This window comes from Lygodium microphyllum, chromosome 16 (assembly GCF_053477565.2).
Source record: "Lygodium microphyllum isolate KBCC chromosome 16, Lygodium_microphyllum_v1.1.10, whole genome shotgun sequence".
Lineage (NCBI taxonomy): Eukaryota > Viridiplantae > Streptophyta > Polypodiopsida > Schizaeales > Lygodiaceae > Lygodium > Lygodium microphyllum.
The window spans coordinates 5602168-5674256 of NC_141150.1; the positions used below are offsets into that span (position 1 = coordinate 5602168).

Sequence of the window (72089 nt, forward strand, 5' to 3'; positions counted from 1 at the left end):
ATTAATCTTATGTTAGCAAGAGACTATATGCAAAAGAGCTCAGCTTGGCTTATATACCACATAAGACAACCTTGTAAATCTTTTTATAAAGGTTTCACCTCATAAGAAACTTCAAGTTTTTTGCAAGTCTTTGGGTTCACTTGCCTTTGTGAATCAATGTAGTCTACCAAGCTTAGTAGTTATTTATACATGAGTACTATCTCTTGTTCACCATAGCACTCCCAAATGAAATTTATTACCATATTTCAATAGTGATGTGTATGAACCCTTGTTCAATTTGCAATCTTACATATGAGCAAGTATATACATAGCTCAAGCACCAAGTATTAGCAAAAAGTTAAGCTCTCAAAGTATAAGAAGATCTTGCTTATTTAGTATGTAAATGATTCCCTCCCTCAATGAATCAACAAGATGCCTTTATAAAGTAAGCTACAATGATCTTTACGAAAAGATAATACAAAGGATACTACAAAAGGCAATCATTAAGTGCTTTGGAGACATAGTTGGCCTTCGATTCTTTTGGTGCTTAAGTGGAGTTACAACATTTATTGGTGATATGTCCTATTTGCTTACAATTTTTGCACTTCATCTTATTGGGATATTTTGTCCAGCAATTGCTTACAATGTATCATTTGATTGCAAAAGGATCCTTTGTATCACGTATGTTAAATGGCTATTTAAATACCCCCTTAACTATGAATAGATACTACATACTTCTATTCAATTGTGAATACCTACTTAAAATGATGCCCACTCCTATGAAAAAATGTATGACTAATTTAAAGCATATTTACATTTTTTTTTAGTGACCCTCAACATGGCTCTTACAAGTAATTTTAAAATACGTGTGAGATGGTTACATGTAGTACAATTCAAATGACCGCACATAGATGGTATTGTATACCTTGCCTTTTTCTTAATGTCTTAACCATCATTGTATCTTTCATTGAGGACATTGTTCATACTAACATTAACTAAAAAATGTTTCCATCGTAATTACTTATCACTTGGCACAAGCTCAAGTTAATAATACAACTTGCAAACCTTTCTCTATTGTTATTAATAATATTCTGATTTATTTTCATGGACATGAACATTTATCTTTTGTTTGTATCGACATTCTAAGAGAAGACAAAACCTATGTGCCAATGCCTTTTGTCATAAAGAGATGCCATGAAATGAGGATGTCGGATAACCTGAAGCATGGGTAAATATGAGTAATTCTTATGCGTGCTTCAGTTAATACATATGTTAGCTGTACTGATGATTTAACAAAACAAGTTATATTACAATTTTAAAAGTGAGAAATTACAACAAGCTCATTCAACCACTACTAAATGGAGATTGCTGCCAATTTTCAATTTCATTTTTCAAGCGCTCGAATGTACGGATGGATGGCTGTCAAACCCTAACATAGGCTGACATATTCAGAGTGGCATGAACCCCCAAAATCAGCCATATGGATCCTCAACTGCATCATTTATTTGGCTTTTGAGTTTTGGCATGTTGTACTGAGTTGGTTTTTCCCAAAAGATCTCACATTTTATTACTCTAATTTAGTTTGGCCCTTACCACCACCAGCAATTTTCCTGAACAACTTGATTGATTTTGGTCCGACCTGAAGCATGGATGAGATAATATCACCACATGTGGTGAAACAGTACCTGGTTCAAAACATGATCTGTGCAGAGCATCCCTCTGCTGCATTCACTAGGCTTAATGGAATTTCCTGAGAGTAAATTCACTAGGCTCAATGGAATTTCCTGAGAGTAAATTCACTGCGCCTTAATGAAATTCACTAGGCTCAATGGAATTTCCTAAGAGTAAAGATCATTTCGAGTTTTGAGGAGTCCGATCATATAGCACATGCTAAACTTTGATGGCACGAGCCATGAAGAACTATAAATGTGACAGCATGATAGCATGCGGCTTATTTCTTGAAAACAGCACTGGGGAAGAGCCATGAAATTAGGCCCCCGTCTCTTTTTGACCTATCAGAAAATCAGAAATTATGCAGGAGGATGCACCCTTCATAATTGACAACATTTTGGGTATAGATGCAGGTCATGATTGATCACACATTCATGGGCTGGAAAAACATGCAAGGGTAATCATCCTAGCATTTGATATCAGTTCTCAAGGAGCTCATGTTGTAAGATAGAGGCTTATCCCATCAACTCTTGCTGTGTTGGCAGGCTCCACACCAGCAATAGACCAGCAGAAGGAAACCACTCGAGCTTCCATAGGAAGCTCGTCACGAAGTTTAGGCAGAAGCCTAAGGTTTCCTTTTTCACTCAGATAAAGTGTCACCACAGTGGCCGACTTCAGAGCAACTTTGAAAACATCGCTCTTCTCCAAGGTGATCATGTGATTCAACATCTCATTATCAACAGCCTTTTTTGCTTCTATGAAGAGTTGAGGGTCTATCTCGACACCGTAGCCTTTGGCACCATGGAGCTTAGCTGCTGTGAAATTTATTCAAAGAAAGGCCATGCTGCAAATAAGTATCATATGAGGCACATGATAGTTTATTGCACATTCTCAAGCATGACATTGCTCCTAAATATTGACACAATACTCATACTGAAAAGCCAGATATGTTACCTTGTGAGGTCAATTGAACCACCAAACTTAATTAAGTTAGACATCACAGATGCAAATAAAGCATATTGACAAAGCAAATAGAAATGTTATCATATTAATGAAATAGACAGCAACATGATCTGTGCTTTTTCTTGTGACAAAATGGAAGTGATTGTCTCTGTACGTGGTAGGGACTGATCCGTACGATACGTATTTGTATGATTTAGTATGAAAAAATAGGCACTTTTGACCACTCTCTGTCAAGCCTACAACTTTCTTTTTTTCCTTTCTCCTTTCTTTTTTTTTCTTCTTTCTCTCTCTCTCTCTCTCTGAAGTACAACAACTCCAAAAAAAGGAGGACACGATGAAGGAGGATGTTTCTTGGGCAGAGATGCTCAAGAAAACCCAACAGCGAGTAGAGAAGGCAGAGCAATGGATTCAAATTGCAAAGAAGGGGAAACACACCTAGCACACGCACCTACAACAACCATAATCAATGACACATTGGAGGCTTGGAGAGTGGGCAAGAAAAGCACAAAAAGGGAGAGCTCAAAAGAGTGTGCACTCATTCTCCGCTTCCCCACCATGAAGGCTAGGAGAGACTTCCTAGCTCAACGCCGTACATTGAAGGGGACCGGTGTGTTTTTGGGTTACGATCTCACACCAACCCAACTAGCACACATGAGGGAGTGCATGCCAAAATTAAGGCAGCCAAGGAGGAGGGCAAACTCGCATTCTACAAAGGAGGGCGAGTGGTAGTCATGGAGAGACGCCACAAATGACGGCGTGAGACCTATGGGACCAGCCTTGTAGTGGCAATCTGGAACTATAATGGAGCCCTCCGATTGGATGTGGGAGATTTTGAGGAGACATTCATAGGGAGAGATATAGTGTTCTACTCAAAGACACATCAAGGACCACATACTACACTTCCACGGGTGATAGGCTATAGGTGGGAGTCAGCTTGCACGAAGGAGACACGCACAGACCACAGTAATCGCGGGTCGGGAGGAGTGGCAGCATTATTCAGGGAGAAGCTACAGTAGATGATCCAGGAAGTCCGTAGAGATGAGCAGGCCAGATACATGTGGGTGAGAGTGCGTGGTGAGGAACGCACTTTGTATGTTGCCATATGCTATTTTCCCCCTATGATATCCCGATAAGCCCCACCCAAGGGGCAATCGCCATATGTGGCTTTGGATGAGGATATTTGGAAGTTCTCGAAGGAGGGAGAGGTTATCTTACTAGGAGACTTTAATGCCAAGACAACCTCCCATCAGATGTCTTTCTTTGATGCATCTGAGGAGATGCTACAGGAGCAGGATGTGTCAAAGCTACAGCTGGAGAGGACATCTCAGGATATGGGGGAAGTCACCGAATATGAGAGATACCTTGTGGAGATGGGCACAGCACACAAGTTGGCCATTCTTAATGGCCTGGCTAGATACCCCCTATCCAGCACCTTCACATGTTATCCTCACCGACACGATGCCAGCATAGTAGACTATGTTCTTGCCCCAACGATCCTGATATCTCACATCTAGGACCTCTTAGTATCCCCACGCCTTCTCGGAGTTGCAGTGGATCATGCCTACCTATCATTCACCATCGACCTCCAATTTACTGACACACAGATCCATCATGCAGCTCACCGACACCCGAGATACCTCTTTTCCAGAGAGACAGAGGATACCTATGAGGCGGAGATCCTTAGATTGTTACATGATGCAGACCCCGACGTTCCATTACACGAGCTGACTCAGCTGTTCAGTGAGGCCCTACACATCGTTGAAGGTGTAGCCTTCCCACACTCACAACCCACACAGAGAGCCTCCACCAGGGTGGCACCTCGGAACAACTGGTATGATGATGAGTGCCGTGAGACCAGAGCACAACTACAAAGAGAGATAGCACTGGGGTCCACTACCCACAGACAGGCACAGATACTCTTCAGACGCCTCACATGGTGGAAGAAGAGAACATTCTTGGCCCAGCTGGAGCAAGACCTATATCAGTTATTCTTGAGCCAGGACTCTAGAGAGGCTTGGAGGCTTTTCAGAGAGCATTGCCTGACCACACCTATTACGTCCATAATTGTATCGGAGGAGTATGCAGCTATGCAGCTAGTCTTTATACTATGGAGGGTCAGCCACCTCTTCCTGACCCACTTGAGCCTTGTCCAAAGACCACCACTTTCTTTATAAAAAGTAGGGTCCAAGAGGCCATTGACAAGCTTAGCAGAGGAAAGACACAAGATCATGATGGATTAGTAGCAAAGCACTTGATCCATGCTAGAGATTTGGTGGCAGGATTCCTAGCTTACATGTTTAACAGAGCCATGTGTAAAGGCCTACCAGAAAGTTGGAGCACGAACACTATTGTGCCTATCCTCAAGTCAAGGGACCCTACTCTACCCAGTAACCATTGAACTATCATGGTTGGGCATACATTGGCTAAGTTATACGCTTCCATCCTTGAGCATGAGTTAAGCAGGTGGGCAGAGATGTGGGGTCTTAGAGCACACGGACACGTTGGCTTTAGGAGAGGCTTCTCCACATTGGATCACATCCTCACACTCAGAGCGATCATTGAGGAGGGAAGGGCCCATGGCCGACGGACCTACTGCTGCTTTGTGGACTTCCGCAAAGCCTTTGACACAGTACCAAGAGACAGGCTGATAAATAGATTGCATGCCATGGGAGTACTGAAAGAGCTCAGTTAGGGTATTTTGGCACAGTATGAGAGAGTTGTGGGCAGAGTCCGGACACCTAAGGGCCTTTCGGCACCTATTTACTCCAACATTGGGGTGAAGCAGGGATGCCCCTTCTCTCCGACATTATTTGGCCTGTACATTGATAGGATTGCTGATTACATTTCACAAGGAGATAGAGGAGCTCCACTAGCTTGCGCTTGGATACCTCTCCTATTGTATGCAAATGACATTGTATTGATAGCTGACTTTCCAGAGGGTCTACAGAGACACTTGGATGCACTACACTCCTATACTTTGGACAATGGGCTTTCAGTGAACCTTGGTAAAACCAAGGTGATGGTATTTAATACTACACCATAGTGGGTCAAGAGATCAGCACCTAAATTCACATATGGATCTGAGGAACTCGAGTATGTGGATTCTTATAAATACCTAGGAGTCTTATTCACAGGGCCCACCTTTTCTATGCGAGAGGCAGCAGACACTAGACTGACTCGCGGATACACAACACTAGGTGGTTTGGAGAGGATGTGCTCACAGGTGCAATTCCAAGAACCCCGCACCAAGCTATGGCTCTTCGATACAGTGGTCACATCCACACTACTTTATGGAATACAAATATGGGGGCCAGTCTTGACCACCGTAATAGATCAGGGCGCACTTATGACGGATGGAGGTCGATGGAGAAACCCCTAGTGTCCATGATATCCAGGATGATCAAATGTAAGGCCTCAATGCCACATGAGATCATCAAAGCCGAGCTAGCAACTACACCGATTGTGGTAGAGGCTCTCACCCGATCGGTCGCATACATACATAGCCTATGGGACTTACCCAGACACAGATATGCACGGTTGGCCCTTGAATCCTCCAGGCAGCTTACCAGAGAGGGTGATACTTCATGTTGGTATGCACAAATGTCGGCCTGGTTTGAGCTACATGGCTTTAGCATGGACAAGTTACCCCCCTTCCAATACTCCCTCAATGCACCATCTCTTGATCTAAGCAGGTTAGAGATCCGCAAGATCATCAAGATGGATCTTACCCAGTTGAATATCAAGCGGACATGGTTGATACCAAGGCAGGAGCTAGGGACAAAGATGGCTTTCTACCGCGAGCATTTCCTTCATACTACAGATGATGGATTTATTGTTCGCCCGAGATACATGGACACCCACCTTTCCCATGGGATCGGATGTACTATTGGCCACTTGCACACCTCCTCACATCAGCTAGAGATTGAGACTGGCAAATATAGATCCATCCCACCAAAGGAGCGCATATGCCAGATATACCAATTAGAGCCGGAGACAGAGAAGCATTATATTTGCCATTGCCCAACGTATTATGAGGTCCGTGGTCGTTTCCACTCTCTTTAGAGACAGATTTGGACCACTATCCAAAGTCATGGATTTTACCAATCAACAATGCCTTGGCCTCTTTCTTCTTGAGATAGGATAGCTTCGTGGCATGCATCTCAGGAGTACAGCTGCTCCAGGACATCGAGGCCCTTCACAAAGGCAACTCACAAACTTCTTTGCAAAGGAGACTCAGAAGACTTCAATACAGTTATAGCCACAGTCCAACACAGACAAGAAGTACTGATTGATCGAGCCATTCAGCTTAGCCAATCCAGACATCCTAGGCCTCGACACAGACACCGACAACACCTTCATAGGTGGATACAGGGGATTATTGCTCGGGCTAGAGCTTGGTCCTCCATACCCACATGAGATTGTACCATTTGGAGCTCATTGTTACTAGATAGAGCTCTATGTTTTACACATAACCATAGTTAGTTTCCTTTCTTATTTTGCTTTGTGCTACATACATATTTTGCCTAGACACTTGTACCATCATACACATGATTGTAACTCATGGTCTCATAGGTCATTTTGGCCTTTTGTAGATGTTAATATATCATTTCATCTCTCTCTCTCTCTCTCTCTCTCTCTCTCTCTCTCTCTCTCTCAAGCCCACACTTCTCTTATTTGTATGATCATTCATGTATGAGTATCCACTCCCATCTATGTAGTTGTAAGTTGTAAATAGCAGTAGTGCATGTTGCGCATGCAACATCAAGTTTTAGCATGTTACCCTCAAGTATTCATCTTATATACTCTCCTAGCACTGCTATTTAGACATCAAACATCTATTCTATTATCTTTAGTCCAAAATAATCAAGTTAAATTTTTTTTCGTACTAATATCGTACCGTACCTTACAAAATCTTAAGGTACCATTTAGTACCATATTTTATCATACAATACCGTGTCGTACCTTTCATACCTAACTATGGCTTATTATGATACTCAAAATCAGTCAATGTATGCATAGGCTCAACAACATGGCTGGAGCTAAAAGTCTACATAACATGAATAGAATGCCTCTCACAGCAATCTAGGAAGAATGCCAGAAATAAGTGAAGGCAAGAGAGTGTGGGACCACCTACAATTTCCATCCCCTAAGGTAAAGAACATGCATCGCTAAACCTAGGTGTGCCAAAAACAATTGCTGAAGCCCTTTGGGATAGGCTCAATTCTCAAGCCTGATCTTTTCTCTTTATGAGCCTTCAAGACTCTGTCCTTGTTCATGTGCAAAAGTTAAAGATGGTAGCAAAAGTGTAGAAAAAGCTTTCTTCTCTCTAACATCAAAAGACATTTTCCCATATCACCTTGGAGAAGAAACTTCACATGCTCTTGGTTGATGACTCTCCTTTCATAAAGGACCACATCCACAAAATGGAAGATATGAGGGATTAGCTTGCATCCCTTAGGCAAACGATATCTTCGGAGAATATGGCCACGGTCCTTACCCAAGTCCCATCTCCTAAATATAATGTCTTCTACGCCAACCTTCAGACCCTTCTTTTGGAGGAGTTAGCTTGGCTTGTCTTGGAGCATGACAAGTATCTTAAAGAGACAGGAGCTAGTGAATCCAGCTCTACTAAAGCTTTTACTACAAGTACAAGAGGGGGAAACAAAAAGGGAACAAGAAGGCAAATAACAACAAGAAATAGGATGACAAGGAGGATGATGAGGAGGATGATAGGAAGTCTAGGCCTAAATGCCTACACTGTGGATCCTGAGGAGGAGTACTAGCAAAAGTACCAATACCCCCATTTGAAGCCAAAGGATGGTTCAAAGGACTCCAATGCTACCCTTGCTACTACCAAGTCCATTTTTTTGCATCTATTTGAGGTGGAGGATACCACTCTTGCTTCCTCCACTAAGAAGAAGCCATGGCTCATTGACAATGGGGCCACTTTCCATATGACTTATTATCAAGTTCGAAGAACTCCAACGCTTACCCTTGCTACCGCCAAGTTTGTCATTCTACACCTGTTTGAAGTGGAGGATACCACTCTTGCTTCCTCCACTGAGGAGAAGCCACGGCTACAATGGGGCCACTTCCCATATGACTTACTGTTAGTATTGGCTTCAAGTATTAAAATCTACCAATTCTATGGGCAATACCCAATGTTTCAGTTAGTTGGTTTGTAATGTGAACACAACCACATTAATAAGTTGTGTCACCACTTCTAGAGTTAGCTAACTTAAGTTAGGGATTTGGTGTGTCTTAGACCTAAGGTTGTACTTTCACTTAATCACTTTCAACTCAAAAAAGTACAATCTATCGTTTTTAGCTCACACTGTCTGCTCTCACTCTCTCATTTCTCTCACCTCCATAGCAATTCCCTTCCAACATTTGGTATCAGAGAAAAACACATCATGGAGATCCCGAACAAAAACCTTTAGCCTGTGCCGCTCTACCCGAGAATCACCTTGATGGATCAGATTACTCCCTTTGGTCTTGCAAAGTAGATTATATATTGGACACCTATGATCTTTGAGACTTTCTTACCACCCCTGTTCACCTCCATAGCTAGTCCCTTCCAACATTTGGTATTAGAGCAAAACACATCATGTGGATCCCGAACAAAAACCTCTAGCCTGTGCCGCCCTGCCCAAGAATCACCTTGATGGATCAGATTACTCCCTTTGGTCTTGCAAAGTAGAGTATATATTGGACACCTTTGATCTTTGAGACTTTCTTACCACCCCTGTTCCACGTCCAATGGAAGATCCTAGCATTGGTTCTACTATGGACCATGCCACTCTCTGGGGTCAACTCAATTCTAGAGCCCGGTCTTTCCTTTTTATGAGCTTACAGGATTTTGTCCTAGCTCATGAGCACAAACTTTGGATTGCAACGGAAATGTGGACAAAGTTAGCTTCCCTCTACCATCAAAAGACCTTTGCCCACCGCATTACCCTAGAGAAGAAACTTCGAATGCTCTCAATTGATGATTCCCCTTCCATAGGGAAGCACATCAACCAAATGAAGGACATGCGAGATAAGCTTGCCTCCCTTGGTTGGATATCTCTTCAAAGGATATGGTGATGATTCTCCTTACCAATCTTCCATCTCCCACATATGATATTTTCTACACCAACTTATTGACCTCGAGGATTCTTGAAACTCTTTCCTAGGAGGAGTAAGCTCAGCTTGTTTTGAAGCACAAAGAGCGTCTTCCGGAGATTGAAGCAAATGGATCCGACTCTACAAAAGCTTTTGCTGCAAGTTCAAGAGGGGGGCAACAAGAAGAGCAAGAAGGCCAAGATCAAGAAAGCAGGTTCATCATTCAGAGTCTTCCTTACCTCTAACATAAATTCAAAGAAGCCCAAATGTCCCTATTATGGGAATGGCACTCATCCCTAGGAGAAGTGTTGGAAGAAATACCCTCACCTTTGTCTAGGAGCCAAGAATGAAGCTACATCATCCGAGCCTTCCTCTACCTTTACACCGGCTGTTACCCATGAGTCAATGTTCCTTCGTATCCATGTGTTGGGAGGAGCCTTCTTTAGTGTTTGACTCGTCTTCAAAGAGCCCTTGGCTCATACAGTGGTACTTCAAGTCATATGCCTCCACGAGGGGATATGCTATAGTATCTTCGTCATCTGAGGGTCTTGTCACTGCTAGTGACATTTCTATGACGCCTATTAGTGGTGTTGGTGTGAGAGTACGCAATGGAAAGGAATGGAAACACTAAGACAAAGAAATAGAGAGAAACTACAAGAAAAGAAGAATGAAATCTACACTGAACAAGAAAGAATGCTGATACAAACGTGAAAGTGGAAGGAAACTAATCAATCCCTACATGCAGCCCACAGAGTCAATGAGGGCACCAAATTAGGCTAATGATGACAGCAACACTAGAGACGAAGAAAGATGATGGAGTCAAAGTGTGCACTTGCCAAGGAAGGAGGAAGATGAATGAATGATTGTGGAAGGGGCAAGTTATATATAGCCAACTGACCCCAAATCTGATTAACTACAATCTGGGGCCAAAATATGGCTGACCAGCATTTAATATTGGTAAAAATGCCAAGAATGCTTAGAAAAATCCCAAAAATAGTGGACAATGTCCAACAAATGAGGCAAACTGACAAATGCAAAAATTGTCTGGGAAATACGTACAAAATCCCGACTGGAGGAAAATATGCACTGAAAGACAATAAACCGAGTGCTCTAGAATAAGCCACCTCCTCCATCAAAACAAGTGATAGACAAGTCAAAGCTCCTAAAGTCCTCATCTGACTCAAACTGAGGCTCACAGGTAGGAGATGACAAGGCATGACAAACATGACTGCCAGCAATTGCACTTTCCTATTATTGCTAAACCGTTCCTCGAACTCCTTTTCAAAAGTTCTACTTATTCTGCACTTGGGCTTTTCACTTCTTTCTATTTATGGCCTTACAAGACTTGGTACCCAAGTTGTCTTCATTGAGCAGGTCATCTTTCTTGAGGTTCTAGCAATAGGTTGGCAGGAGAGTAGGAGTCTTCATGAAAGAAGACAACAAAACCACCACAAAAAAAATATCAGGACGAGTGTGAATCAACCAAATAAGAGAGCCAACAAGGCACCTGTAATGGGTGGGATCAGTAAGGGGAATTCCATCTACCACAAACTTGGACTCTAGGTCCATGGGGCAAGAAATAAGCCGACAATCAGCCATACGAAACTCCGAAAGAAGCTCGAAGATGTACCTATGCTACAAAATAAAAATGCCCTATGCCATCTGATAGATCTCCAATTCAAGAAAGAAGTGAAGGATCCCAAAATGTCATGTCAAACTCCTGCCTCTGAATAGTCCGAGTGTGATCCACCTCCTGAGTGTCGCTCCCTGTAATGATAAGATCATCAACATACAAAATCAGCAAAACACAACAGCTACCCTCAACCCGAAAGTATAAGTTGGGGTCATGATCGAAGTGATGGAAACCACTCTACACAAAGAAGCAGTCAATCCTCTAGTATCAAGCACAAGGAGCCTACTCCAAGCCGTAAAGGGCCTTCCACAATCTGTAGACATGATCCTCCTTCCCTTGCACGACAAAACCGAGAGGCTGTGAAACATAAATGTCCTCCTTAAGGACGCCATTCAAGAAGGCTGACTTGACATCCATCTAACAGACACGCCAACGGTGGGGGGCTGCAAGAGCCAAAATAACTCGAATAGTAGACATTCGAGCCGTAGGAGCAAAGGCCTCAAAATAATCCAATCCTACCTGCTGTGCAAAACCCTTGGCAACAAGCCTAGCTTTATGCTTGTCCAAGAAACCATCAGCAAGGTACTTGGTCTTAAAGACCCACTTCACACCTATCACCTTCCGCTTCAATTGACACGGTACGAGCTCCCAAGTTTGATTTCGCTCAATGGAATCGAGCTCAACCTGCATAGCCTATGTCCAAACATCCTATGCAAGAGCCTCCGTGATCGTAGAAGGGTCGAAATCCTGAAGTACTCTGACATCAGAGCATAGTTCACACAGAGTAAACTATCTCAATAGGCCTATAATCGGGATGATCTGCATGGACCTGAAGGAGTAGCAAGAAAGTGAGTAACACCGCAATCTTGCATAAGCTGCCTGTACTGCTGAGAAATCCTAAGAGACTCCTCCTGCTGCGAGGGAGACTGAGTAGCCTCCGAAATCTACAAAGCACTTGTCTGTGGAAGGGACTCCCCCTCACCAAGGGAAGGGAGATCCGCCTCATCAAAAGAAGGCTCCCCCTCTAACGACTACGTATCCCTAGAAGACTCCTAAGGGAAGGTTGAAGGGGTGGAAGAATGCAACGAAGAAGTATGCACATCCGTCGAAGGTGGAAGGGAAGCCGAAGTAGAGGGCAAAGGAGGAGAAGGGATAGGAGGGGGAAGAGCCACAGAAGGAGGAGTGTTAAGAGGCAAATTGGAAGGAAGAAGAGGAATAGAAGGCAGGAAAGAGTCAGTCAATGACGAAGTATCGCGTGTAAGAGAACCATCAATCGAATCCTCGGAAGCCGTAGCCTCATCGAAGATCACATCCCTACTCACCTCAATCTTCCATGTCATCGGGCCGTAGAACCGATATCCCTTCATGGTTGTGCTATAGCCCATGAAGCTAAGCTTCAGCGACTTCGAGAGCTTCGCCTACCTCTGCTTCTTGTCCACATGGACATAGGCATCACATCCGAAGATGCAAAAGTGGGACACGGAATTTCTTCCCAAAGAAAATCTCATAGGGAGTCATGTCCTGTAATGCCGAAGTCGGAGAGCGGTTGCAGATATGAACCGCAGTAGCCACCGCCTCACCCCAAAGGGAATGAGGAAGATGCCTATACTCCAACACCAATCAAGCCATCTCCACGATGGTCCGATTTACACACTCCGCCACACCATTCTCCGATGGTGCATTCGGATGGGAATACTCCACCCGAATGTCGTGATCCCTGCAAAACTAAGAAAAGATCTGAGAGGTAAACTCGCCACCATGATCCACCGAACACCACCAGCTTTGGAAGTAGTTTGCATCTCTGCAAACACCTTCCACTTACAGAATCAGGAGTACACACCACTCTTGTACTCCAAGAAATAAGGCCACACATAACGACTGAAGTCATCAACAATCAGCATCAGATACTTGGCCTTCCCAAGGGAGGCCATTTCCATAGGGCCACAAAGATCGGTATGAATCAACTCCAGTGGTGAAGACACCCTCCTAGAAGAAACTTGGGGATGTGGCTACCTATGCTGCTTGCCCTGTAAGCAACTAGAGCATAAAGTGTGAATAGGAGGGAAATTTGGAAATCCCTCCACCACCTTCTTCCAAGAAGCCCACCAAATCACATCAAGGTTCAGATGTCCATAACAAGCATGCCAAAGCAGCCCAAGCCCACGGGAAGACCATGCAGCTAAGGCTGTGAGCACATAAAGCCCACGCTCATGTGTACCTATCCAAAGAGCTGCACCTGAGGAAGCATCCTCCATAATAACCGCATCCTATGTAAAGACAATGCAGGTACCTAGCTTGGTCAAACCATAAACAGACAAAAGGTTAAAACCCAAATCCAGTACATAGAGGACCCTTGCAGAAGAAGACTATCGATCTGGCAATAAGGGAATAGGCCCTACACCACGAACGGAAACGGGAACGAGAACAGTAAAATTGTCACCAATGGTAACTATGCCCCCTTAGGAACTCAAGTCCTGAAGCCAATCCTGTCGATAGGTCATGTGAGAAGAAGCCCCACTGTCCACAAGCCAAGGCTTCGCTGGTGTAGAAGAAGCAAGAGTTGTATCCTCCACTTTAAACAAATGTACAAAGGCAGATTTTTTGGTAGCAGGGGTAGCCTTCAAATCCTTCAACTTTGGCTTCAAATGAGGGTACTTCTGCCAACACTTCTCTTTGGGGTGAGTTGCCCTTTCCACAGTGTGGACACTTGGACTTCTTCTCCTTCAAATCCTTCTTGTCCTCTTCCTTCTTGTCCTTGGCCTTCTCCTACTTCTTCTTTTTCTTCCCACCACCTGTACCTACATTAATCTAGCTTTTATGCTTACCAACAATCAATAAGCATATTGTCCATATAAAGCACAAGTATAATAAGGCTTCCATCATCATCCTTCTTAATATTTTAAGCAGTGATTTACACTACTTTTAAACCCACGTGAGAGCATGAAAGCATCAAACTTTTTATATCGTTGTCTAGGATCCTATTTCAAACCATACAAGCTTCTCTTAAGCTTACATACCAAATGCTCCTTTCCTTGTATAACAAAACCTTTGGGCTGTTTCATGTACAACTCTTCTTCCAGATCACCATGCAGGACTGCAGTTCTAACATCCATCTGATCAAGTTCAAGATCCATAGATGCTACAATGGCAAATAATACTCGAAGAGTGATCATCTTGACAACAGGAGAAAACACTTCCTGAAAATCAATGCCCTCTTTTTGCGTATAACCCTTAGCCACAAGTCTAGCTTTGTATTTGGGTTTGTCATCCACACATTTGATTTCATAGACCCATTTGTTAGGAATGGCTTTCCTATATGAAACCAAATCCCAAGTATCATTTTGATACAATGACTTCATTTCTTCCTGCATAGCTAGCTCCCACTTTTTCCCTAATTCACATGATAAAGCCTCTTTATACATAAGAGACTCACCTTCATCTATGAGCAAAATGCAGCAAAGAGGGATCAAACCTCTGTATAGGTCTCTTGACACGTGTAGACCTCCTCACCCAACGATCTGTGTTATCAAGCAATGGATCCATATCCAAAGGAATGTCAATGACCCCATTATTTGGCTGCTGAACTGCATTTTCAGATTGCTGTAATACAATTTCAGACTGCTGTAATTCATTTTCAGCATGCTGATTTTGTTGCCCAAGCTGATTTTCAGCATCCCTTTGCTACCCATTTTCATCTGGCTCAATGATGATATGCTGATTATCATAACCAACATCAAATGGAACTAAATGGCTGATGGCTGTTCAAGTGGCTGATCATGCCGAAATTTTACTTTCTTTTTGTCCAAATCACTAGATGTGGCATTTTTCAGCAGCTTTGACTTATTAAATACCACATCTTGGCTGTGTAGCACCTTTTTTATACTTGGAACCCAAACTCTATAGCCCATTTCACCCTCATCTCCATAACCCATGAAGATACCTTTATGAGATTTCATGTCAAGTTTGGTTCTGGTCTCAACAAGTACGTGTACATTGTTGGGATGTAAAGGTCCTTTATTCACCTCCGTGTATTTTACACGTGTATTGTTATGTTGTACATGTGAATGCACCCTTACGGGCCCCAAGTATAAATACATTTTATTCTTTGTGTACCAACACATTTGTTGGTACACCCAAATCAGCTCGTACTCTCTCTGACTCTCACTCTCACTCTCACTCTCACTCTCACTCTCACTCTCACTCACCTGCTCACTTCTCTGCTGCAAATCTTCACACTTCCGCTACTCGCGCACTCCAACAACTCGTATCAAAGCTTCGGCTAAGGTGCTTGTGCTCCTTGGAGTCCGTGCGAGACATCTCCAGTGTTCACTTGCGCGAAATCGACAGGTCGTTTTTGACCTAGCAGGCGAGGACAGGTCGTTTTTTCATCAGAAGGCAGCAAGACAGGTCGTGTCTGACCAGGCGACTGCAGGCGACAGTTTCCCTGCAGGCAGCAGGTCACGAAAGTGAAGCGGCAGCTGACGCGACAGTTTCCTTGCGCCTGGCAGGTCAAAATCGTCAAGCGACAGCTCACGCAAACAAGCGGCAGTCAGATTTGACCTACAAAACCAGGTCACGACATTTTATTTGATCTTTTGTGTGATTTTTCACACTTACACAAGCCCCGGTTCATGCGCACAGGCACAGTTTGCAGATTTGTGCAATTTTGAGCCTAGAAATTTGGGGCTTTTCCCAGATTTGATGTTGTTTATGCTTGACAGTGGCATCTGTGTCAGAAATTGCAAACATTGTGCGCATTGACCTCAATTAAATTGGGGATTTTGTTAGCAGTCATGTTTGTCATGCCTTGTCATCTCCTGCTTATGAGCCTCAGTCTGAGTCAAACGAGGACATTAGGAGCTCTGACATGTCTGTCATGTGTTATGATGGGGGAGGCTAGTCACTCTTGACTAGTAGTCTTAGGATGTGTATTTCTTTTTGGCCTCTTTTAGTGGGCAGCCACTGGCTGTCCGGCCACTTTTTGGTCACTGTTGTGGGGCGCCCATTTTAGGGCATTTTTAGGGTTTGTGCCCATTTTAGGGTTAGGGTTAGGGTTTGTCCTTTGCCTATTTATAGGCAGCCCCCCTCCCCACTTGATCACTTGTCTTCTTGCAGATTCCGACACTCCTTCTCCCCCGTGGTGGTGCTGCCATCATCATCAGCCTGATCTAGTGCCCTCACATCTTCTATCTCTTCAATAACAACACCAGATACCACATTTGCTTTTTCTGTCTCTTGAGGGGTAGAGCTACCATTCTTTTCATTCTTTTTGCCTTTTTCATTAGCCTGCTTCTTACGTTCTTGTTCCCTTTTAAAGTACCTACAATTGGGCTTTTTATGCCCTTTGTGTCCACATTGATAACAAGTTACATCTTGCTGTTTTTCCTTGCTTTTGCTGCGATTTTTGTTCTTATTTGCAGCATTAGTTCTTTTTTCAGTTCTTCCTCTTACATTGTAAGCCAATCCACTGTTTTCCCTACTTGCCTTGTGACTAATCTCTTCATTGAGAACAAAACCATGCACACCATCAAATGTCAAGTTGGGATTATTGCTCAATGACACAACCAATGCTTCCCATTAATCACGCAAAGTCATGAGAAAAGATAGCCCTCAATTTAGGATCAAAAGTTGGCAAGCCTACATCCTGTAACTAACTCAATATATCAGTGAAAGCATTCAAATGCTCTAAGGCAGGCTTAGACTCATCAAGCTTCAAGTTGACGAACTTTCACATGAGATGTACCTGATTGACAAGAGTTGTATTCTCATAAGTAGCCTTGAGTTTCTCCCAAACTACATAGACAGTATCAAGCCCCTTTATATCAACCAAGATATCATCTGTGACTGCCATTTTAATGTAAGTAATGGCTTTTTTATTCATTTTAACCCAATCCTCATCTGGCAAAGCAACAGGCTTATGTTCTGCCAAAGCATCATCACAATCCTTTAGAAAGAGTATACCCTGCATACGATCTTTCCAAAGATCAAAGCCATTGCCATCGAATTTACGAATCTCAAAGAGATTTTTTGTGTCAGATGTAGATGCACTGCCAGTCATCTTCAGTAATAAACAACTGCAATAAAGGGCTGAATGCTTTCAGCCAATAGCAAGGTTGCTGAATGTAACAGCATGTACACACACTTGTACATCCAAGGTGTCCAAGAAGCAAATGTTTAGCTGCAATTTCAGTCTCAAGTACTGATTACAACATATACACAAATCAAATCTGATAGATTTGCATTGATGACAGCTCCCACTTCAGTAATACATCACCATAATGCCCAAATGCAATAACCCAAATGATGTATTTGCCATTGTTTCATTGCATAATGAACAGTCTCAAATCGACTCAAAATCCATCACCAATGTGAAAATCCCCAAAATTTTTACAGTAAACTGCCCAATTGCATCAATACATCTTCCCGAGCATCAAATGCGGGCAAATGTGGCAGAAATTTTATGAATTCTGCAAAAGCCCCAAATTTCGTGATCCAAGAGTGCACAAATTTCAAAGAAATTGGCTCAACCGAGTAAAATTTCACTTACACCTGAAAATCCCCAAAATTTCCAAGGCTCGTGCACTCAATGTTTGCAATTTATGGGTCAAGAGTCACTGAAATATGTATCCAGCACCAATTTTGAGAAAAGCCCCAAATTTTCAGGAGCAAATTTGCACAGATTTACGTTCTATGCTTATGCGTGCGAACGCCCGGTAGAGAAGGGAGATAAATAGAAAATTCCTGATTAAAAATAAAGGTCGTTGACCTGCCCGTCTCCCGCCTGGCTCTCGTCAGCCCGACACGCACTACATCAGTCGCCTCGCCTGATGCCACATGCTGGTTGCCATTGAGACTGGTCCCGCTCCTGCTTGACGCATGTTGATCCACCCCAGCCCCATGTGCTGGTCCCGTCGACCTGGTCACCCATCTGCCACAGCCCCATAGCCCAGTAGCCGCCTAGCATTGATCCCGCGTCAGTGCCTCTTGCCTGGTCTTGTGCTGCTCGCGTGTTACCTAGGCCTGACGACTATCACTGCCTACAGCTAGCACCTGTGCACAGACTATGGCTGTCGCCTGCAACTAGCGACTACTGCCTGTGACTTTTGGTGTTGTTACAGCTGCCTGCGTGAACCATCAACTCTAATACCAGTTTGATGAGTACGAGCAGAAGCAGAGAGAGCACACACGTCGATCAAGGTGCAGCAGGAGTTTAGCGAACAGTGAGTGAGAGTCGATAGATAGGTGTGTACCAGTGTGGTACACACAAAGAATAAAAGAATGTATTTATACTTAGGGTACGGTACACTTACACCCGCTAGGGTGAATTCACATGTGTATACACAAGTAATATATACACGGGAGAGCGTAAGGGGCCTTCACACCCAACAAACTACCGGTCCCCCACCTCTCTAAGTCGCTCGTCGTGCTCCAAGAACAGAGATGAAAGCTCCTCCCATTAGAGTTTCTCGCGGGTCCTCGAGGTGACAAGGTTGGTATAGAAGACATCAAACCAAGGAGATGGCAGCTGTCAAAAGAAGCATAGCCATGTCTTTAGAGGAGATCTTCCGTCCAAGAGAGGCAAGCTTACCCTGCATATCCTCCATCTTCATGATGTGCTCCTTCATAAAATGAGAATCATCAAGATTGAGCAGCCGCAACTTCTTCTCAAGGGAGATCTTGTGGGCAAACGTCTTGTGCTGATACAAAAACACAAGCTTCTTCCACACTTCCGCTGCAGTCTACAACCTGCGAACATGCACAAGAACAGAATCTTGTAGACTCATAAAGAGAAAGGAACGGGCTCGAGAGTTGAGTCGATCCCATAAGGCTGCACAGTCCATGGAGACCCCATCATCAAAGTTCTCCTCTGGACAAGCAATAGGTGAAGAAACAAGCGCCCATAGATTGAAAGTGTCGAGGATACACTTCACCTTGCACGACCATAGGGAATAGTTGAAACCATCCAGCTTGTCTTCCTTGGGAAAGAAAGGGAGAATGGGTACCTATATAGAGGAAATGAGGGAAGGCATGTGAACATCGATGGAAGCTTCTCCGACAAGGCCTTCACAGTAGATGGAACCCTCTAAGATACATGGGCAGAAGTGTCAGAGTGCAGTGATGTGGAAGTGTGGGATCAAGACTGAGAGAGAGTGAACACGGAGACAAGCGAGAGAGAGAGAGAGAGAGAGAGGAGAGACAGTAAAACGCAGAAAATTGCAGTGTAGAATGTTGTATAGGAATGCAAAAATATACGCGGGTACAAAGAGAATACCTGCGTATTTCTCCACCTTGAGAACCTCGATCTCCGTTAGCCCGCATGCTGTCAGTCACCAGCAGGCTTTCTCTGTCAGATGTCAAATGTGTCCAAGTGGTGGACTGGATTGCAATAAATAGCAGAGGAAAAATACCAAAAAAATGACCAAAATCAGGTCACCTTCCTGCAATTGTCCGACTGCTGCTATTCCTGACCGACCGTGAAGATGTGGCAACTGTCCAACTAGTCTGGCCATACTGCACCTATTGACATGGCTCCTGCGATTGCTGACGTGACACTTTGGCCGTACTGCTCTGCACACTGCTGTACACGGAATGACTCTCTAACACCCCCTCTCAGATCCTGGACAGGTCAAAAGACTTAGAAATCTGGCATGTCTCCGAAGAAGAGCCTGGGGAAGAGCCTTCGTGAACAAATCAACAAGATTATCCTCCGTCTTGCAATACTCCACATTAATGGTCCCATCCAGAAGCTTCTCACAAATGAAGTGATACTGGATCTCAATGTGCTTCGTCCGGGCATGGAATACAGGATTCCGTACAAAGGCAATGCAACTCTCATTGTCGCACCGCAGAAAAGTAGGACAAGTCTGGGGGCAGCCAAGCTCCTCCAACAATCTCTGAAGCCACACAACCTCACATGTGGTGGAAGACGCGGCCCGATACTCTACCTCAATAGAAGAAAGAGCTACCGTGGGCTGCTTCTTGCTACTCCATGAGATAACACCTATACCCAAGGTAAAACAATAGCCTATAGTAGACCACCGGTGGTCCACATCGCCAGCCCAATCCAAGTCGCTCCAACCTGCAATAACAAGATCGGAAGTATCTGAACCTTCCTCGATCCACGATCAAGAACGCGAACAACATCACTGTCAAACTCCACCGAGAGACCAAGAGAACAAATCTTATGGACCGAAAGCAAATGATACCCCAAGCCTAGCCCATGCAACACCTTGGAAGTGTGGGTACCACCACATCCATCTAGAATCAGCTACATCTCACCCCGCATAGCAATAGACACAGAAGAGCTGTCTCCAATAAGAATCTGCCCACGCGAAGGTCGCAAATGGGCAACTCCAACGGGAGAAGGAGTCATGTGCCATGAGGCACTACTATCTACGATCCACTCGAGCCTAGAGAGCTATCATCGTAGCATCAAAATTCTTTGGTGTAGAGTCCTCAATGACTGCTAAGTGTAGAAAAGCAGCTAATGAGGGTGCAACCACCGCTCCAAAATCCTTCGGGTCCTTCTTGGTGTCTTTCTTGTCCTTGTCAGAGCAATCCTTCTTCCAATGACTTGTCTTACCACAAATATGGCAAGTCGATTCCTTCTCCTTGTCCTTCTTGGATTTGTTGTCCTCCTTCTTCTTTTGGTCCTTCCCCTTCTTCTGAGAGGCTTAACCAACCAAAGCCTCCGATTTGCAAGCATTTTTTCCCTTCAATTATTCCTCTTGGTCCAAGACCATAGCAACAAGCTCTTCCCACCGAAGAGTCAACTCCTACCTTGATGCAACAAGAGCGGAATAAAAGGTACCAAATCGTGGCGGCAACTGGGACAATAAAGTGATCGCCATGTCTTCGGAGGAAATAGGCTTCCTTGCATTTTAAACCTGCATCCGAAGCTGCTGAAGCTTGTTGATGTGTTCAGGAAGCAAAGAAGACTTATTTGCGAACAAGGTCCACATCTGCACCTCCAAAGAAACCCTCTTCATCAAGGTCATCCAATTATACATCTGGTCAAGCTCCAGCCATATCTCTCGAGCCACCGTCAAGTGCTCGATGTGAGCTATCACGGCTGTAGTACAAGACCAAAAAAAAAAAAAAAAAAAAAAAAAAAAAACGAATCCTGGCATTCAATTTGTCCCAATGAGACTAGGCCTTAGTCAACTCTGCACACACACACCTAAGAAATCTTGCATTTGCAAAGGGAAAGGACTATAAAGGGAACAATTGGTCCACAAAAGAGGATGATTGGAGCAGAGGAACAAACGCCAAGGAAAAGGGATAATCGCCTAATGGAGAGACTGAAAGAGCCCCAAATTATGACGACTGCCACTTGAATGTGGCCGCCAAACCTCAGAATGAGGTCGCCTATGTCGAGAAGCCCTTCACCCACATTTTTCGTTTTTGCGTTTTTGCGTTTAGGGTTTGCAGCCCTAAAAAGGAGCACCATCCTAGACTAACCGTGTCTATTTATATGCCACTCTCATTCATTCCTCATGGCTGATTCATTCAGTCTGTCAACTCCTCTCCAAGCTCTCCACTGTCCTCACACCCCTTTAGGAGGACATTGTGGTTCGTGGTTCGTGGTTCGTGGCTGTCTTCATCATCTTCCTTGTGCTACAGCAGCCTTGTTCCCTTGTATCACATTCACTCCATGATTCAGATCTTCACCATTTCATTCATCAGAGTTTCTTCTCTCTTCTCTTCTCTTCTCCATGTTTGTCGAGTTCACTCCCTGTTCCTTCCCACAAACCCTACTATCTCTCTGGTACGTCATCTTTCGACATGGTATCAGAGTTGGATCTACTCAAACGACGACAAAGATCCTCCACTTCAATGACGGCAAAGACCGGTGGCGAGTTCGGCATCCAGTTCTCTTCTTCTTTTTCCACTTCATCAAAATCTCATTTTTGCAGGTTTCAAGTGTTTTCAACTTGCTGCCCACACCCCTTTCGCAGAGGACATCACAGTTTCAGCTGTCCTTTGCTGTCATCTACATAACGGCACCTGTTTCCAATCTTCCACCCGCAGTTTACAGCTATTTACAACAAAGTGACTTTTGTTTATCACTTTCCATTCAAAAAACAATCTCGTTTTTGCAGATTTCAAGTATTTCAGCTTGTTGCCCACACCCCTAACGCGGAGGACATCGCAATCCAAGCTGGCCATTGCTGTCTGCAACAATCTAGCGCTTGTTTCCAGCCTATCACACTGTTCAGAGCTGATTTTAGCATGTTGACTGCTACTACTGGTTTTTCCTGCGTTTTTAATCTTTCTCTCTGCAGCCTGCGTTTTTAGTCTTTTCTTCTCCTCACCTGCATTTTTAGTCTTTCTCTCTCCTCACCTATGTTTTTCTACTGGTTGCAACCTCTTACTGCTGATCGTATCCTTCTCCCACTGACAGCTCACTTCCAGCCCTTCCACTGCCCTCCTAGCCCTTGAGGCGAACATTGTAGTTCATGGTTCATGGGTGGCCTCTTCCTTCTTCAACAAGGCACACTGGTACCCATGGCTTCTTTACCAACAAATGACCAAACTACTCGATGCTCCTACTGTGGCATCACCAAACACACCATCAATGATTGGCAACTTCAACCTTTGCTCCCCCCCCCCCCCAAAGTATATGCATCTTCCACCGGGCTCTCCTTGTGTCACCTCTCCTTTCTCGGCCACATAGATCGTTTTGCATTAGCTATCAGAGTACTATGCTCAAGGCAATAAGACGCATCCGATGCACACGAAGTCCTTTCGAGAACATGGAGAATTGATTAGCGCTATAACCTCCTAGAGATCGTTGCAATGCCAACAGCAGTCTTCTCTCACCTATTTTCGGGTACAGTGGCTACCACGGCCCGCAGTTCTACAGTCTACTCCATCGAGAGACGGTGATTGTTTGATATCGTCTCCTCGTCAATCCGCTCCTTCGAGAGACAGCGGCTGCTTGACTCCTTCCTCTTCTTCGGCTTCCCGGTCCGCTCCATTGAGAAGCAGAGACTGTTTCCCACTCATTGCTAGTTTAAGCCCCACCCTCACCCTCGCCTACTCTGATGCCAGGAGGCATATTCCACGGTGGATTCCGTGAGGTTTTACGGTGGATTCCGTAAACTTACTTAGATGACCGGGGCTCATACGCAAAGAGGATTCTTTGTGCGAGAAGTTGATGGGGACGCCTGTCCTTTTCGGGCGTTTCATTAATTTAGTGTGTACATGGGTGATTCCATAGCGGGTGATTCCGCAAAATGCATATTAAATTAATAAACGTTTATGAGTTTAGAGTGCGCACTCGTAATAAATTAAGGTTAGGATTTATTTCTAACCAGTTGATTTATTTATGTAGCTGAAGACTGCTAGGTATTCACTTTTGTCGGTTTAATTGTGTTATTTTACTAACGATCGTGAATGCTTCAGTTGATGTGTAGAGATAGCAGCAGTGGCGGAGGAAAGCATTGGAGTCTAGCGGGTTTTCGACCTTTGGACTATATTTTGATAGGCGCCACGCCTATATTTTGTTATGTCTATAGAGACATCGATTATTTATTATTATTTTGTATGCGCTTATGCGCCTGGATATGTTATTTCTATTTGGACATTGAGATTGGGCGTGCCAGACTCTATGGGCACCGTCCATTAGCTTTATTTTCTTATTTTTGGTAGAAAGCAAACTCAAAAGCTAAAAGCTTGTCATATTTTTGTAATTGGGCTATTTTTGAGCATGAAGATTGGAAATATACATTAAATACATGCTTTGTGAAGCGCTCACACAAGGCATGGGGGGAGATTGAACCCAATTTGTCTCTTGTCTCATGTCGTGCTTGCTTTTACATGGGTTTTTGTGCTAAAAAGTAGAGTACTTTGTTCTTGGGGACCTTCCGGGATTCACCACGTGGGCTATCTGCGACCGATCTGCGCACCAGTGGTATCAGAGCGGAGCAGAGATCAAGGGCTTCCAATCGCTACCAATCTCGGGCGAAGGCGGAGCTCCAGGAACAAACGGCCTCTACAGTCAATCTCGTCGCGAACCGTCGATACAGGCAAACTTCTGGCGATCAAGAACCCCTATTTCCACTGTCAGATCGCGAAGGACCAGGCTCTGTCGGCGGAGGACCACTCATCCATTCTCTTCATCAAGTCGTTGCAAACAGAGATAAGATCTTTCATAATCAAGTTTATTATTACCTTAAAGCTTAATCTTAAGCTTAAGAAGCTTATAAAGCTTCACAATCATCAAGTCGACTGGCAAGAGGAGGCCCCGAAAAATCCGCGCGGGCAAAAACGGCCCCCCCCCCCACGAAAATTGACGACGTGCTGCTGCCATACTTCTTCCTTCCATAACTTAAGCTTATTAAGCTTAAGCTTAATTTATTAAGCTTAAGTCACTCCAAACTCTGCAAGTCAGTTAAGGCAAACAAGTCTGTAAACTCCGGGTCTCGCACTCCAGAAGTCAAGTTCAGTAAGTCACTTGGAATCAAGTACTGCAAGTTCTGCAAGTCGGCCTAAGTCCAGCAAGTTCACAACTCTGCAAGTCTGCTAAGTCTGCAACTCTACAAGTCAGACTAAATCAGAACTGACTAGTGCTTAAAACTCATAGAAGACTTGTTCGTATGCAAAAACTCTGAACTGGAAAGTTGTTCGCAGCAAGCTGTTTTACCTATCTACAAGTTCGTTGAAGTACTTTCAGCAAACGGAGACAGAAATATTGCAGAATTTCTGAAAATTGAAGAAGAAAATACCCAAAAATGCATAGCCTTGTAACCCCAAATTTGAGCTACGCTCATCCCGCTAACTGATTTTGAGTGAGAAAGGTTTGTTGAGTTTTACAGGATGACTACCCCACATATGGATGATCCTATGGCTGAAGACGACCTACCCGAACCTACCATGGAACAAAAGCTGGATCTTATCATGCTGCAATTGGAAGAAGAGCGAAGAGCTAGGCAAGCCTTGCAAGCGCAATTGACAAAGCTACAAGGAGCATCCACTGATAAAGAAGAACCTCAAGCTGAAGATTTGATTCGACGTACCATCGACGCCACTCTTGAAGCGCAAACCATTCGCAAGGAATCCAAGATAAGTAAACGAAGTTTCAAGTTTCGCACTTTCAATGGCATAAGAGAAGGAAAGACTGTTTTATCATTCATTAGCCAGTTTGATGACTATTTCCATGAGGAAACTTATCCTGAGAAAGATAAAATCAAGTGTGTTACTAACCATCTGATAGACAGAGCATCACTTTGGTGGACTATAGTCCGCAAGAGCATAGAATGTCCTGCTACATGGGAAGATTTCAAGAAGAAGTTCATGCAAAATTTCCTTCCACCGCAATTTCATGAGAAGGCTATCAAGCAATGGGATTTACTTCAACAGCGCGATCGCGAGCCTATTCCACAATACACAGAGCGTTTTTGGAATGCACTCTTACAGCTACGCATGCTTGAAGACGTACCAGAGACGACACATAAGCGGAAGTACATGTCTGGACTTCTTGGACATTACTACGCTGAGGTGAATATGTTCAAGCCTGCTACCCTTGAAGATGCCATCTCCTTAGCTCACGACACTGAAGATAAGTTACGTGGAAGAGATCGACGACCACAGCCATTCCAAGCAAACGGTAATTATGGAACTAAACAATTTAATTCCAATTTCAGAAGGTTTAATCCAGGTCGTTTCTCATCACCATCTTTCCGCAAGAATTGGCCTAAACCACCTGCATTACTATCCACTGTCAATCCAAATCCTAAGCCTATTCAACAAACAAATCCAAATATACCCAGACTCCCAGCCATTGCAAATAATGTGACCAAAGCCAAGCCCATCGTATGCTACAAGTGTCACCAGCCAGGGCATCTCGCAGCAAATTGTCATTCAAAGAAGCCATCAGCACATATCAACTACCTTGGAGCTATGGACGAAGAAGAGCATGAGGATATGCCGGATTTCACTGAAGAAGAAGATGATCCTACTACTACTTCCGACACTTTACCAGGTATGCCTACTTTACATTCATTGTTGACTATGAAATGTATGGTGCATGGAAAAGAAAGAATTATATTGCATGATGACGGTAGTACGCATGACTTTATTTCAGCAAAATTGGTAAAGGAATTGAAATTGCATACAGTACCTACGCACTATCGCATAAAAGCTGCATTTTTAGGTACTAGGTACAATGGCACACAAGAAGTTCAAGATTTAGAAATTCAAATTGGTCCATATATTGAAAGAAGAAATTTCTTAGTTGTCCCATTACAGTCTAGGACATTATTCTAGGAATGCCATGGAGACACCAACATAATCCCAATATAGATTATTCCACACACACAATGAATATTAATTTTCAAGGAAAATCTATTACATTATTTGGTATGCATGCATCTCATATGTTTCCACTGCTTTCGCATACTCAAGCAAAACGTGCACTACGCAAGAATACTAAATCATATCTCATTTGGGTGAATGAATTGCACGCAAAAGAAACTCATATGCACCCTCAGCATAAGGAATTTCTTGCATATTTTAAGGACTGTTTTGCAGAAGACCTACCACCAGGTTTACCTCCATCACGTCCAGAAGACCATAAGATTGACCTAATACCTGGCACACAACCACCTTGTAAAGCCCCATATAGGCACAATCAAATAGAGCAAAAAGAAATCCAGAGTCAAGTAGAAGAATTACTAAATAGAGGCTTAATTCGACCTAGCAGTTCTCCATTCGGTGCACCTGTGCTCCTAGTCAAGAAAAAGAATAATACTTATCGGATGTGTATTGACTACCGAGCATTAAACAAGATCACTGTAAAGAATAGGTATCCTATACCTAGAGTTGATGACCTTATGGACAAACTGCAAGGATCTTCTATATTTAGTAAAATTGACCTTAAATCTGGATATCATCAGGTGAGGCTAGATAGATCCGACATATTTAAGACTGCATTCAGGACACAGTTTGGCCATTACGAATTCTTAGTCATGCCATTCGGATTAACTAATGCACCTGCTACTTTCAGTAGAATGATGAATCGTATTTTTCTAAAATATCAATATTGTGTCATTGTTTTCTTTGATGATATTTTAGTGTTCAGTCAAAGTGAAAAAGAGCATTATGAGCATTTATCATTAGTTTTTCAATTACTGAAAGAAAATCAATTGTTTGCAAATCCTGACAAGAGTGAATTCTTTAAGACAGAAATAGAATATTTAGGTCATATTGTATCAAAAGAAGGAATAAAAGTTGATCCTAAGAAAATTGATGCAATATTGCATTGGCCTGTTCCTAAAAATGTACATGAATTACGCTCATTCCTTGGTCTTGCTAGTTTCTATAGGAAGTTTGTACGTAATTTCTCATTACTTGCTTTACCACTGACCAAACTTCTTAAGAAAGGCATTGTTTATCAATGGACTGAAAACCAGCAGAAATCCTTTGATTTACTCAAACGTGCATAGACCAATGCCCCTGTTCTACAATTGCCTGACTTTAACAGACCATTCTTTCTAGTTGTGACTGATGCTAGCGGATCAAGAATAGGAGCCGTGCTAATGCAAGACAACCATCCAATAGCATATTCTAGTTCTAAGCTGAAACCCTCTGAGCTTAAATATTCCACTTATGACAAGGAACTCTTAGCAGTTGTACAAGCATTAAAACAATGGAAGCATTATTTAATGGGTTCAGAATTCATGATAAAGACCGACCAGCAAAGCATTAGACATCTACTTAGCCAACCCCAAATTTCTGACCGCCATATCAAATGGGCTTCATTCATTCAAAGTTTCCATCCTATCATTCAATACCAACCTGGAAAAGAAAATGTAGTTGCTGATGCATTGAGTAGAAGACCTGCAATTCATAACATTTCTATCATATCTTTTGATTCTTTGATTGCTATGAAAGACACATATCACCAGGATATTACTTTTCATTCTGATTGGCAAAGATTAGTTCAAAATAATTTCATTCCTGTTGATTCATTGTCATATAATGATGGATTCATGTTCTTTGAAAAGAGACTGTGTGTTACTATTCCATTCCGATCTTTTGTTTTAAATGAAATTCATTATTCCCCATATCAAGGTCATAGAGGTATCATTTCTACATTACGCATGTTAACTGAAGATTTTTATTGGCCGCATATGGATGCAGATGCATCTAATTTCGTTTCTGAATGTTTGATTTGTCAAAGAATAAAAAGACATCATGGTAAACAGTATGGATTATTAATGCCTTTATCTATTCCATCTAAACCTTGGGAACATATATCTATGGATTTCATTACTGGTTTACCAAATACTAAATCTAACCATGACATGATTTGGACAATTGTAGATAGATTTAGTAAGCAAGCATATTTCATTGCATCTAAGAAAACTTTAACAGCATCACAAGCAGCACAGTTATTTTTGAAAACTATTTTCACTAACCATGGATTGCCGAAAGTGATTATTTCAGATAGAGATTCTAGATTTTGTAATAATTTTTGGATTACACTGTTTGCAAATCTAGGCACAAAGATTGATTTTTCATCTGCATTTCATCCAGAAACAAATGGACAAACAGAAGCCACAAATAGCACCATTCTAGATCTTTTACGTGCATACACTATCTCTAAACCTCAGACATGGGATACTCATTTACATTTATTACAATTTGCATATAACAATACACCACACACATCTACAAAGAAAGCACCTTTTGAAGTTATTTATGGATATAGATTATCTACACATGTTACATCTTTGTCTAATAGAATACAAAGTGCCGATGATATTGCTGTTATGCATAACACTATTTTTGATGAGGTCAAGGATATGATTGCTAAAGCCCAACAATCATATACCAAACAAGCCAATAAGAAAAGACAAGCCATGAATTTCAAAGTTGATGATTATGTTTGGCTTAGAATAGAAAAGCGTAGACTGCAAAGTGTAGATCGACATCCAGTTGTCAAATTAGCTCCTAGATTCTACGGACCATTTAGAATCATTCATAAGATTAATGACAATGCATTCAAGTTAGAACTGCCATCCCATTGGAAAATTCATAATACATTTCATATTAGTTTATTGAGACCATTTAGAGGACAATTACCTATACACCCTGTCTATGAAAACCCACCTTTATTAGAAGAAGAAACTGAAATACTTGAACCAGAAGCCATCATAGACACTGACTACATGACCACTAGAACTGGCCGAAGGTATTCTAAATATCTAGTGAAATTTAAGAACCATCCTGTAGAGGAAGCACAATGGATGCACGCTAGAGACTTAAATGCTTTCCCCACTCTGTTAGCTCCACATTGAGCTAATAGCAATTGAGGTCAATTGCTATCCCACCCCGGGGGTATGATGCCAGGAGGCATATTCCACGGTGGATTCCGTGAGGTTTTACGGTGGATTCCGTAAACTTACTTAGATGACCGGGGCTCATACGCAAAGAGGATTCTTTGTGCGAGAAGTTGATGGGGGCGCCTGTCCTTTTCGGGCGTTTCATTAATTTAGTGTGTACATGGGTGATTCCATAGCGGGTGATTCCGCAAAATGCATATTAAATTAATAAACGTTTATGAGTTTAGAGTGCGCACTCGTAATAAATTAAGGTTAGGATTTATTTCTAACCAGTTGATTTATTTATGTAGCTGAAGACTGCTAGGTATTCACTTTTGTCGGTTTAATTGTGTTATTTTACTAACGATCGTGAATGCTTCAGTTGATGTGTAGAGATAGCAGCAGTGGCAGAGGAAAGCATTGGAGTCTAGCGGGTTTTCGACCTTTGGACTATATTTTGATAGGCGCCACGCCTATATTTTGTTATGTCTATAGAGACATCGATTATTTATTATTATTTTGTATGCGCTTATGCGCCTGGATATGTTATTTCTATTTGGACATTGAGATTGGGCGTGCCAGACTCTATGGGCACCGTCCATTAGCTTTATTTTCTTATTTTTGGTAGAAAGCAAACTCAAAAGCTAAAAGCTTGTCATATTTTTGTAATTGGGCTATTTTTGAGCATGAAGATTGGAAATATACATTAAATACATGCTTTGTGAAGCGCTCACACAAGGCATGGAGGGAGATTGAACCCAATTTGTCTCTTGTCTCATGTCGTGCTTGCTTTTACATGGGTTTTTGTGCTAAAAAGTAGAGTACTTTGTTCTTGGGGACCTTCCGGGATTCACCACGTGGGCTATCTGCGACCGATCTGCGCACCATACTCAGGTTCGAGAGGCCACCTCTGGGAGTTCCTCACCACCCCAAATACCTTCTTCGGCACAACCCGTAGCACTTCCTTCATCCTCAAACATTTTAGATTCCGTGATCCATGAGTTTTTGAATTTTCTATCTACCTCAAAAGGGGGATTCAGAGGAAGGGGGATGATCTTTCATTGCCCTCCGAGGAGGGGATCTACATCTACTGTGTTCAGAGGGGGCTCCTATTCCTCCAGTTTCAAAAGGGATCCCCACCCACTGTTCAATCCTTCGCACACCTGGCAAAGGCCTTTTACCTTCTTCTTCTACCATTGGCTGGGATGGCTTTCTTCCAATGATCATCTCACCTATTGATTCCCAAGATCTCGAGAATCTACCTAGATCGGGGCCTTCAAGGTTCAGCTACGACTTGGTGATGAGACCTTCGCATTCCTTCTTGCATGGATGCACGGAGCTAGTGGCTTCTCTCCCAAGGTTGAGTTTCGAATTCTCCTCATGTTCCTGTTTGTACCCCTTCGCAACCAACAAGCACATTTTGCTGTCCAAAAGGTATTTCTTCCCGCAATACAACCCTACGGACCTCCTCAATCTTTTCAGGCTGTTTATGCATGCGATCTTCCCGGAAGATAACATCATTGCTACGCACTGCTTTCTTTTTCTCGGGATCCCATAATCTATACCCCATTTCGCCCTCGTCACCATATCCTAAGAAAATACATTTACAAGACTTTGGCTCAAGCTTGCTGCGTTTTTCTTTACGAATGTGCACAAAAGCCTCGCGGCCAAACAGTTTCAGGTGAGCATATGAAGGCGGCTTGCCCAACCACACTTCTTAGGAAACTCCCCCCCTCCCCCCCCCCCCCCAAAGACCTATGTGGTGATCGATTAATCAAGTGTACGGCTGTTTAACAGCCTCTACCCAAAAACCATGGGGTAATGCAGCATGAGACAGCATCGTACGGACCTTATCCTGTATGGTCCGATTCATATGCTCTGCAACTCCATTTTGGGGTGGATTATGGGGACAATGAGCTCCCTCTTTATCCCTTTGCTATCACAAAATGCCTGAAAGGCCTTGGACACATATTCCCCACCATTATCGGAGCGAAGATACTTGAGTGTCTTGTCAGTTTGATTTTCAACCAATGCCAAGAATTTTTTAAACTTGTCAAGCACTTCATCCATGCAACGAATAGGATAAACCCATACCTTCCATGTAGCATCATCGACAAAGGTAACAAAATAGTTCTTTCCCCCTAAAGATAATCCTGGCATCTGGCATACATCTAAATGTACTAACTCTAGATGAGAAGATTTCAAAGAGACTTTTTGTGAGACATCTATACATATTTACCATAAATACAATGATCACAATGCTCAAAATCAGCATAACAAAGACAAGGCAAGTAACCCAAATGAGAAAGCACTTTCATTCTATTTGACTCATGTGTCCCAACCGGCCATACCACAAAGAAACGCTTGGCTGCTCGGTCACAGCAACAACATGATCACTCACACTAGATACATGGAGAGGATACAAAGTATCACTTTTATAACCTCTAGCAATCATTTTAGATCCCTTACACATCTTTCATTTTCCATCACCAAAGGTGGTATGAAACCCATCATCATCTAGCTGCCTTGTGCTAATCAAGCTCTTATTGAGCTAAGGTACATGCCATACATGCTGAAGTGTGAAGATAGAGCCATGCTGAAACTGTAACTGCACACTGACAATACCTGCAATGTCACATGCATAGTTGTCCCCAAGATGGAGGCACCATGTCGACCCCCTGTATAGGCAGAGAACCACTCTCGATGAGGGGTGACATGAAAGGAAGCACCTGAATCAAGAATCCAGGTATGCATGTCCTCATCTCTATCTTCAAGAGAAGCATGTCCACCAAAGTGTGAAGAGACCAAAAGTACGTCATTCCCACTGTCCTCACTGTCATGAGTGACTACATTCACATCTTCAATTTTGACACTGCTCTTCTTGGGTTGACCCTTTTTCTTCTCTTCCTTGCTATCATCTGTCTTCTTACCCTTTCCTTTCTCTTTCTTTCATTTGTAGCAATCACGTTTAAAGTGACCCTTCTTACCACAATGGTGGCATTCAGCATCTTTGCCACGTGATTTTCTGCATCCCTTGCTATCAAATTTGCCTTTCTGCTGTGATCTGCCCCTAGTATGCAAAGCGCTAGAAGACTTACTGGATGCATTGTTCTACCGATTCATTTTTTCCATGAATAGAGCACTCTCTACATCAACATACAAAAGAATCCCATTGGAATTACTCATAGCAGTCTTGAATGTATCCCAACTCTCTAGAAGAGTGCAAAGCAAGAACGTAGCCTAAATTCTTCATCAATCAAGAACTTCAAGGCAACCAGCTGGCTGAAAATGGAGTTAAACTCACTCAAGTGAGTAGACATTGTTGTACCCTCTTTCATACGCAAATCCATAAGATTTTTCAACCAATACACTTTGCTTGTAGCACTCTTCTGTGCATACAATTCTTCCAGTCGAGTTCATATAGCATATGCAGAATCCAAACCTTCAATGTTAAGCAACAAGGCATCAAAATCCAATAGCTCGATGGTTTAGCGTGCGAGCTCATTTAACTCATCCCAATCTTCCTGTTCCATGTCTGCGGGCTTTGCCCCTTTGGTTTTAATCGGCTTTGCCTGCTTCTTTTGCAATAGGATATTGTAGCACTGTTTTTGCCAAACTGCAAAGTTATGTGCTTCTTCAAGCTTCTTTATGTGCATGAGATTATTGCTGTCATTGCTACCAGCCATGATTTTCAGCCCAAATGTGACCAAAAAATTCAGCAAATGCAACCCCAAACTGTCACACAAGTGACCAAGGTACAAACAAGTACCAACCAACAATAAATGACCACGTAGAAGCAGAGATTTCAGATCTGTAATTAAATTTTCAGAAGCACCAAACCATGTGCTACAGCATTCCACAATTGATTACAGCTGTTCCAAAGGGCATATACATGACATTACATGAGAAATCCCAAAATTTAGCTGCAATTTCTGTTATACATGTACCCACCGGCATAAAATTTGACACGCACGGTCAAAAGTCCCAAAATTTTTGTGCTCAAAACATCAACCACACATCTGCATTTTCTTTGTCATGCATAGGATAGGCCAATTTTGCCAAAATAGAGCAATTTCAGCAAAACCCCCAAATTTTCAAGTGTTGGATGTCCAAATTGCATGGAATTGAGCCTGCATGTACATAAAATGACCAAATGGTGCACAAATTTTGCCCAAACTGCAAAAGCCCCAAATTGCACAGGGTCCAATGTGCATCAATGACGAGAAATTGGGTAAATTTCAGCCCAATTTTGCATGTACATGAAAAGCCCCAAATGTCGAGGACAAAATGTCACAAATTCCTGCAATTTTTTAGACAGATATCACTGTTGTATCTTGCTCGCACCAAATCTGGACAAATCCCCAAATTTTCCAAGTCTTGTGTGCACTAATTTCAGAAATTGAAAGAATTTCACTTTAATGTGAAAAGCCCCGAAATTCCCGAGCAAATGTGCACCGACTTTGCAATTTCTGAGTCAGATTGTCCAGCTCTGCGTTAAGATCTCCAAATTCGGGAAAAGCCCCAAATTTCTGGGCCTAAATCTGCCCAAAATTCAGATGACATTTTTAACCTGTGCCTACACCTTGGAATTGTCGCCTGACAGAAACATGACCTATTGACCTGCACAAACTCCGAGAAGTACGAACGCCTCAACCGTAGCTCTGATACTAGTTTGTAGTGACCGGGAGGCACGAAGATCGAGACAATCGGTGTTCGTTACGCGCGGAGAGACAGAGAAAGTGAGAGAGAGCAAAGGAGAGAGTGTGCATGATTTGTGGGTACAATGACGAGTGTACCTCTTTAGGTTTTTAGATAGAATAGATATGTAAGTACAATTGCTAAGGGTGTGTTCACACCCGAGCACATTAAAAGGCACTAGGGCTTTATTCCCAACAGTAAGACCAGTCATTGGAAGAAGGATTTCCCCTACAAAGACAAGAAGGACACCAAGAAAAAAGACACGAAGGATTCTCGAAGCGGTGGCTGCACCCTCATCAGCTGCTTTTCTACACTTAGCAGTCATTGAGGACTCTTCACCGAAGACTTCTGATGCTGCAATGACAACTCCCCAAGCTCGAGAGTGGATTGTGGACAGTGGTGCCTCATGGCACATGACTCCTTCTCCCGTTGGTGTTGCCCATTTGCGACCTTCACATGGGCAAATTCTCATTGGAGACATCTCTTCTGTGTCTATTGCTGCACGGGGTGAGATCCAGTTGATTCCAGATGGACATGGTGGTACCCTCACTTCCGAGGTGTTGCATGTGCCAGGTTTGGGGTATCATTTGCTTTCGGTCCATAAGATTTGTGCTCTTGGCCTCTTGGTGGAGTTTGATAGTGATACTATTCGAGTCCTTGATCCTGGATCGAGGAAGGTTCTCTCTGCAAGGTATGAGGAGAATGGCATCTACAAATTGAAGTCTTCTACAACTCTTACCTCTCTTCTTCTTACCTCTCAGACACGTTCAAAGCTATGGTATGCTTGGTTTGGCCACTTGAACTATGAGTACCTTCGGAAGGCATCGCGAGGTTCGTTTGTTCGAGGTTTGCCGGACATAGTGGTGAGCCATCAGCCATGTGTCTCCTGCATTCGTGGGAAACTGCATCGGGATGCGATTCCCAACAAAGCTTCGTAGCGGTCTACTTCATCTATGGAGCTTGTATATACGGATCTTTGCGGCCCGATAAGGATTGAGTGTCCCTGAAGGGGAGCTTGTACTTCATGTTGATCGTAGATGATTACAGCAGGTTGACATGGGTCTATTTCTTGACATTGAAGTCGGAGGCTTTCTCTCACTTCAAGGATTGGCTTCTCTTTGAGGAGAACTGATCTAGCTGGCGACTAAAGACCTTGCATTCAGACAAGGGTGGTGAATTTATGTCTAATGAGTTTGCTCGTTTTTGTGCAGATAGGGGCATTCAACAAGAGTTTGCTAACACCAACACTCCTTAAGAGAATGGCATTTTGGAGCAGAAGAACCGAAGTGTGATCGAGATGGAGAGCACCATGATGGAGCACCGACAGACACCTCAGTTTTTATGGGCCGAGGCAGTGGCTACCACAGTTCACATCCTCAATCGATCTCCCACTTCAATCGTTGACAAGATGACACCTTTTGAGGCTTACTTTGGGACTAAGCGTAATGCCTCGTAATTCAGGATCTTTGGGTGTGATGCCTATGTGCACATCCCGAAGACGTAGCGTGACAAGTTCGAGGTGGCTTCCCGACAGGTTTTTGTTGGCTAAAGCTCTCAGTCCCAAGGTTATCATATGTTTGATCCCATCAAGCGGGATGTCTACACGAGCCGAGATGTTCGGTTCTCGTGAAAGTTCCGGCCACAGAGGGGGGTGAGGAGCATCCCATCCTTGGAGATCCAAGCGAGAGTTGGGCTCTCGAGACAGTTCCTTTGGAGCCAGAGCCTTCTAACGGAGCTTCTTCTTTTTATTTAGAGTCTTCCCTTCCACCGGCCACCCCAGTGGAGCTTCCGCCAGTGGATGAGCCCGAGTCTTCAGCAGATGGAGAGCGACAGGGAGAGGTCTGGCCCACCCGTGACACACTCCGAGATTCAAGGATCAAGGGGGTCGCTAAGGAGTGGGAACCGCAAGATGAACCGCGGAGGTTACGGAGGAATCTGGCACATTCTATGGAGCTTGTTTGCTCTAACTATTGGTTGATGACCCGTGTTATGCAGGATCGAGAGCCCACTTCAGTGAAGGAGGCTTTGCAGTCTAACCATTGGTGGAAGGCTATGGAAGCCGAGTTGGAGGCTATTGAGAGGAATGGCACTTGGTCTCTTGTGCCTCATCTCTCTCACAAGAAGGTGATTGGCGTCAAGTGGGTCTTCAAGACCAAGTACCTTAGAGATGGTTCTTTGGACAAGCACAAGGCTCGCCTTATTGCTGATGGTTTTGCTTAGTGCCCAAGCATTGACTTCCATGATACTTTTGCCCCCACTGCTCGTATGGCGACTATTCAAGCTGTTCTTGCCTTGGCTTGTCATAGGAGATGGCCTGTCTATAAGTTGGATGTGAAGTCAGCCTTTCTGAATGGTGACTTGTAGGAGGAGATCTATGTAGAGCAACCTCCTGGCTTTGGATCCTCGGATGGGAAGGTTTACAGGTTGAAGAAGGCCTTGTATGGCCTCAAACAGGCTCCGCGTGCATGGAACGAGAAGATTAACTCGTTTCTTCAGTCAAAGTTGGGATATCGGCACTCCAAGACTGATCCGCAGCTTTATGTGCACACTTCCAAGGCTGGTTGTGTGTTGTTTGTGTTGTATGTTGAAGATTTGATTCTGATAGGGGATCGTGCACAGAAGGTCCAAGAGACCACGACAGCTTAACATCAGATGTTCAAGATGACAGATTTGGGGCTTCTTCATTTCTTCTTGGGTCATAAGATTTATCAGACTCAACGAGCTCTCAGCAGAGATACATTTAGAAGCTCTTGGTGACTTTTGAGATGGAGACTTGTCGGACCATTTCTACTCCTATGGATCCGAAAACTTGAAGGCTACTTTATACTCAAATTCTCCCTTGACGGATGCTTCCTACTACCATCAATTGATTGGATCCTTGATTTTGCTACTCAACACTCGTGTTGATCTTTGTTTTGCTATGGGTCTTTTGGCGGGGTTCATGAGTAAACCCCAACAGGTGCATTGGCAGGCTACCCTGAGGATTCTTCGGTATTTGCGGGGGACCTCTGACTTAGGGATTTCTTATCCAGCGTGTACCGATGCTTCAAATCTTGTTCTTGCAAGTTGGAGCGACTCGGATTGGGTTAGCAATGTGAACCACCGGCGGTCTACTACAGGCTATTGTTTTACCTTGGGTATAGGTGTTATCTCTTGGAGTAGCAAGAAGCAGCCCATGATCGCCCTTTCTTCTACTGAGGCGGAGTATCGGGCCACGTCTTCCACCACATGTGAGGTTGTATGGCTTCGGAGATTGCTGGAGGAGCTTGCCTGCCCCCAACCTCGTCCTACTCTTCTACAATGCGACAATGAGAGTTGCATTGCCTTGGTACGGAATCTTGTATTCCATGCCCGGACGAAGCACATTGAGATCCAGTACCACTTCCTTCGGGAGAAGCTTTTGGATGGAACCATTGATGTGGAGTACTACAAGACGGAGGATAATCTTGAAGATTTGTTCACGAAGGCGCTTTCCCAGGCTCCTCTTCGGTTACATTCCAACTCCCTCAATCTTCTGCCCTGTCCAAGATCTGAGAGGGGGTGTTAGAGATGTCATTCCCTGGACCGCAGTATTGCAGCAGGCAGTACGGATAGTGCAGTCGATGCCACGTCAGCAGCAGTCGGATAGGTGGGACAGGTCAGACAGGTGCCATGTGGCACACTAGTAGTTGGCCAGGTTTTCTGTGCAATCAGCTGCATTAAATGCAGCCGACCTGATTCTGCCCATTTTTCGTGATTATTTTCTCTGCTATTTTATAGCAGTCCAATCCAGCACTTGGACACACATTCTGATCTTGAGATCTAATAGAGACAGACTGCAGAGACGGACAGCACCTGGTTGGACTGACGGAGATTGAGGTCCTCAAGGCGGAGACACACGCATATATTTTCTCTGCACCCGTGTATATTTATGCATTCCTATACAGCATACTACACTGCTGATTTTCTGCGTCACACTGTCTCCTTTTCTCTCTCTTCTCTCTGTGTTCACTCTCTCTCAATCTTCGTCCTACGCTTCCACATCGTTGCACTCCCACTAGTCGTATGCAATGCTCATGCTGAGCCTTGCCTAGACTTTTAGTGAGAACATCTGCAGGGTTGTCCTATGTTTTGATCTTGGTCAATGTGATTAGACCATCCTCCAGAATCTGTCTGATAAAGTGATATCGCACATCAATATGCTTTGTGCGTGAATGATACATGGCATTTTTAGCCAGATACACAGCACTCTGGCTATCACATCCCAACACTGGAGTACTCATAGACACGCCAAGATCCTCTGGGAGTCTGCTCAACCGTATAGCTTCCTTAGAAGCTTCAGTAGTACTTAGTGCTACGATGTTCTATAACCTGGAGCACCAAGAGACGGCCCCTCCAGCAACTGTAAAGATATACCCGCTAGTGGACCTGCGAGTGTCTAAGTCACCTGCCATGTCTGCATCACAATAACCCTGCAGATTAAGTGCACCCTGCCCATAGCAAATACGTCTTCTTTGTGTACTCTTTAGATATCTAAGAATACACTTGACAGCCTCCCAATGTGGTTTGCCAGGATTTGACATAAACCTGCTGACAACTCCCACTGCATGAGCAATGTCTGGACGAGTAGCCACCATAACATACATAAGAGAGCCACAAGCTGATGCATAAGGGACTCCTTTCATAGCATTGGCTTCCATGTCATCTTTTGGGCTGTTGGCTTTACTAAGCTTAACGTATGGAGGTAAGGGTACTCCGAGAGGCTTAGCTTCAGCCATGTTAAATCTGTCCAGTACCTTTTCAATGTACTTTTCTTGAGATAAGAACAATAGTTTCTGCGTTCTATCCCTACGAATCCTCATGCCCAATATATGCTCTGCATTCCCCAAATCTTTCATGGAAAAAGCTGATTTCAGCTGATCTTTGAGAGTATCCAAGCTAGTCTTTCTCTTCCCAGGAGCGCCGGCAGCACCAAGCTGATTGATAATGTCTTCAAAAGCCTCGATATGAGAGTGCATAGAAGTACCAACCTTATATTGAAGATTCTTCAAACAAGTTTGGAGATATAAAATTTCGGTGACCGATTTCTTCTCAAACGTTGAGATAAGATACTCCCAAATAGTATAAGAGGTTTCCAGATGAAAGACATCCAACATAAGTGAGTCAGGAAGTGCAGACAATATATAACAACGAGCCGCTTTGCTTGTTTCAGCCCATATAAGCTGCGTTTTAGTTTACACACCAACTGCTCTTTTCCAGGAACTACAAAACCCTCGGGCTGTTTCATGTAGATCTCCTCATCAATGTCACCATGCAGAAAAGCTGTTTTCACATCCATTTGGTACAGCTCTAAATCCAATACAGCAGTGAGAGCAAAAAGCACACGTAGTGTGGTCATCTTCACGACAGGTGAGAAGACCTCCTGGAAGTCAATCCCTTCCTTCTGTGCATACCCTTTGGCAACCAATCTTGCCTTGTACTTGGGTTTCCCATCAATTGTCTTTACTTTGTAAACCCATTTGTTTGGAAGAGGCTTTCTTCCTTTGGGCAATGACACAAGATCCCAAGTATCATTAGCATACAGAGATTTAATCTCTTCCTGCATAGCTAGCTCCCACTTATTGCTGAATTTGCATGACTTAGCCTCTTTATATGTCAGAGGCTCACCCTCATCAGTAAGCATCACATAATGCAAAGAGGGGTCATACCTATGTGGCTGCCTTCTTGGGCGTGTAGACCTGCGTACCCAATGAGCTACATTCTCAGGAATCGGATCTACATTTGGAGGCATGTTATTTTCAGCATTTATTGGCTGCTGTAAGCCATTTTCAGCATGCTGTTCATGCTGTACAGCACCTTCACTTTCATTTCCAGCACCTGCATTTTCATAATCAGCAAGTCTATCTTGCTGTCCATGACCTCCATGTGCTTCTATTTGCTGTCCATCATCATCTGGCTCAAAGATAACCAGCTGATCATCAGTTTCAGCCTGTGGTACAGCACCATGAGGCTCATCATCTGAAGTATAGGTGGCTGCGAATTCTGAAATTTGACCTTTTTCATGTCTTCATCAGAGGCTAAAGTACTTTTCAGCAACTTTGCCTCATTAAACACAACATTACGGCTGCGAACAATTTTCTTGGACTGAGGTAGCCACACTCTATAGCCAAACTCACCCTCATCACCATAGCCCATGAAAATGCCTTTGGTGGATTTCGGGTCAAGTTTATTCCTCAGCTCATTTCTAACATGCACAAAAGCATCACAGCCAAATATTCGTAAATGGTCATATGAGGCCGGTTTGCCAGACCAAACCTCCTCAGGAATGCCATTATTTAGGGACCTGTTTGGAGAGTGGTTGCAAATGTGAACCGCGGTTTTAAGTGCCTCTCCCCAAAATTCATGAGGGAGATTAGCAGTGGACAGCATGCACCGCACTCTCTCACACAGAGTCCTATTGTATCTTTCAGCCACACCATTTGAAGAAGGGCTGTAAGGGGCTGTAAGCTCCCTCTTGATCCCATGCAAGCCACAAAAGGACTTAAATTTTTTAGACGTGAACTCACCCCCATTATCAGTTCTCAAGCATTTCAACTTTCTACCTGTCTGAGTGGTCACGAATGCATGAAAAGTTTTAAAAACAGCAAACACTTCACTTTTCTTTTTCAACAAATAAACCCAAATCTTCCTAGAACAATCATCAATAAAAGAGGCAAAGTATGCAGCACCACCCAACGATTTCACGGGCATGCTACATACATCAGAATGCACTAAGTCCAAGACATTTGACTTACGGGAGACACCAGAGTAAAATGAATTTTTCATTTGCTTTCCAAACTGACAGTCATTACAAAAATCAAGTTTAGAGCCTTTTCCATCAACCCTCTTCAAAGAGGTAAGGACATCAAGTCCTTTCTGGCTCATATGGCCTAATCTCTTATGCCATAACTTGCCATTCAAAGCTTTACAGTGCAGACAATACAAAGTGCCCTTCTTGGTTCCTTTAGCAATCAGCATGGAACCCCTTTTTAATTTCCACAAACCACCACCAAACAGTGCAGTGTAACCATGCAAGTCAAGCTGTCCAACAGATAGTAAACTCTTCTTGATGCCAGGCACATATCTGACATCTTTCAACACAAGTTCTTGCCCATTATCCAAAGACAAGTGTATGGTGCCAATCCCATCAATGCTGCAAGCATGATTATTTCCAAGGTAAACCTTGCCATAACAGTCTGCATCAAAAGTAGCAAAGCACTCCAAGCATGGAGTCACATGGAAAGAGGCACCAGAGTCTACAATCCAAGTCTGAGTGACACCATCATCAACTGACAAAAGTGCATCAATCACATCAGCCTTGGTGATCTGCATATCCTGCATGTGACATACAAGGGCATCATAATCCACTGCACATAATACATCAGCCTCTGCATCCAAGAGCTCCTCTATGACAACACTGGAGGCCACATTGGCCTTTTCCTTGGCTTTACCTGCCTCAGATGCATCTGTCTTTTCCTCTTTCTTCTTTTTGTCTCCTGCATTCTTCTTTCTTTCTTGTTCCTTCTTGTAATACCTGCAATCAGGCTTCTTGTGGCCCTTCCGACCACACTGATAGCATGTAACATCACTCTTTTCTTTTCCTTTGCTCTTGCTCCTGCTTCTCTGTCCAGCATTTGCATTTTTCTTTTCAGCCCTGTCTCTAACATTATAAGCTGAGTTGCTGCCTTCTCCACTAGACTTATGTCTAATTTCTTCATTCAAGATCGAACCCCTCACACCATCATATGTGAGATTGGGGTTATTACTGAGAGAAACAACCAAAGTCTCCCAAGAGTCGGGCAATTTCATGATCAAAAAGATCGCCCTCAACTTATCATCAAAATCCAAACTTGCATCCTTGAGCTGATTTAAAATGCCAATAAATGCACTCAAGTGCTCAGCTGCAGGCTTGGACTCATCCAGCCGCATATTCACCAACTTGCGCATTAAATGCACCTGATTAACAAGTGTGGTGATCTCATGGGTAGTTTTCAACTTCTCCCATATTGCATGACCAGTGTCTAAACCCTTAATGTCTGTCAAAATGTCATCAGTGACACCCATCTTTATATAAACCACAGCCCTTTTATTGACTTTGGCCCAATCCGCCTCAGACATTTGTGCGGGTTTATCCATTTGCAAAGCATCCTCACAATCCTTTAAGAACAGTATACCCTGCATACGATCTTTCCAAAGATCAAAGCCCTGACCATCAAATCGCTTGATTTCCATCAAACTTTTAATGTCAAAACTGGAAGAAGTTGCAGCCATTTTATCACAAGTACAAGTGTAAAAGCACTGAACTGCAAGAGCACAAGCTAAATCAGCAAATACACTGCTGTTCTAGCATAACCAGCAATAATCCTCCGCTGTTTTGACATAGACCAGCCACTGCACAGGCAAATAATGCAGAAATTTATCAAATTCTGCACAAAATCCCAAATTTCCAGGGCCAAATGTGCGCAAATGTCAGCCAACCTGACTCAGCTGAGCAAAATTACATCAATACATGAAAAGCCCCAATTTTTCTTGGTCCAATGCCAAGAAATTATACTCGGATGAGCAAAATTCCAACAAATTTGAAAAATCCCCAAATTAATTAAGGTCAATGCGCACAATGTCTGCAATTTCTGACACAGATGTCACTGTCAAGCATAAACAGCATCAAATCTGGGAAAAGCCCCAAATTTCCAGGTTCAAATTTGACCAAATCTGAGAACTGTGCTTGCGCACGCGAACTCCCGTCAATGGCAAAGGGGTTGCTTGCAGTAAACCTTAGAAAATTTTTAAAATTTTCTGGAAGAAAAATGTGTCGAATCTGCAGCCGTTGACCTGCGCTGCCCGTCAGATGCCACGCAGCCTTGCGTGAGCTGTCGCCTGGTCAAAAACGTGACGAAACTGCATCGCGTGACCTATACAGCCTGCGCCTGATGCCACGCAGCCTGTCGCTGCAGTTTCGTGACCTGCGTTGACCTGTGCAGCCTGCGCCTGGCTGCTCGTGACCTGTTCTTCACCGCCTGCCTGGTCAAAAATTGACCTGTCGCCTGTCTATCAGGCTGTCGCTTGCACAAAACGTGACTTGCAACACTGTCGCCTGACTGTCCAGCACATACACGTGCCTGGAAACAGTGACGACCTGACCTGTATGAGTGTCGACTTACTGATTTCTCGCGAGCGAAGAGTTGGTGATGTCTCACGCAGACTTCGAGGAGCGCAAGCACCTTAACCTCAACTCTGATACCAGTTGTTAGAGCGTGCGGGTAGCGGAAGCGTGAAGATTTGCAGCAGAGGAAGTGAACAGGTGAGTGAGAGTGAGAGTAAGACTGATGAACTGATTTGGGTGTACCAACAAATGTGTTGGTACACAAAGAATAAAATGTATTTATACTTAGGGCCCATAAGGGTGCATTCACATGTACAACATAATCCACGTGTAAAATACACGGAGGTGAATAAAGGACCTTTACATCCCAACAGATATCCACCGCATGAAACAACAAAATGTATTTCATATCTTCCTTCACTTCAAATGTGGCACTACACCACCCCATTTCTCCTCTTCACCTTCATGTGCATAACCACCATTGTGCCGCATCGTGATGAAAGTAGAGACTCGTCCATAGACTAAAGCAATCCAACACATTCTCTAAAAAGCACTTATGAGCACCATACTCAACAAAAGCTCAATGAAATGTGTTGGAAAAATGAATCACTAAATCACAAGGGTATCCAGAAGCTCATAATGAAGTGAAGTGAGAATAGGAAAATACTCACATATACCTCAGTAGGGAGAGAATAGCAAAGGGAGTGCAAATGCCTATAAAAGATCTCAATGCAAAACATGAAGCGTAATGACAAGCAACTTAAGCACATGAACCACCACAAAAGATATTGCACATGAACAAGGGCTTACAAGAAGTCTAAAACTCAAGGCCAATTTAAACGCAAAAGAGAATACACGAATGCCACCATTAGCATGTCAACATACACAGGTCAACTGCTCATTAGCGAACAGATCATAGCTGCATGAGTCGAGAGACATACACGTGGCGTCAATTAACACAGAACGGCAGAGATACAAGTAAGACATAGGTCAAGCCACACATGCATTTCCATGGACCATCAGATCACAGCCATGCAGCAACTAGACTGTCACATCAAGCAAGGCAACGAGGCTCAAATGGTCGATGTAAGCATGGAAGGTCATCAAGATATGGCCAAGTCAATAGTAGAATGATATGACGATCAAAAACGTGAAGGCAGCACAACTACACTCAATGGTGCAGGTCAATGCATGGAAATCGCCAATGAATAGGTGACCTTAGCTGCAACAAAGTAAACAAGGCACAAGCATGGGCAACATACAAGTCAAAACAGCCAAAATGATTAAAAACAGGGGCAATCAGCAACATCATAATCATGTCATGTACAAAGTAGATATCAACAATGCAGCACGGCTCTTGTGGGTAATGCAGGTCAAATCAGGCGGCAAGTCACAACGATAGTGAGACATCAACGATGGCCATGTCAACAGCAACCAATAGACTCCTTAAAAATACAACTACTTCCAAGCCTAAGTAGGCCAAAGAAAAGCTCATTCAATCAACCAAAGAGCAACCAACCTGGTCATTTAATCAACCAAAGCATGGGCAACATACAAGTCAAAACAGCCAAAATGATTAAAAACAGGGGCAATCAGCAACATCATAATCATGTCATGTACAAAGTAGATATCAACAATGCAGCACGGCTCTTGTGGGTAATGCAGGTCAAATCAGGCGGCAAGTCACAACGATAGTGAGACATCAACGATGGCCATGTCAACAACAACCAATAGACTCCTTAAAAATACAACTACTTCCAAGCCTAAGTAGGCCAAAGCAAAGCTCATTCAATCAACCAAAGAGCAACCAACCTGGTGATTTAACAACCACATCTGATACCATGTTAGAAGAGCAAAGCACGCAACAGAATACTGGAAGACACAAAATCAATGGAAGAGACAATCACAATATGTAACCGGAAATAGGAATCCACTATGACAAGAGTACAATGGTTGAGTGCTAGCTCATACACTCCATGAGTTTCCTCTCTCCACAACAAGAACTTGCAAGTACATGAATGGATGGATAATGGACTAATGGCCACAATCCTTCCTTTTATATACAAAAATAAAATAGTTGTCCTACCACAAAATAGGCTGGCTAATTATCAAATAAAGAATAAAGAGAGTGCCCATGAATAAAGCCATGGGCGGCGGGCCCTTGTAAACCAGTGATATGACCACTTCTAACAAGTGCAGCCCAACAAGAGGAGATACTGAGTTAGGTTAATGAGCTATTAGAGAAAGGGCCCGTTTGGCCCAGTTCTGTTAGAGATTGTCATCCCCTGGACAGGCATTTTTCTTAGTTAGGCTGTGTACATATGCAGTTTTCCAGCCAGGCCATCATTTGAGAGAATTTCGGTGTGCGGAGCAGGTTTGTTCATCTGTCAGTGCCACATCAGCAGCAGCCACGCAAGATGCAGTTGGACTGCCACGTGGCAGTCCAGTCGGACTGCTGTACAGTCGGCCAGATTTGCAGCACTGTCAGGTGCATTTAATGCAGCCACCCTGATTTTCTTGGCGTTTTCAGTAGGCTATAAATAGCCTGACACCAGCACACTCTCTCATTCTTGCAGTTGCAGATTTTCAGGGTCGGGCAGATTGTAGCAGACTTCAAGGTGTCCAGCAGGGAAACATTGTCAAGGTCGAGATACGCAGACATACGGACTGTGCCCATGTACATATGTGCGTTCCTTTGTATTCAACATACTTTATACAGCAGATCTTGTTCTTTCTGTCTCTTTCTCTCTCTCCTCTATGTGTTCACCCTACTCTCTCAGTCTTGGTCCCACACTTCCGCATTGCTGCACTCTAACATGGCATTAGAGCAGTGAAGACGGACTGACTGAGTGAAGAACCCATCTGAAGAGGAGATTTCAGCGCAACACAAGGCTGTGTTTCAAGTGTTCGAGGCGAGCGGGAGGGCTGCGCATTGGAACAAGGCTGAAGCGAGCGTGGGCGTGCTGGAAAGGATCAAAGTTGGTGAAGTTGTTGCTGTTCCAAGAGGAGGAAGGCTGAATTTTTGGCCTTCAAGAGCAGATTTTACCTTTTCATTGCCTCTGACAGGTGAAAAAGAAGCGAGATGACCGAACCATAGTCCTAGTAGGCTGTATTTTCACAGTCAAAGGAGGCTGAATTTGTGTTTTGTGCAGGCATTGTAGGTGAAGATGTCTTCTGAGGCCGAGACAAAGTTTCAAGCAATCATGGACCGGAAGGTGCCCCGTCCTACCAACTCTTCCATCAGATCAAAAGCTCAATGGTGAGAACTACCGCATCTAGCAGGTCATGATGCTTGCCATATTGGAGTCCTATGATTTGGCAGAGCTTGTTACGGAGGCTATCCGTCGTCCTTCACAAGACAAGTCCAGACTCTCTTCTAGTGATAAGGTGGAGTTGGCAAAGGCTCAAGCACATTGGGACAAACTCAATGCTCGCATTTGCTCGTTTTTATTTCTCTCATGTACTACAACTATTCTCTCTCATATAGAGCATTTGATGATGGCCCGAGAGATATGGTTGGAGTTGGATCATATGTATAATCGGATGACCGTCATGAACCGAGTCTCTTTGGAAGTGCAAATGCAGACCATGAGTGTCAACAAGTCATCATCCATGCAGGAGCATATCAACAAGCTAAGGCAGCTCCAGATGCAGATTCAAAATGCAGGGAAGGTGATTGCTTCTAAAGACATGGCGATAACTCTCCTTTCACAGTTACCACCCCGCTTCAATGGTTTTTATTCTACCTTAATTGCTTCAAGGGGGTCTGAGACTCTTCGATGGGAAGAGTTGGTTCCTATGGTCTTGGACCAAAGCAACTGAAAGGAACCAATGCTTCGAAATCCAAGGACTTGGTTGGTCAATCCTCTTAGAAGAAGGAGAAGGACCAAAAAAAGGAGGACAAATCTAAGAAGAACAAAGGCAAGAAGTCTACTTGTCACATTTGTGGCAAAACAGGTCACTCGAAGAAGGATTGCCCCAACAAGGAGAAGAAGGAGAAGAAGAAAAATGAGAAATCTTCAAAGGATTTTGGAGCGGTGGCTCCTCCCTTATCAGCTGCTTTTCTCCATTTAAAGGTGGTTGAGCATTCGCCCCTACCAGCTTCTAATGCTGCATTAACGGACCCATACACTTGGGAGTGGATTGTTGGCAATGGTCTCCTGGCACATGACTCCTTCAACAGGTGTTGCTCATTTGCGGCCTTCTCATGGCCAAATTCTCATTGGTGACAATTCATCTATTCCTATTCAAGGACGGGGCAACACGCATCTTATTCCAAATGGGCATGGTGGTGCCCATGCATCCAAGGTACTTTATGTGCCAGCTTTGGGGTATCATCTTCTCTTGGTGCACAAGATTTGTGCTCTCGACCTTTTGGTCGAATACGATGTGAATTCTTTACAGATTCTTGATCAAGAATCGAGACAGGTTCTTTGTTCAGGTTATGAGGAGAATAGAGTCTACAAGTTGCGGTCTTCTCCTGCCTTGACTTCTCTTCTTCTTACCTCTCAAACTCAGTCCGAGCTTTGGCATGCTCGGTTTAGCCACCTCAATTATAATTACCTTCGGAAGGCGTCTAAGGGCTAGTTTGTTCGAGTTTTGCCCAATATTGTGGTGAGCCAGCAGCCTTGTGTATCCTGCATCTATGGAAAGCTGACTCATGATGTTGTTCCTAGCAAGGCTTCGAGGCGGTCTTCAACACCCTTGGAGCTTGTTTCTACTGATCTTTGTGGACCGATGAGGACGGAGTCCCTTAGAGAGAGCTTGTATTTCATGGTAATTGTGGATGATTATGTGAGAGTGCGCAACGAAAGAAGAAACTTGAACACAAAGAAAGAGAGAGACAATCTGCAAGAGAGGAAAAAAAGAAACCTACACTGAACAAGAAACAAATGCTGAATACAGAAGGACTGATCAGTCCCTGCACACAGCCCACTGCGTTAGTGAGGGCACCAGATCAGGTTGATGATGACGGCAACACCGAAGATGGAGGAAGATGACGGAGTTGGAGTGTGCACCTACCAAGGAAGGAGGGAAGATGATAATCTAACTGACTACCAAGTGGAAAATGGCTATAAATAGCCAAAAAAACCCAAAAATTGACCGACCTGAAATTTGAGGCCAACCAACCAGTATTTAATGCTGGTAAAAATGCCAGAAATAGTCACAAAAATCCTAGAAACGGTGGACCATGTCTGACAGGTGAGGCAAACTTAAGAATGAAGAAACTGCCCTAGGAAATGCATGTAAAATCCCAACTAGAGGAGAAAATGCACTAAAATACAATAAACTAAGAGCTCTAGAATGAGTTACCTCCTCCGTCAAAACAAGTGATAGACAAGTCAAAGCTCCTAAAGTCCTCGCCTGACTCAGACTGAGGCTCACAAGCAGGAAATGACAAGGCATGACAAACCTGACTGCTAACAAATTACAAGAGGATGACATGGGCTTATTTCTTGAAGCTAAAGTCGGAGGCTTTCTCCAACTTTAAGGATTGGTTGCTTTTTGAGGAGAACCAATCGAGACGGAAGCTAAAGACCTTATGATCGGATAAGGGCGGAGAATTTGTTTCTAATGAGTTTGCTCGTTTTTGTGCAAATCGCGATATTCATCAAGAGTTTACCAATACAAACACCCCTCAAGAGAATGGCATCTTGGAGCGGAAGAATCGCAATGTGATAGAGATGGCCGATACCATGCTAAAGCATTGTCATAGACACCACCGTGTCTATGGGCTGAGGCTGTGGCTATTGCAGTTCACATCCTTAATCGTTTGCCTACTTCCGTTGTTGTTGGTATGACTCCATATGAGGTGTACTTTGGGTCCAAGCCAGATGTTTCTTATTTTAAGGTTTTTTGGTGTGATGTCTATATTCACATCCCAAAGACACAGCATGACAAATTTGAAGAGGCTTCCAAAAGACGGGTGTTTGCGGGCTATGGCTCGCATTCTCAAGGCTACTGATTGTATGATCCTATTGCCATGATGTTGGGTTTGTGGAGGTTCCAACCCTAGAGGGGGATAATGACCACCCTATTCTTGGAGATCTCAGCAATAGCTAGGCCCCAATAATTGTTCCTCTGGAGCCTATGACTCTTGAGAACTCTTCTTCGGATGAGGAGCTTAGTTCCCAACCACTAGATTCACGGATTGCTCCTCCGCTATCGGTGGACCTTCCAAATTCAGTAGATGGCGAGCGACAAGGTGAGATCCAACCTCATCCTTGTTGGGCTTGTGACACATTCTAAGATTCAGGGATCAAGGGGATCCCTGAGGAGTAGCAACCGCAAGATGGACCGCAGAGGTCAAGGAGGCACGAGACACATTCTACGGAGCTTGTTTACTCTAACTACTGTTTGATGTCCCGTGTTATGCAGGATAGAGAGCTACCTCTGTAAAGGAGGCTTTACAATAGTCTGATCATTGGCAGAAAGCAATGGAAGCCGAGTTGGAGGCTACTGAGTAGAATGACACTTGGTACCTTGTGTCTCGTCCCTCTCATATGAAGGTAATTGGTGTCAAATGGGTCTTCAAGACCAAGTACCATAGTGATGGCTCTTTGGACAAGCACAAGGACCACCTTGATGCTAAAGGTTTTGCTCAGCGCCCAATTATCGATTCACCATGATACTTTTGTCCCCACTACTCATATGGCGACGATCCGTGTTGTTCTTACCTCAGCTGGTCATAGGAGATGGCCCGTCTTTCAATTGGATGTAAAGTCGGCCTTCTTGAACAGTAATTTGAAGGAGGAGATCTATGTAGAGCAACCTCTTGGCTTTGGTTCTTGAAATGGAAAGGTTTACAAGTTGAAGAAGACCTTGTATGGCGTGAAACAGGCTGCGCGTGCTTGGAACGAGAAGATTGACTTATTTCTCCAAGCAAAGTTGTGATATTGACGCTCTAAGACCGATCAACAGCTTTATGTGTACACTTTCGAGGGTGGTCATGTGTTGTTTTTTTTGTATGTTGATGACTTGATTGTTACAGGTGACTGTGCCAAAAAGGTTGTAAGGACGAAGACAACCTTCCATCAGAAGTTCGAGATGAAGGATTTACGACTTCTCCATTTCTTTTTGGGCCACGAGATTTATCAGACTCAGAGGGGGATTTTCATCTCTCAGCAGAGATGTATAAGAGCCCTTGGTGACTTTTGAGATGGAGAATTGTCGATCCATTTCTACTCCTATGGATTTGAACTAGAAGGCCACTTCACACTCGGATTCTCCTTTGGCAGATGCTACCGCCAGTTGATTGGATTGTTGATTTGGCTTCTCAACACATGAGTTGATCTGTGTTTTGCTATAGATCTCTTGGTTGGGTTCATGAGTGCACCTCAGTAGATGCATTGGCAAGCTACTTAGAGGATACTATGGTTTCTGAGAGGAACCTCAGACCTAGGGATTTACTATCCAACAAGTGCAAGTGCCTCCAATCTTGTCCTTGTAGGTTGCAGGTGTTATCTCTTGGAGTAGCAAGAAGCAGCTCACGGTAGCACTATCTTCGATTGAGGCGGAGTATCAGGCAGAGTCTTCTACCACATGTGAGACTGTGTGGCTTCGGCGATTGTTGGAGGAGCTTGGCTACCCCCAAACTCGTCCTACTATTTTACAGTGCAACAATGAGAGTTGCATTGCCTTAGCACAGAACCCCGTATTCCATACCCGAACGAAGCACATAGAGATCCAATATCACTTCATCATGGAAAAGCAGCTTCTGGATGAGACCATAGATGTGGAGTGCTGTAAGACCAAGGACAATCTTGTAGATTTGTTTACGAAGGCGCTTCCTCAAGCTCTACTTCACCGACATTCCAGATCTCTCAACCTTATGCCTCGTCCAGGATCTAAGAGGGGGTGTTGGAGATTGTCATCCCTTGGACAGGCATTTTTCTTAGTTAGGTTGTGTACATACGCAATGTTCCAGTTGGGCAATCATTTGAGAGAGTTTCAGTGTGTAGAGCAGGTTTGGTCATCTGTCAGTGCCACGTTAGCAACAACCATGCACGATGCAATCGGAATGCCATGTGGTAGTCCAATCTCGGCTGTTGTACAATCGGCCAAATTTGCAGCATAGTCGGCTGCATTTAATGCAGCCAACCTGATTTTTCTTGGCATTTTCAATAAGCTATAAATAGCCTGACACTAGCACACTCTCTCAATCTTGCAGTTGCAGATTTTCAAGGCAGAGATGCCGCAAATTGCAGCAAACCTCGAGATCTCCAGCAAGGAGACATTGTCGAGATCAAGATACGCAAACATACGGACTGCGCCTGTGTACATATCTACATTCCTTTGTATTTAGCATCTTTATGTAGCAGATCTTCTTGTTCTTCTGTCTCTTTCTCTCTCTCCTCTCCGTGTTAACCGTACTCTCTCAGTCTTGGTCCCACACTTCCACACCGCTGCACTCTGACAAGTTCATCTCCATTTTGTTCTCCAGTGCTTCTAGTGCAGAAGAAAGATGGGTCATAGCATATTTACATTGACTATCGTGCTTTGTACAAAATTAGGATAAAGAACACATTTTCAATTCCTAGGATCGATGATATCTTGGACAAATTGTAGGGCACCTTATGCACAAGGCTTAGCAAGAGGTTAAAGGTGCACCTAAGTTATCTCGTTTAGATTCGGTACACAACACTAATGATCTCGCACAACCTTCGGAATCTCCACTACAGAGACTGGCCATCCACAAGTGGAACCTCGCTCAGATTACACTCCTAACTATGTGAACCTTAGCTTTAGTAGCCCTTCTTAGAAGGATGTTATGCCTAATAATGCAACCTTGTCATGGAAGGCAAAATGTCATTACAAGAAAACCATTCTCCGAGCACACACATGTACAATGTGAGGGGTTCTAAAAATCGAGAAGTGTTCCCTTCCATCATCTAAAAACATCTAGGGCCTTCTAAAAGAAATCCGCGAGTCTCATCGCCATTACTGACAACCAGAATCAGAACGTAAGTTCTGTGCTTGAATGAATCGCTCTCATTGACATATCAGCGGACACAGATCCCGCCAGCATCATCTTAACATTAAGAACAAAACAAGGCCATGGGATATGTGTTTTTCGCTCTTTTGTTAATTTACCTGCGATGAGAAGGCGAGCGTCTCCACAGCCAAGGTCGTATACCAGGTCGGAGGAGTTCACACGAGCCAGCTCCAGCATGCGACGAGCGACGTGGAAGGGCGTAGGCACGTAGGGTGCCAGACGAAAGCCTGCCAGATAGCGCATCCACAGGCCAAGCCTCAGAGCCATCCTTCATTCATCTCGTTCGTTCGTTCGTTCGTTCGTTCGTGGCGCCTGCTGCTCCATAGCCCTCCTTGTTCAAGCATTCGAAGTGCAATAAGCTCCTAACATACTCAAAATTTGCTCCACCTTTCTTGTGGTCCTACCAAGGAAGCAGGAACGGCATGCGTGTACGTCCTTGGAGTTTTTTTTCTTTTTTAATAATGTGGTCAAATTGTATTTCAGTCAAAATAAAGTGAGTACAGCATCTTAAAGATGCAGCAGGCTTCAAGCCAAAATGCCCAGCTTCCTCCAAAAGAGCCTATATATCCAAGATTTCTTCTTACAAGCACCTATTGCAGTCAAGACTAAGCTGTCTAAATTGCTATCAGGAAGCTTAACTTTTTTTCTTCTAAATACCATATTGTTCCGCTTGTGCCATATAAACTTCAAGGCCACTCCAGTAACCCAACTGATGAGATTCTAAGTATTGTCATCAAAATTAGAGTGGTCTGCAAAGAAAACATTTGATATCCCAAACTCAAACCTCATATTAGCTTCCTTAAGCCATTTTTTTATGGTCAACCACACTGGCCTCACATGCAGGCAATCCCAAAAGACATGTTTTTCAATCTCCTCATCTTTTCCACAAAATGGGCAAAAAAGAGAAACTCGAATCCTCTTCGTAAGCTTGGTCCGCAAGGGCAGCTTTTTTACCAAAATTCTCCATCTTAATACGTTAATTCTAAAGGACGGCAAGGCTTTCCACACATTAATGAGCTTGGTCTGCAAGGGCAGAAAGGAGAAACTCGGATCCTCTTCATAAGCTTGGTCCACAAGGGCAGTTTTTTTACCAAAATTCTCCATCTTAATACATTCATTCTAAAGGACGGCAAGGCTTTCCACACATTGCTAACTCTTCTTTTCCAAGTAGTCATTGCTGCCATGGGGCATTTCTTTTTCCACTTGTGCTTCAAATCCAGCAATACTACATGTGAAGGATTCTTGAGGTCATCCAGTCTCTTGCAATAGGCCAAGGCTTTCCTAGAAAGAGCTCACAAAATTAGGAAGCATGGAGTCATTCTTTTGCACATAGGATGTTGGCCAATCTGATTTGCAAGATTGCATCATTGTTCAAAACCAGTCACACTCTCGCTCATTCAAACCATACTCACCCTCACCCGCTAGAGCGTGCAGACTCATCATGCATGCACTAGTTGAATCCCAAGCATCTACCCAATTCTTTAATCCTTTGCAGTGCATAGCTCTTGACAACTTGTTGTTCCTATGTATTGAAGCAAAGCTCAGGTCATATGCCATCAGAGACATCCACAAACTTCTACTTAATGAAGAATCACCCTTCAAAAGTCCTCTAGATTTCCATTCCACATTTACCAAAATCATCTGCCACTGCCTAGCCAAGCCTTGACAAACTTTAGACACTAGGATCTTGATAGAGAGCTATGGATAGGCTAGGACATCTTGCCATTGCACATCATTCCAGTTTTGACCATAGATCTTAGTGTTTGCAATCCAATGCTTCATCAATACCATCCATGCCTATGAGCCATCCACTCTTTTAAGAGGGGCAAAGGAGAGACTTTGGGCCTTGAGGCTTAGAGAGTCTAGTCCTGCACCTCCTAACTTTTTATTTGCAGTGAGGAGATCCCATCCAATGGCAGGATAACCAGCAATATCTCCTCTACTCCATAGAAATCCTATTAAAGCTTTTTCAACCTGATTCCAAGCAGTCTGAGAGAAAAGCATGACCGAGCCAACATAGACAGTTGTTGCTGATGAGAGAATGTTCTTGATTATGGTCAATTTACCAGCGAATGAAAAGGGGGCATCTAACCTACTTTTCATTCCCCCTTTTCCCTTGAATTTATCATAGAACCAATTGAACATTTGATTAAGGGTAGTGCCCACCTTGTTTCCCAACTTCAATCACTGACGAATTATCATCCGCCCACAAAAAATTGGGTTATAGTTTGTGAACCATCCGAGAGTGGGAGCCCTTTGATTGTGCCAACTTGCATTGCTTTATCAATCCTCCTAAGCAAAGGGTCTGCTATGAGTGAAAACAGGAGGGGGGACCAGAGGACACCCCTGCCTAATAGACCTATGTAACTCAAAGGGTGATGTGGCAAAGCCATTAATGCTGATAGCACTTGTTGCTTCTTTAAAAAGATTGTTCACCATGCCAATAAACACTAGCCCAAACCTCATGGGTAATAATACTCCTGAGATAAAAGCCCCGCTTGTTGGGGGTAAAGGTGCTCTGCCTAGCCGCTCGTGTATTACTACACTGACAGTCACCTCCACTGCACATTGCAAGTGGCAGGTGCCAGTCACCGTCACTTTATTCTTTATTCTTTTAGTGACAATTTGAATAAAGAAAGGCCCGTTCACACATTGTGACTGTTGGAGTTCCCATTTCTTGTTTCTCTCTTTCTTGCTCTTGCTCTCCCGCCATAGCTCTCGAGTGCAAGCTTCGATCCTTCTCACCTTTCAACTGGTATCAGAGCTCAGCTTCCCGACTCTTGAGCTTGGCTCGTGGCATTCTCAGCTTCCCATCGACTCCCTACTCGCATTGGGTCTCCTTCCCGGCAACCATATCTGACTCCTTCGAGCTCCCGTCACTCCTCGGCTTCCCGAGCTTCTTCCCAAATTTGTTGGGCACCTTCAAGGCATTACATCAGATGTATTGCTTCATTCTCCATAGGGTTTTGTATTGCTTTCAAGTCACACAGACTGTGAACAATTTGGGGCAACCACCATTGAAGCTCCCTTGCTTCATATCTACATTGCCCTTGATCAAGACCTTTTGAGGCTTGTTGTGTGCCCCCTTGGGCACCTACTTGAGCTCCTCCTCTGCCCCATTTATGCCACGTGGGTTGCAAGACACCCAGGACAGCAACACGCTGTTTGCGCCTGATTTTAGGCTGGTCTCCATCTGCATCACAGGGTACTACTCAAGCTCCAGGCCATTGGCCACTTAAATAGGCTTCATTTGAGGCATTTGCACATGCTTTGATGCTTGGTATAGAAGGTTTGAGCATTGACATTGCTTATGGTCTAATTTAGCACTGTTTTGGGATTGTCATAACAGTCCATAGGCAGTTTATAACAGTGCTATAGTGACATTTGATGTTTATGCTTACTCGGCATTGTCATTTGATGCCCGGTTGGTCTCGTATGATGCCTACATGTTAGGGGAATGTATGCCTATTGTTTGGCAACCATTTGGAGCTAATTTTTCATGCTAAAATTTCTCAGTTTTGATAGTCATTCTTGGTTGTAATAAAAGCGGGTTGAAGCTATTACACATGCCTTGGGTTATGCCTATTGGTTCTGACATATGTCTTGGATATATGCCATGAAGTATTGATCTTACGGGGTACGACTTCGAGCTTGGATTTCATTTCGGATGCTTTTGGAAGAGCTTTGACATTACGCACTCATTGACATGGTTCATGCTTGACAGTGGTATATGCTTTGACAGTGATGCTCCTTGGGTTTATGCATACATGTTGCCTACGGCTTGATGCTCATGTCCCGGTTGATTACCCTATGCATACGTTGAGCTTGAGTGCTCATTGAAGCTCTACCTTGGATGCATTTTGGATTATCTGGAGTTGTCTTGGATGTTACTTGGCTTGTTAGAGTTTGGATTGGGATGTACTTGATGTCTTACATGCTTATGGATGCTACATACGAATGCTGTACCGCCTACATGTTCGGGATGTACTATTGATGTATTGTCTTGGACTTATGTCATTGACACTGTGTCTTGCCTTGGTTTGAGCTCTTGAGCTCGTACATACGGCTTTTGTGCCAGTGGGAGCATTCTTGAATGCTTATCAGACATTGAGCAGGAGGTGCTTTTATGCATTGAGCAATTACATGCTATTGAGCTTATAGACACTTGAGACTTTGGGATTTCTTACCCTTTGGGATGATGCATGGTTTATATGTCTTGGTTCACTGTATGCTTATGAGCTGAGTCTCAGATTTGGATCCATATCTTTGTGAGCTGACACCTACTTGTGTCAAGTTTTTGTAGTGGCAGGAACACTTTGCCCCGTTGACTGGGGGGTGTGCCTACTCACTGGCAGATGGTTGTATGACATGTTTGGGTGTTGGATTCATGCTTATCGACTATCATATGCCTATGTTATGTTCGCATGATGCCGGATTTGGTCTTGGCAGTATCCGATTGACCAGGGATCCGATTTTGGCACTGTTAGCTCTCATTTACTGAAATTTGTAATTTATTACAACAAGCATATATGTATGGACTGACATGGATTTTTCATGCTGAAATATTTTGAAATGATGTACTTTCACTAGTACTTGGTGGGCAGCAGCTTTGGTTACACTTTTCTCGCCATTTTCTCTCATTTTTGGTGATTTTTTGGTCATTTTCTACAAAAAATAGCAAGCAGTTTTGAACTGTCTACAGTCTTCCAGCCTGCATTATGTAAAGTTCGTCCACTAATCATGCTATTTTCAACATCAATAAGCTTGATGGTACGAATTACTCTTATTGGAAGAGCCAGATTTGGCAGGCGTTGGTGTAGAAATCACAAATCAAACCTTTGAGGTTGAGCGGGCATCTGCCTACAACTATGCCAAATGAGGAATGGCTTGAGCTTGATGAGTTATACAAGTCCATTATTGTATTATCTCTCACAAAACAGGTTCATTACAATGTATTTGAGGAAGAACAGACTGCATGGCAGTTGTGGGATAAAATCAAGAATCTCTATGACAAGAAAAGTCCAGCAAGTCAGATGTATTGGCTGAAGCAACTTATGGATTTGTGCATGAAGGAGAATGTGACTATGTCTACTCACTTGAGCTAGTTCCATGCTATACTCAAGAACTTGACTTCGCAGGACATCACTTTTGCAGAGGATATCACTCCTCTTTTCTTGCTTGGTACTCTTAATGACTCATGGGATGTATTCTGCACTGCATTATATGCCTCTACTACTACCTTGAAATTATCTAATGTTTAGAGTGCTCTTCTGCAGGAAGAGGTTAACCATAAGAATTTGGATGCCTCTCTTGTGTCGCATGCTATGATAGTTAGAGGCAGGAATGATGGATATGGAAAGCATGGCAGTGGCAGTGGTCGTAGACAGGATTCTTAGAAATCTTGGTCCAAGTCTCGTGGGAAATCATGTAGCAAATCCCGGCAGGAATGCAGATGTTACTTGTCATCATTGTGGGAAAAAGTGCCATTTTAGGCCACAATGCCATGAACTGCGCAATGAAAGGCGCAAAGATAAGGGGAAAGACAAAGTGCAGGATAAGTCTTCTGATCGCAGCATAGTGCTTGCAAAGTCCAGTGTTAAAATTGAAGAGATCAATGTTATGCAGCCTGAGGATGTTGATGATGATGATTATATCCTTGCAGCTTCTTCTAGTGCTTCGCATATGACAGAGATACACTCTATGTATGCACAGTGTTGGCTCTTGGACTCAGGTGCATCCTTTCATGTGACACCTTGCCGAGAGTGGTTTTATTCAATAAAAAGTCTGGTAGGCCATGCATGAGTGAGCCCTTGGCATTGGTACATTCGGATGTTTGTGGGCCCATGCCTTGTCAGTCTATGGGTGGTGCTAAGTATTTTGTTACTTTCATAGATGATTTTTCACGAAAAGTTTGGGCTTATCCCATTAAGCTGAAATCCGATGTCTTGGCTGTGTTTCAAAAATGGCTTGCATTGGTTGAGAACCAGTCTGGGTATAGGCTAAAATGCCTAAGGACAGATAATGGGGGTGAGTATGTCTCACGTGCTTTTGAGCAGTTATGTGATGAGAGGGGTATTAAGCATCAGTTGACCGCCCCCTACACCCCCCCAGAATGGTTTGGCTAAGCAGATGAATCGAACCATCCGGGAGTGTGTACGTAGTATGCTTAGCCACACAGGCCTACCACAGAGCTTTTGGGCTAAGGCAGTTAGTAAAACTGTACACGTCATAGACAGATCACCTTCTAGTGGTTTGGATTTCCAGGTTGCAAAGGAAATATGGATTGGAAAACCTCCCTCTTATGCGCATCTTCGTGTCTTTGGATGTGAGGCATTTTGCCATGTGCCTAGGGACAAGAGAAGTAAGCTGGATCCTAAGAGTGTCAAATGCATTTTCCTTGGTTATGGGGATGCAGGCGAGATGGGTTACTGTCTCTTGGATCCGCAGGCGTGAAAAGTCATCCGCAGTCATGATATAGTCTTCCATGAAGACAAGATGCATAGGCAGCCTGAGAGAGTTGTTGAGATTCATAGGGTCATATTTTAGGAGGAGCCGAGAGCTTCTGCACAGCCAGTTGGACAACCTACAGTTGCAGTAGATGCTCATGGTCAAGGTGTTGGACAAGCAGTTGGGTAGGCAGCAGAGCTTGAGACGGTCTACTAGAGACAGACCGTCCACCTGATAGATTTCAACCCTCGATGCATTATGTCTTGGTTACAGATGCAGGAGAGCCTTTCACTTATGATAAGGTTATGCGCAGGGGTGACAGTCACTCTTGGGAGAGGGCTATGCAGTCTGAGATAGACTCCTTGCATAAGAATGAGACTTGCAATTTGGTTTCCTTGCCTACGGGCAAGAAGGCTTTGCCATGCAAGTGGGTGTACAAGCTGAAAAGTACCCCTGGACACCCCAAGCCGGCATACAAGGCTAGATTGGTAGCAAAGGGTTTTAAGCAGGAGCATGGTGTGGACTTTGATGAGGTCTTTTCTCCCGTGGTTAAGATGACTACCCTGCGCTTAGTCTTGGCTTTAATTACTCAGTTTGACTTAGATTTATACCAGATGGATGTCAAGATGGCTTTCTTACATGGGGACTTGCATGATGAGATTTATATGGAGCAGCCTAAGGGCTTTGCAAAACCTAGCAGGGAGCACCTAGTGTGCAAATTGAGGAAAAGTCTTTATGGCTTGAAATAGGCACCTAGTGAGTGGTATCATAAGTTTGATGCCTTTATGCAGTCACAGGGCTACAACAGGAGTGCTATGGATCCATGTCTTTACATGAAGAAAGCCTGTGATGGTTCTTTATTGATTTTGGTCCTCTATGTGGATGATATGTTGATAGCAAGGAAAGCTCATGATGACCTAGATGCTCTTAAGGCTCAGCTCAAGAAGAGCTTTGAGATGAAAGATCTGGGACAGGCCACTCACATACTTGGTATGCGCATTAGATGCGACAAGCATCACGGACTCCTCTACTTGTCACAAAGGGAATACATTCATAAAGTCCTTGAGCGCTTTCGCATGCAGGACGTAAAGCCTATTGACCGTCCATTGCCTTCTTATGTGAAGGTATCACAGGCTGATTGTCCGTAGACAGATGAGTAGAGGGCCAAGATGGCCAAGATTCCCTATGCATCCGCAGTGGGCAGTCTTACGTATGCCACGATAGCCACTGGTCCAGATATTGCCTTTACAGTTGGTGTTGTGGCACGCTATATGGCTACACCTGGCAAGAAGCATTGGGATGCCGTGAAGGGTATCATGAGGTACCTGAAGGGCACTGCAGATATGTGCATATGGTATGGTAGCCAGGATACATGAGTCGTGGGGTACACTGACTCTAATTATGCAGGACATGCAGATAGTAGGAAGTCCACTTCCGGCTATGTATTCACATATGCTAGAGGTGCTGTTTCTTGGATGTCCAGGGTGCAGAAATGCACGGCCCTTTCTACTACAGAGGACGAGTATGTTGCGGCCACTGAGGCTTGCAAGGAGGCCATTTGGTTGGGTCATTTGGTTGCTGACCTTGGTATTGATGCTATCCCTACACCGCATTCGGATTCCTTAGTATTGATGCTGACTAGGGTGCAGAAATGCACAACCCTTTCTACTACAGAGGCCGAGTATATTGTAGCCACATTGAGGCCTGCAAGGAGGCCATTTGGTTGGGTCGTTTGGTTGCTGACCTTGGTATTGATGCTATCCCTACATTGCATTTGGATTCTATGAGTGCTATTCAGTTAGCCAAGAACCAGTCTTCCATGCGAAGACGAAACACATTGAGGTGAGGTATCACTTCATACGTGGGGTTGTTGAGGACAAGTCTATTGATCTTGTCAAGATCTTGACTGACTAGAATCCTGCAGATCTGCTCACGAAAAGCCCCTCTACCGAGCACTTTGCCTTCCTTAGGAGGTTGATGGGCGTGGGATGAGATGACGTCTTTCCTCATCCTGTTGTACATGTGTACATGTTGTACTGTCTTTTTCTTTTTCTTTTCACTCCTCACTAGGGCAGATTTGCCTTTAAGTGGGAGGTTGTTGGGAGTAAAGGCGCCTCCGCCTAGCCGCCCGTGTATTACTACACTGACAGTCACCGCCACTGCACACTATAGGTGGCGGGCGCCCGTCACCGTCACTTTATTTTTTATTCTTTTAGTGATATTTTGAATAAAGGAAGTCCTGATCACACATTGTGACTATTGGAGTTCCCATTTCTTGTTTCTCTCTTTCTTGCTCTTGCTCTCTCACCATAGCTCTCAAGTGCAAGCTTCGATCCTTCTCACCTTTCACAGCTCACTTTGTCCCATAAGCTTTATCCCAATCCATGTTAATCCATGTTGGCAAGACAAAGTCTTTTTGTAGAGTCATTTCATGGTCAATTGATATTATGAGGTTCAACACAGCATCATGGATCTTCTGACCATGAATGAAATGTACTACTTTCAGGTGAATCAACCTACCAAAAAGAAATTTAACCCTCGTAACTAGTGCTTTGGCAAGCACCTTGTAGCTGAAGTTGAGCATGGTAAGGGGCCTCTAATTCAAGAGTAGTGTTATGTCTTGAGCTTTAGGAACTAGTTTAATAAGTCCCTGATTTACATAGTGGGGCATGATCCTAGAGGCTCCAATAGCATTCAGCAGATCCACCAAATCCGCACCATACACTAGCCACAATTTCTAAAAGGCTTCTATTGGCATACCATCTATGCCTGGAGCTTTCCTAGTTTTCATGGCAAAAACAACCCTTTTTGATTTCATCCAGATTAAAGGGCGTGTCTAATAGCAAAGCTTGATCCATGGGGACCCTATTTACAGCTCCTCTTAGAAAATTGTCCACTCTCTCTCAAAATCCAGGCACTTCATTTGGAGGTGTTCCAACAATGGAGGCCACGTGTTCTCTAAATGCTTTAGCAATCAATTCATGATCCTACACCAAGACACATTGCTGGTTGATAATCCCAATTACGGACTCCTTTTTCTGCTTTGCCCTGAGCTTAGCAAAATAGAAGGCATTAGGACCATACCCAAGGATCTCCCACTGTCTTTTAAGTTGTACTTTAGCTACTTGAACGGCCTCATTTTCCATCAGTTTCGGGTACTCCTCCAAAGTCTGAGAAGCTTATGGATAATTGGATCGTCAAGATTACTTCTTGCTACCATCAACATGGCTCCTCTTGCTTGTGTTTTTAATGGCCCATTAAGAGATAATCCTAAGTGACACCGCTCAGTACTCTTGAGAATAACACAGGGTTTTTCACCTAGGTTCTCTTGATTCCACTTCATAACAAAAGGTTTCAATTGTAGCCCACAAAGATCGACCTAAATTTGGGTCTCTAATCAATGCTAAGGTCACCTAACAACTTATTTAGCATTGGTCTTTGAGCCATTACATTTGCAAGTCAACTCAAACTAAAATAGATCAATGCTACACTTGGTTCATGCTGAGTAAGAAATGAGGAGAGTGATGCATGTTGACTCCTCTACCCATGGGTATAATCTTGATGTCGACCCCCTAAAACGGCATTAATTGGAACCTAGGACAACACACTAGACAATTAGGCATTCGGCCTTTTCTTGATTCTAGTGCCTTCAAGAAAAACTCTCGACTCACCACGACCACCCATCTATAAGATGACATGTCAAGGATTTTGTCTCTCACTTTCATCTAGGATGTACTTTAATTATTTAATTATCCTAGCACATTTATGTTTAACATACAAAGATAGCTCCCTTAAATTAGCCATTAACATTGATTCTTTCATGTAATTTACTTTCACAAAAACATAAAGCCAATATCAAATAATCTTTTGAAAGCAATTACAAACAATGTATTTATCATGTACCTTCTCCAAGGTGCAATGCCAATCCTTAATCCAAGATGAGATGTTGAGCTCTACATGAGCTAGCATCTACTACACATCTTAGTGATGTGGTTGAATATTATTCACTGGTATGTCAGGTGACCGATATGAGGATACGCCAATGATTTCATAGCTAGATTATACCCATGTAGTCCATCCTTTGTTATGGCACATTCATTGTGCCACCTCTTCTTTTCTTAGCGGATTCACACTCAGTGATTGCATGTGCATACATTATAGTACTTTCATATTTGTCTCTTATCATGGTGTAGACTTAGTTCTTTTGTGTGGAAGAAAAAGGGAAAAGAAGAATCAGATTTTAGCCCTATCTCTGTGCGTGCTCAAGTCTCCATTGCTTTTGTGTGAGTGCTCTTGGTCTCTTCACCTCTCTCCCCTCTTGTCTATTTTCATAATATCAGAGTCACCCCACAGTTGCATGGAGCTTGATTGAAAACTAAGGTAAAGGCATTGGAGTATGAAAGTAACCAAGCAAGCAATGGGTAAGAAGCTCTTTCACTTGCTTGATTTGCCTTAAGTTATAGCCGTAGGAGGCTCCTAAGATTGGCAAAGCTACAATCTTTGATTACAGTGGAACTTTGTGAGTAAGAAAAGTGGTGTATAGAGTGCAAATTACCCTTTTAGGACTGGCCATTGTGATTTTTGGTATTTGAGGTCATTTCAACCTCTACTTTGAATTTGCAACTAGTCATGATAGCAGTTTTTGGGTCTATTGTAATTTTGGCTGTGTTAACCATTTACATGTGCACACATTATAGATTTCAAATATATAAAGTTTCAAGTGTTTTTTGGATTGCAAACACAAAAAATATCTATAAACAGATTGCATATTGTAGTTATTGTTACGCAATGAATGAAAAAGGCTACATGTTTAGTTGTAGTGCACCTAGTATCACCTTGCTTGTAGATTGCAGTTTTTTAACAAGGTTTTTTGTTTTGACAAAATGTCTCTGACAACTTCAACCAGATTAAATATCTTGAAGGGCAAAGGTGTTTGGAACTACATTGAAGGAGACATGGCAGTAACATCTAAAGTTCATTCACGAAATGATATTGTAGAATAGGTAAAGGCTAAGAAAGATTGGGAGTAGACACATAGTTAAGGCATATATTGACTATCTATCAATGTCATAGATAGCATAATGGGCTATTTGTAGAAATTTGAAACCCTTGCTATTGCATGGAAGAATTTGACAAGGCTATTCAAAGTAAACACAATATCAAAAGCTACAACTGTTGAACCAAGTAAAAAAGAAAACATATCCATTTAGAGATTATGTCTTAAATATCAAAAGTATTGTGGAAGCTCTTAGATATATTAGTGTGGTAGTTGATGATGATGATGTTGTGCGTGCATGCTTAGATAGACTTGGAGATTAATACAAGAGCTTCACGTCATCTATGAATACAAGAGATGATATACCTAATTTTATAGACTTGATTTCTATGTTGATACTTGAGGAGGAGAACCTTTGCTTGGATTCCTCTTCTTCTAAATGCAAGAACAAGTTTGAACAGTGTTTTACTCTACTAGCAGAGATAGAGGTTATAGTAGAGCCCAAGGTTGTTGTTGTAGTCAAGGTTATGATGCATAGCAAAATAAAGGAAGACGATCCCAAGGAAGGGAAAGTCAAAGAGGGCAAGTTGCAAATTCTAATATGCAATAGAATTTTGATGATAGTAGAGAGTACTAACATCGTGGTGAGAAAAACCATATTTTTAAAAATTGCTTCAAAAAGAAGACTGAAATTAGAAATGGAAAAAAGCACCAAGACAATTATGCATCCAACAACAGAAACAATGATGACAGAAGTGAACGATTGTTTGTTATGTAGCACTTTATGAATACTATGACTATTGATGGTTCATCAAAGAATGATGTATGGTATATAGACTCATATACTTCTAATCACATGGCCTTTCATGGAGAGTGGTTTAGAGATATGCACAATCTCGAGTCTCCAAGCTATGTGGATATAGGGGATGATATAGCTCACTCCATTACTCATGTTGGAAATGATTCTTTGAATATGCAGGATAGCAAAACTAAGTACTTGGCTGATATGCTACATGTATCAAATATTACAAAAAAAAAATCTATTAGTCAAATGTTAGAATAGAGATTCCAAGTTTAGTTCACATCTAATGATTGTTATGTAGAAGATCTAAAAAATGATTACAAGTTGATTGTAAAAGGAAAATGTACTAGCAAATTGTTTACTCTTGATGTAAGTTTTTCTAAAATGGATGTTGTCATATTTACACAAGATTACAGTATTGTAGCTGATATTGAAATTTGGCATAATAAAATTGGTCGTGTAAATACGCAATGCCTGAAAGACATGTAGTCAAAGCAGATTGTAAATGGCTTACCTACGTTTAGGGTTGATAGGGTGTATAAAGTATGTGAAGCATGTTAATTTGGAAAGCAGGAAAGGTATGTGTTTCTACATGAAAAGCATCTATCTAACAAGCCACTTGAATTGATACATTATGATGTGTAGGGTCCTAAAAAGACTGCAACTTTGAGTGGTTGTAAGTATTATATTTTCTTCATTGATGATCATACTTGCAAAGTATGGGTTTACTTTATGCATGAGAAAAGTAAGGTGTTCACTTACTTTAAAAGCTTTAAGGCTTTGGTTGAGAATGAAACATGGTTGCATATTAAATGCCTAAGGTGGGATAGAGGGAGAGAATATCTCTCCAATGAGTTTTTTAAATTTTTATAAAAAAATGGTATACAAAGGCATTATACATATAGATTTACTGTGGAGTTATTGTGAGCAAAAAAATAAGCATATTACAAAGGTGGCTTGTGCATTAATGTCACAAAGAAACTTGCCTCATTACTATTAGTTGAAGCAATTGCTACTTGATGTATGCATTATGAACAAGACACCCATTGCTATTGTACATGGGTATGACACCCAAAGAGAAGCTTACAAGCAGAAAGCTAAATTAGACCCTTTGAAAGTATTTGGATGTATTGCTTATGTGCATATTCCCTATGAGTTGTGTAGTAAATTGGATCCCAAGGTATAAATGTGTATTTGTTTGATATTCTCTTAAGTAGACATGATATAGATATTATAACCCTCTTACACATGTGAGGTGAGAGTTAGCATGGATATTTTTTATAAAATGAGTGGCTAGTACTGTAATGTGCAGAATGTAGTTGGGGTTGATGAGCATGAGAGTATATCTATGTAGAAAACAAGTTAAGAGTCATAGACATTGAGTGGACCGCAAGAGTCTCCTAGTCATGGTTTTGTTGATAGATCTTGGTGAAGGGAGTGAGCTCAAAGTGAAAGTATACAAGTAAAAGCAAGGGATATGGTGGAAGGAGCAAGAGAGAGAGAGAGAGAGATACACACACACAGACACACACACACACAATATATGGGAACTCTAACAATCAAAATGTGTGGCTGACCTTTTTTTAATTCAAATGTCACTAAAAGAATAAGAATGAAGTGACAATGATGGGCACCCACCACCTACAGTATATAAGTGTACGGATACTGTTAGTATAGTGATACATGGGCAGCTAGGCACATGTGCATTTACCCCTAACAACCTCCCACTTAAAGGAAAATGTTCCCCTAGTGAGGAGAGAACAAGAAAAAAGTGACAAAGTACAAATGTACATAAGTACAATAGGATGAGGAAAGACGTCATCTTATTCGATGACCATCAACTTCCTAAGAAAGGCAAAATTCTCCACCATTGAGAGACTTTTTGTGAGCAGATCTGCAGGATTTTGGTCAGCTACTGCTATAGAGATCTTGATAATGTCACAGCTGATGAGATCTTGATAAGGTCAACAAATATGTCCTCAACGACCTCTCTAATGAAGTGATAATGCACCTCAATGTGTTTCATCTTCACATGAAGGACCAAATTCTCGGCTAGTTGGATAGCAGTCATAGAATTTAAATGCATTGTAGGACCACATCAATAATACCAAGGTTTAGCACCAAACGACCTAACTAGAGAGCTTCCTTCCAAGCCTCGGTGGCTACAACATACTCAGCCTGTAATGTGCCCGCCTATCCATGCACATTTTTAGTGGTTCATCGAGAGATGAGTCTAAGTGATGCCACCTGGCACTCCCATGGAATGTCATGGGGTTTGTCACCTAGGGTTTCCCAAGTCAACCTTGCAACGAAACATCCATGGCCGAACCCACTAGGATCGACATGAAATTTGGGTTCCTAGTAGACAAGGTCTCCTGACAGCATTCTAGCGTCGGGTTTTAGACATCCTACTTTATGCAGAGATACCCAAGCCGAAGCTGACCCATACTACACTTGGCTCAAAGAGAATGGGAAACGAGAGGGATGTTTTGCTTGACCTCTCTGCCTATAGGGCATAGTAGTCCCATTCCGGTCCCCTAAAACGGCATGAATCGGGGTTCTAACCTAACAATTACTAAAGGTCGAACATTGGTAAAACCTTGTGAGAAGCCTCCCAGTTTTCCGGGACCACCCTGCTGTAGGATGGACCAGTTAAGGATTCTGCCCACCCACTTCCCTTGATAGCTTTAGTTTTCCAATTAGGTCTTACCACATTTATGTGCGATATTTAAAAATCAGCTTCATTAATTAAGCCTTTTAGAGAACATGATTCGTTCCAGTAATTTATAGCATAGACACGAAAATAGAGCAAGTAGTCCTTTTGACAAACAAGTTCCTTAACTTATCTTCAAGTTAATCTTTGTCTCCTGCCCATACAAGAGAATTATGTATCCCCTTCTGTCCAACAGAAATACCCGGTCCAAATCACATGGCACCATAATTTCTATCCATTATCTAGAATAGGATCTTCCAACACCCTAGACGTTGGGCTCATGGCAGTCTACAACTTTGTTCCGAACTCGGCAAGGGGTGTCCAGAGCTCCACTGACCCCAAGCGTACTAGGAGTGAGACACAACATCAGTGGTTGGCCTTTTCACCACTCGACCTTCAGATGCAGCGTGACCTTGGAGATGATCCACCTGCGTAAAATATCATTCCTTAATTAATTCAATTAAGAATCAAGCACAATCAAGGCACTCAGCCCTATTATCATAACATTCATTTATTCCCATGGCAAACTGTCATTACAAACCCCTGCCATACATTTACCATCAAACACAAGCACTTTGAATAATCATCTAGATCATATTCCAACAGTTAGTTTAATGCAAAAAGCATTCAGGATGTTATTTGATCAATCAACAAAACAATGGTATCCTTTTCCAAGTATTGCAGGAATAGTCACGATAACCTTTCCATCGCATATTCGCTCTCCCCCTTAGGATCAAGAGTGATTCTATGTAACAATTACTTAACACACCCTTCTTTCAACTAAGGCATATGCTAAGGTTTCAAACATAGTATAAGACATAAGTTCTATAGGTCGCTTACATTGTTCGATAACCCAACCTACTTTCCAAAGAGTAGTGGTCTTTACTTTGACTTGGTCTTCTCAGTCCCTTAAGCTCTCTACTTGCTTTTGGGGGCTGGAGTTGTATTTGGAACTAGCCCAATCCAACTTAGTCCTTATGACCATTGTTTGTGTTAACTATGCATATCATCAAGATCCCAATGATCTAATAGATTCGAGATTGAATTTCCCTTAGGCTAGATTACTTATAATGCAATTTGTCAAGCGTGCAAGCTACAATATACTTTTAGTGTGGGGGAAATACCCATTTATTAATTTCACAAAAGGAGAGTTGACAATACCTTGAAATACTATTATGCTATGCGTGAGTTGTCGCATAGCCTCCAAATACACTTAACTTCTCTCGATATACCCACGCTTTGCAACTCTATCTTTTGAATGTAAGAGATGAAGCCTATCCCTTCCCATGACCTATTCTTGTGTAGCATCTAATGTACTTCATGCGGGAATCAAAACAAGCATCCAATAACTTTGAAATGCATTACTTACAACTGGCACCATGGTTGGGTTGGAAGTGGTGCCCTTGCCCGAGGTTTCATTGTGGATGATGGGATTTCCGCTTGCATTTGACATTCTCTGCTTGGGGGCCATTTCCCAGTCTTCTTTGCTTTAAATGTGATTCCACAAGACTTTAGCTGCCTCTTTCTCAAATAACGAGGCCAATTGGGGAGAGAATTAGGCTCGTTGATAATCAATTGGACAAGGGGGGTAAGACGTGGTGCCTCTCTCTCTCTCTCTCTCCCCCCTCTTCTTCTTGTTCTTTTTCTCTTCTTCTTCTTCTTTCTCTCTCCCTCTTCTTCTTCTTCTTCTTCTTCTTCTCTTTTTCTTCTCCTCTCTCTCTCCCTCTCTCTTCCTCCTCTTCTTCTTCTTCTCTCCTTCTTCTCCTCCTCTCTCTCTCTCTCTCTCTCTCTCTCTCTCTCTCTCTCTCTCTCTCTCTCTCTCTCTCTCTCTCTCTCTCTCTCTCTCTCTCTCTCTCTCTCTCGGGAGCAAAGGCTCTCTCTATCTCTCACGAGAGCAAGGGCACACACACTCTCTCTCATGGGAGCAAGGGCTCTCTCTCTCTCTCTCTCATGGGAGCAAGGGGGATGGCAAGAGGTAATGCCACCTCCCACCCTCTTATGATGGGGGGGGGGGGGGGAACGCGGGGAGAAGGTGGTGGCTAACAACCACCCGGTCTGCATTGTAGTGGGGCTTTTTTTTGGAGCTACCTAGCTGGGCCATTGTGCCCAAGGGGGAGGGGGGGTAAAACACGTGGCCTCCCCTCCCTCTGATTATCATCATCACTGTCTTTGTCTTTAGCATTATTGCCGTTGACTCTAGCTTGGCCATCATTTGCCACCTCGGCATCGTCGTCAACCTCATCTCCCTCCCATCCACGTCGACTTTCTTTTTCTCCCCATCATCATCCTCTCGTCTCCCCTCCCCCCCCCCCCTTGCCACCTGTCGGCGATGACAGGGGGAGGGGATTTAAAAAAAAGGATTATTTTTTTATCAATAGGGGGGGATCCTACATCCAGCGACGGGACATTACATGGCCTTGGTAGTAGAGAGGGTCATGCGTTTCTGCACCATGGACATCCAATAAATAGCACTTGTAGCAAAGGTGATCACATAGCCATATGTGGACTTCTTACTATCTACATGTCATGTATAGTCAAAGTTAGTGTATCCCATGACTCTTGTATCCTGGACACCATAACATATGCACATAGCTATTGTGCCCTTTAAGTACCTCATGATATTCTTGACGGCATCCTAGTATTGTATGTCAGGTCTAGCCATATAGCATATCATAACTCCCACTGCAAATGCTATGTCAAGACGAGTGGCTATCATGGCATGCATCAAACTCCCTACAATGGATGCATAAGGAATCTTGTCCATCTCGGTCTTCTAGTTGTGAGACTACGAACACTCAGCCTGACTAACCTTTACATGAGAAGATAGAGGATAGCCAATACTCTTACCATCCTGCATATAAAATTGCTTAAGGAATTTCTAGATATACTCCTTCTATGACAAATAAAGGAGCTCCTTAGAGCAATCATGTGTGATGCACATCTTAAGAATATATGAGACCTATCCCACATCCTTCATCTCAAAGCTCTACTTGAGCTGAGTTTTCAAGGCATCTAGCTCATCATTATAAGCTCCCCCAGCAATAAGTATATCATCCACATAGAGTACCAAAATCATAAGGTTGCCATCACATGCTTTTAAGGAGTTAGCATGTTTTGAAGAAGCACTTGCCAATCTAGCATGGAGAGCAACTATGAAAGATAAGATATGACAACATCATGAAGAATGACACTTGGGAGCTAGTGAATGGGCTAGAAAAGAGGAAGATTATTGGCACCAAATGGGTCTAGAAGGTAAAGTACAACGCTAATGGCAACTTAGAAAAGTACAAAGCTAGATTAATTGTATTGGGATTTTCACATGTTGAAGGGTTTGATTTTCAAGAATCATTTGCTCCAATTGCAAGAATGACCAGTATTTGCACAATACTTGTAGTGGCTACTCATAAGAAGTGGCCAATTTACCAAATGGATGTCAAATAATTTTTCTTGAATGGTGACCTCAAGGAGGAGATGTGTGTGGCTCAACCACCAGGGTTTGAGACCCCCCATTCTGGCAATAAAGTGTGTAAGCTAAAGAAGGCATTGTGGGCTAAAACAAGCCCCTAGAGCATGGTATCAATGAATAGATAAATTCTTTTTTGATTTGAATGTCAAAAGATGTGCTTCAAATGCTAACTTGTATGTTTACAGGGATATTGAAAAGTCTATAGTGATTATCCTATATGAGGATGACCTTCTTATTACAGGTAATTTTGAATATATGATCCATTAGACTCAAAAGGCTTTGATCTCTAAGTTTGAAAGGACAAACTTGGGCTTCTTGCACTATTGTTTGGGGATTGAGGTCTTGGTAAGTGCTTGACAAAATTTGCATCTCTCAAAATAAGTATGCATGGAAGATCTTAAAAGCATTTGGCATGACCAAGTGTAAGGAGATAGCTACACCTATGGAGATCAATGTGAAGTTATCCATTGAGGATACATCATCACTAGGTAGCAGACATCGAAAGGTACACGAGGTTGGTTGGCAGCCTCATCTACTTGTGTAACATCAGGCCAAATATAAGTTTTGTTGTTGGTGTTTTGAGTAGGTTCTCAAACGAGCCACAAGAAAGTCATTGGAAAGTTAGGATGCAGGTGCTTAGATACTTGAAGGGAACTCTTGACTGTGGTATCACATATAGTTCCAGAAGTGCTCTTATGGGAAACTGTGATTGAGATTGGATAGGTGACAGTGATTTCAAGAAATTAGTTTTTGGATATTTTTTCTCTTTAGTTTCAGGAATTTTCTATTAGATTAGTAGAAGCAACCAAATGTGGCATTGGAAGCAGAGTACAAGGCAACTTGCTTTGCTGCACATGAAGTAGTATGGTTAAGGAGGATCTTGTGGCATATGGGAGTACAAGATGAAGATGCAATAGTGCTAAAATGTGACCTCCAGTTTCCATGCACGCACTAAACATGTTAAGATCCAGTATCACTATATGCATGACTTGATCGAGGATGGGATAGTAGAGCTTGGCAACAAAGGAGAATGGAGTAGATATCTTCACTGAAGCTCTTACAAAGGATCTCCTTTGAATTCATCTTCAAAGACTCAGCATTGGGCCGAGAATGTAGTTCACCTATGGGTGGACATTGAGGGGGGGTGTTAGATATGCTCAATGCCCCACCCT

The 72089-nt window shown here is 43.1% G+C and overlaps 1 protein-coding gene and 1 pseudogene across 2 annotated transcripts; one reads left to right on the plus strand and one right to left on the minus strand.

The window, feature by feature from the left end:
* Positions 1–1344: 1344 nt before the first annotated feature.
* LOC148022490 (uncharacterized) lies at positions 1345–52886 on the minus strand. 2 transcript variants are annotated; one of them, XM_087695464.1, is made up of 2 exons: positions 52592–52886; positions 1345–2462 (listed from the first exon to the last, which is right to left on the minus strand). In XM_087695464.1, the coding sequence occupies exons 1-2, from the start codon at positions 52758–52760 to the stop codon at positions 2146–2148; spliced, it is 486 nt and encodes a 161-aa protein (XP_087551590.1). In that variant the 5' UTR covers positions 52761–52886; the 3' UTR covers positions 1345–2145. The 2 variants fall into 2 exon arrangements, with proteins under 2 accessions (XP_087551590.1, XP_087551589.1); XM_087695463.1 differs by having other exon boundaries at positions 1345–2465; positions 52592–52878.
* LOC148022491 (uncharacterized) lies at positions 3654–5751 on the plus strand (annotated as a pseudogene).
* Positions 52887–72089: the final 19203 nt, after the last annotated feature.

What these genes read in the sequence shown, in the direction of transcription:
- LOC148022490 (XM_087695463.1), bottom strand. Translation starts at nt 52,760, where the DNA reads ATGGCTCTGAGGCTTGGCCTGTGGATGCGCTATCTGGCAGGCTTTCGT. An exon ending in CGCTCGCCTTCTCATCGCAG is followed by an intron (nt 2,466 to 52,591) that starts GTAAATTAACAA and finishes TAAATTTCACAG; the next exon opens with CAGCTAAGCTCCATGGTGCC.